We start from the raw sequence: 72,089 nt of genomic DNA on the forward strand, positions 1-72,089 counted from the left end.
TTTCAGTCCCATGTGTCATCAATTCACAGATTATGGTTTGTTTTCTGTTAGCAATACTAAAACATGGGCATGAAGCTATGACAGGCAAAATGTCAGCCTAGCAAATATCATTAGTCTCTCTACTGGGTGATCCCATTATCAATAGGATTAGACTGGGTCAGCTGCTGTCTTTCCCTTAGGAATACCTCCTTCAAAATCAGGATGTAAACATATCACAGATCTGCTTCTTTAACTTTATTCTTCACTGGTTGAACAACTATGTCTAATTTAGGGTAAAATATTCATCTCACACTTATTCACACATCTTTGTGTCATTCTTTAAAAAGCTTTATGAATACAAAAGGTAATGTTTTGATTTCTATCTACCAAGTCTTTAGGAAATCTTTAATAATGTTTTTCCATATTTCTTCCAATTCTGTATGTTTAAAAGAAAACTCATTTTCACTTCAATGAAAATTCTTCCACTGTGATCTCTTTGATCCATCCCTTGCTTTTCATTATGAAAATTGTTTTCCATTCACTCAAAATCAAAATTACAGGATTATGGAATATATGTTATAGATACACAAAATAAAAGTCTAATAAACTTTTTTAGTTTAACTGGTGAGTACATTCAAAGGTTTTCACAGTTTCAAAAAATTTGACAATTAATTTATAGCTTTAATACATATCTATATGTTGCATTGTATTTACCACCCAGTCAATTCTCCTACACTTGAAACCTATATAATTTTACTAACCAATGTCACTCCAATAAATTTAATAAAGACTAAAAAGAAAAAAATATATACCTTCATTCTATGTGCATTATCTGGAGAACATTTGTAATTTACGATACAGTTGAATTGCTACATATTATTATTGGCATGCTCGTATGATGGTTGATTTCTATAATATTAATTTATTTTTATTAATATTTTTTATATGCAGATACATTTATTTGCTTTTATAGAAAGTACAGATACCATTTAGTATACAGTGTGATGAAATTAATATCTTTCAGGCTTCATTTGGTACTCAACTTATTTGACGTTTCATCTTTTCCCCATGATAATCTGCAGTTTTCTAATTCCAGTTAGATGCTGTTGTAATTGCAACACACAACTCATATTTAAATGTTAATGGAGTGAAATTGCTCACATCCATATTTTAAGAGGTTTGAATAGATGTAGTTCACAGACTCCAGGAAAAAAAAGGAGTTTATGAAAGATAAAAAATAAAACCAATCAGAATATTTCAACTGAAAAATTAAGTATATGGAAACACATCAGTAATGGAAATGTTCAATCTTTATTTTTCTAGTGAATGTCAATTTGTAGAACAATATGCTGTCTGTTTGTAATGAATGTCAAGAAATATCAAAAGAATATGTGAGAAGTTTATACATCTCATTTTTTTCCACTTGCTAGTTTTAATAAATGTATAGAATATCTTTGAATATTAAAAAAAAAATAGTGCAATTTTGATTTGGTGTATTTGCCCTAAATATTGTGACCTACTTTTATGTTTACTGGAAAACATGTAATTTCATAGATCTTAATGTGATACAATCATTTATAATAAGAAATATATATTTGGTCTTTGTCCTGTTTCTGGCACAGAGTTCCTAAAACCCTTGAAAATCCCCACACTAACACTAGAATTGGTACTAGAATCATTTTCCCTAACTAATAAATCATTTTCCATGGGTGCATTATAAAAATTGTGCACTATGACATCTCCTGAAATTATGTTTTCAGTGTGTTAAATTATCATGCACCATGTTATTCTTCAATGAGTTGGACTAAAACAAAACTGACAACACTTATTTTCTTTTTGACCAATTCATCAATTGAAAGAAAAACTTTATAAGCAGTAAAAACCAATTATGTATAATCCTGTATGAATAAAGTTAATGTATTCTATGTAAATGACTACAAAGGAGATGTGAGTGTTTTCTCTAGGTTATATACTGGTTACAAATATAAAGTCCACATTAGGTAAACAAGATTTTACGTTCAATTTTTTTCCAAGCAAGATTAAGTTGTTACAGATTTGCTAAGCTGAGAGTGAATCACATTATGTATGATCAAATTATTGTTTGGATGTAAACATTTAGGATTTGTATGAAAGACAAAGAGTTCCATAAGATTTTCAAAACATGACAGACCAGTTTAAAACAGCATATAGGACCAGATGATTCTAATGCAATTTTATAGTTTTATCTAAGTCTTGATTCTTATAATTTCACATAGTATTTAATGTATAAATTAAGAGTCATGTTACTCAACATTATTTCAACTATACTACTGTAAGTAACCAATGAAGTAACAACATAAAATTTGACACAGATGTTAATTAAAATATACAAGGTGTTATTAAACAGTATGGTGAATGTTTAAATTTTAAAAAAATGTATTACAGTAAAAGACACATTGTCATTAATCCCCTCAAAATACTCCCCCTCACTTCAAACACACATCCCATAGTTCTGGCCACTTTCTGAAGCGGTTATGGAAATCCTCTTTCGTGAGTGTCTTTAGTTGAGCTGTCACGGCTGCCTCGATGTCCTGAATTGATTCAAAATGTTTACCTTTCATGATAATTTTTACTTTGGGAAAGAGCCGAATGTCATACTGCCAGATCCAGTAAATAAAGTGGATGAGGACACACCATAATGTTTTTATTTGACAGAAACTACCATATACCAAAAGCTATGTGTGACATGGAGCGTTGTCATGGTGGAGGATGACTTATGGCAGACTTTAAATCACACCTTCTCTCAACACTAGCTCACAGCCGACTTATTGCACTGAAAAAGTTGAAACTTGCCACACATTAAGGTTGAATGTGCTATTTCCTGTATTGAAGATCCCTGCCTTTCTGTTGGATGGCACTCGGCAGCAGCATTCACTGTATTTTGTGATCACACCGGAAAGGCTAGTGTCACACATTGCTTCTGGTACAGCAGTTTCTGTCAAATGAAAACATTACGGTGTGTCCTCATCCATCTTATTCACCTGATCCGGCATCAGGTGACTTCTGGCTCTCTCCCAAAGTCAAAATGACCATGAATTGACTCAGGACATGGAGGCAGCCACAACAGCACAACTAAAGACACTCACAAAAGAGGACTTCCAGAACTGCTTCAGAAAGGGGCAAGAAAAATAAGATAAGTGTGTTCGAAGTGAGGGGGAGTATTTTGAAGGGAATTAATGGCAATGTGTCTTTTACTCTAATATATATATGTATATATACTAATATATATATTAGTATATATGTATATATGTATATGTACATATGTGTATATATGTATATATATAAACATACACACATATGTGTGTATATATATGTATATATATATATATATTTTAATTTTTTTTTTTAATTTAAACATTCACCATATGTTTTGATCACACCTCATATATCAATCTGTTCTCCTGGGAAACAGAACCAATAGGATCATAGTGCATACATATACAGAGGATGCCAAAAATGTATACAGATTTTAAAATGTATACTGATTTTAAGAAAGGAAAAACTGTATTAAACTGTAATACTCAATATATACTGATAAAAAAAGATGAATACAAGTCGTATGTGTACGTTTATTTGTCAATGCCAATATAAATATATATGACTCATTCCATGGAATTGTCTCACATGAATGTAAAATTTGGCAAGTTAGAAATCCACAGAGCAAGGCACCAGCATGGAAACTCAGCTAGGATTTCAATGTTACAGTCTTGAGGCAGAAATCCTTATTCTCTGTGAAACTTCAGTTTTTTCTCTTAAGGCCTTCGATTGGACCAGGCCCATCCATATTATAGAAGGTAATATGAGCTTCGTAACTTCACCTGATTAAATGTTAGTCACATTTACAAAATACACAAAACAGATGTTGCCTAGAGCAACATGTAGATGAGTGTTTAACTAAACAGCTGGCACAGTAGCTGAGCCAAGTCAATGTGTAAAATTACTCATCACAAGATATTTCTACAGATGTTTTGCCTTTGAAATACTGACTGTGCTTCATTCACCCACTCACTTAATTGATCAGAAAACATTGTTTGAGCATTGACTGTATCCCTTCAAGTTCACTAGGAAAGAGGGGTGGGGAAATTTTGAGAGGCACTAAAATAGCATTAGACATTGTCCCAATAATTACATTTTATTCTTAATTTATTTGCAGAGATAGAAAAAGTGATGTAATCTACTATAAAGACTATACAATTAATCACAATAGAAGACCATACAGATTAGTATATGTATTAGTCATTGTTCTCCAGAGTAACAAAACCAGTAGAAGAATATATATATATGATAGATGTGAACTAAACTTACTGTGATAATCATTTCACAATATGTAAGACAAATCTTTATGTTGTACACCCTCAGTTTAAACAATGCTGAATGTCAATTATATCTCAATAAAACTGGAAAAAAAAACCATTCTAGGCATTTTGCTGTCAATATTGGTAACTGTTTTATTTTTTTAGATATCTTTTATTGTCTTTAAGAAAAAAAAATTATATGTGGAGAAGACTTTCTGTTCTCTCACTGCTCACTTTTTTTTTCTCTACCTCATTTAACTATAGAAGTAAATTAAACCTGAAATTATTTAAATAATTGTCTTAAATATGATCAGTGGAGAATATATTGTTCTGTGAAATAAAATGATTTCATTTTGTCATGTCCAAAGCTTATTAGTGTTTAAATATCTAAATAATGAAAGTAGAAATATGGTCTTATTTGGGGAAAAAAGGAATATTAGAAAAATGTCTCAATAAACTTTATTTCCTGATGTGCCTATTAGTTTCTGAGCTCTCTATATTACATAATTGGAATTGACTCTTGGGAAAAAAAAATTTGTGTCCAAAAAATCTTTAATTTGTTGAGACATTCCTTGAAGCTTTGTACATCAATATTGTACCACGTAGTCGCTGTACTTTTAACGTCACTTTCTCTGAACCCTGCTAAGTATGGTTTCTAAATTAAGAGTTTTAAATTGGTAAGAAAACACATTTTCAAGACTACATCAGATCTGTTACTAGAGCTACTTTTGTCACGATATCACTGATGATTATTTGTATGAGACATTAATATCCATGTGAAAGTTATAATTGTAACTTTTAGTAGTGAGGAAAAAATAACAAAAACCTAGACTGAAGGAATTTGTAATCCAGGTATGATAGTGTTAAAAAACAGAATAGCCTTGAATAGATTTAAGTTTAGAATCAACGATAATTGCTTTGTAAAATTTGCAGTTAGAACTAAAACCTAACATTTGTAATAATTGCATATCTCAAAACTATTAGTCAATTTAAAATGTATTCCATTCTTCCAAATTCAAAAAATATCAACTGTCTGGTTGCTTTTATTTCTATGTTATTATATGCATTTGATTTTTTTTTTTTTTTTTTTTTATTAAATGAATATTTGACTTTTAAAAGAGCTTTTACATTGCTTTAAGACAAAGTTTGGCAAAATACTTTTTTTTTTTTTCCTGTAGTCATGTCACTACTCTCACATAATTAGTGACCTTTGATTTTATCATACCTCTTTGAATATTTTCTGTATTTCATATCTTCAAACTCATCAGTACTGCTTAACATGGACATAATAGGCGAGTCTCAGCACGTTGGGAGGCCTCCAGGGGACATTTTCTTCCATTGCATTATGCACCATAGTGCGTTCTTTACTGTGCATTCGCATGAAATGGGCCTGATAATTCTAGTTGGTTATAACATTTTATTCCTGCAGCGAAGTTAGAGCCTTGCTGTGATAAGAAGTAGCATATGCTTTCTACTCTCAACTGTGAAGGATGATTCCATACATGATGATGAAGATGCATCATTAACACACTGCTAAAGTAGCTTAACTGCATTTTTAAGGAAATTCAGAATACTGCAACTTTCTTTGAAAATTAAGGTTCAACTTATACTTGAAACATTTTACATATATTTTAGAAAACACGTTGTTCTTTATGATTTTAAATTATAGCTAGTTACTTTAATCATGACATTTATTTATAATAGTGCCTGTATTTATAATAATGATCTTAAATAAATTATTAGAAGAATAAACATCTGTTTTCATTTTTGTCTTTATATTTTATGTAGTTAAGAATATTGCCTATGCTTTGCATAAAGTTCTCTAGTGAAGATAAATGCTCTATTATTTGAAAATCTGTAACACTGACTCATTAATATGACTAAGTTTTTAAGTATCTTCATTTAGCATTTTTATGTGTTTGAGAAACAAATACTTGAATAAATATAAGACACATACAACCTGCAGTGTTAATGCAATTTAATTATGTTGACTTTTATATTTATTAATAATCTATTTTGTGCAAATGTCTATAGTATTAGTTTCCTCCAGGAGATAAAAAAGTAAATTGAAAAGGAAAAATAAATTCCATTGCTTCCCTCTTTGCCAATATGAAGTAAACTAATAAATGGGGGGGGGGAGGAATATACAAATGACTTGTGTAAGGTCGATATTTTGGTGATATTGTATATTTTCTTCTACTTACAATTGCTTTTAAAGTCTTATAGACGTTTTTAAAATGTTTAACATAGGGCTTTTTTATCATTGTTGCTTTGTCTTCATTTTTAATCACTGTTGCAAGATACAGAGATAGTTAAATGGTCCCAAGAAACACATTACTTAGAAATTAAGAATAGAAAATTATATTTTCTAGGAAAGAAAAGTTGGTATGTGTGAGTTGATACATGAGATACTATTTATCTTACTGGTCTGTCTCTGCTTCTTCTGTGTTTCCAGCTGTTCTACCTTTTAAATCTCCAAAATATTCAGGGCAGTTCTTAATGTTTTTATCTCTCTATGCCAACCACAGCTTTGGTAAATGGATTGTGTGATTCAGTCTATAGTTTACCAGATGCATTTATTGTTTTGGCAAATGGATCTTTTTAAAAACTAGTCGGTTGGTTTAAGTAGAAGTGAGTGAGCACTGTACTAATAAAAAGGTAAATGCACAATGTCCCTCATATAGAGAAACAGTCCTGCACATAAATGCATAAGTTCAAGAAGAATAAAAGGGTGCGGAGGAAAGCAAGAACGTGTCATCACTTATCTGTCAATAATAATAGTTTTCGTCTATTGATGGATGTTATATTTTCTAAAAAAGAATACTATCTGCTGTCTTCTCTCTCATATATATCAGTTTAGGTTTAGATTTCTTTCATTCCATTATCTAAGGAAGGCAATTTCCATAATACAAATTATGGAGCTATAATGTTATCAAAACTAAACCTTGGAAATCTCTCAATAAATACGATTATGAATTACTTGTTTTATTTAACTTAGTCATGATCCACCCCATTCTAAGATTCAGTTAATTCACATGAATTTCAATGTATGAAGATCTGACATTGGCAATGGTTTATAAAAATAATAATAATAGACCTATATGAATTCTCATCGCTTGTGCTGGAAGTCATTTTATAGGTCAATAGAGAGATTTATGGACTATAAACAGAATCTCTTGTCGTTTTGGTGTCCCTCTTCAAGGACACATGTTCTTTAATCTAAGAAACTATTCTGTCTGGCTCTTTGACACATATTTCCATAAATTTTATTTTATTCTCCTTTCCTTCTGCTTTATCCTTGGAATGGAAAAAAAATGCATTTGAGAAGCTGGAAGACATTTAGTAACACTCACTTATCCCTGTTTCTTCCCCCTTACACACACACACATACACATACTCGCACACAAAAACAAACACATAGACCAATCCTGAAATTATAAGACTACTAATACAATTACTTCTTTTCTATAAAATAAATAGCATTTGAATAAAAGCCATGGTCCCAATTAGCAAAAATACATGATTGAAATTATATATATAATTTATGGCTTATATATATGATCTATGTATGGCATTAGAAATATATATATAATAATTGCTTTTCAAACACGAACCATTACTCATTAGGTAACCTGTATTTCATATAATCTTGCTTGGCTAATGTAAAACTAAAAAGATTTCTAATGATGGGCTTGTTACCATCACATACATTTCTCCAACACTTTGGTATGTTGATAGCTGAACAGCTCTGCTGCTGTGCAACTGAACCAGTGCTCTCCAGAGGTGAAAAGGTTTTCTGAAAATTCCACTTCTCTGTCACATACTAGCCTCTTCATATTAGCTAACCAATTATGTTATTTGTTTATCTCTGAAACTGATACTTCATCCCCTCTCAATGCTCCCTAACAATTGTAATAACAACAAACAAATGGATGAACAAACTCAGAATAACATTTCCTGAATCTTAACTAAGGTAGGGAATTAGAATTATATATTCATGTCTGCATGTGCTTATCTCAGATGTTTTACTTATTACCACAAAACATTTAATTTTGTTTTATTCCCAATTATACAAAAATGTCCACTAATACTGAATCATAGATAAAAAATGTTTAATTATCCCAGCTTTCATCAGATTTTACAAGCACCACATCTCCTATTATTTGAAGCTCTACACCTTCTTCTCCACGAAATTATTTTTAATGGCTGATCACATTACATTTTTGCTCTTAGAAAAAGATTTAGAAGAAAACAGTGAGGTAACTCTCAAACTGTATTCATTTCTAAGCCCTGCTGTTAATGCATTTTGTTAAAGGGCAGGTTGAAAATGTGAACCCAATATATTAAATGCAAAAAAAAAAAAAAAAAAAAAAAAAAATCCCTACTCATTTGACAAAATCATTCATGTGAAAAACGTATAAGCAAATGATACCAGGTAAACCACTTACTCAGAAGGAAAAGCTATCACTAATGCTTCACCTATCATCTTGCTTAAAGTTTCTGCCTTCAAATATATACTTATATTTTTCTCTAATAACGGAGTGTCTCTTAACACAAGAAAATGTGCCTAGTTTAATGCTGGAGTAGGAAGAGAGACTGTTGACTCATGAATTTGAGAATACCACAGAACCTTTTAACTCAAACAGCAATTACCTTTATCCAGCCTCACCCCTGACCTCAATCTTGCCCACTCTGGGCCAGTGTACTGGAGTCAGTGTTCTGCATGGCAGGAGAATCAAGAATTGAAAGCTTTGTTGTATTTCTGGAAATCAGAGGTTATAGGGAGTTCTATTTGCTGTAAGCAATCAATCTGTGGGAATAGCTATTAAAAATGAAATACTATTGAGATCACTGAGTTGAAGGAAACCTTAAATTATTTTACAAGGCTCTATTTTCATATTTTCTATTGTTTTGTGATTCCCCCCCGCCCCCCTACTAAATTCATTGTAGCACATTCTGGTAAAATTTGACTCTATTTTACAGGTATTGTTTTTTAATAGATCACATAATTTTTCTCACCTTCATACTTTTCATCACATACCTAAAAGAGCACATATGTACACACTTGATTATAATCCTTTTAGTACATATTTATCGAGTACCAACTATATGTCAGACATTGTAGCTGATTCTAGTGACAATGATGACTTTTAGTTAGGGTCAGAAAGAATACCACAGTTATAGATGAACAGGAGTCCTTGAACTCATTCTGCTGGAACACTTCATTTTATCATCAGGAAAGCCCCTTTCTCACTGAAGGGGCTTCTTACAGGAGAAATTGATTATTTATCCTGTGCTTAGGATGTGATGTTTCACTGGCCTTGCATTTGCACCTAGCCGTTGACTAGAGATTTTAGTAGTGATCATTATACACAATCCTCTCCTCATCCTCATTTTTTTAAAGAAATCATTAGAAAATTTGCAATACCTCAAATAAATTTTATATCTTAGTAGTCAGGTTGAAAATTATGTGCTTACATTTTGGTTTGTTTTTCAGAAAATCAGTCTAAAATAGGAAAGTTCATCTGCTCTCCTGTTCCAACAATCAACTGTGATGAAGGAAGTTTTTCGATAGTGGATAAGAGGGAAAGGTAATTAAAAACAAACAAACAACAACAACAACAAAAAAGCACATTTACCTGGTAGGATAACAGGAAAAAGAAAAATACAGACTTATATCTCTGATGAATACAGAGGCAAAAATCCTAAGCAGAATTCTAGCAAATTCTATACAGCGATGCATTAAAAAGATTATACAGCATGATCAAGTGGGATTCACCCCAGGGGCACAAGGATGATTCAACATATGCAAATCAGTTAATGTGGTATACCACATAAACAAAATTGAGGATAAAAAAATCATATGACTATATCAATAGACATAGAAAAAGCATTTGACAAGACGCAACCTCAATTTATGATTAAAACTTTTAATAAAATGGGTTTAGAAGGAAAATACCTTAACATAGTAAAGGCCATGTATGACAAACCCTCAGCTAATAGCATAATTAACAGTGAAAAACTGAAGCCCTTTGCTCTGCGTTCAGGAACACAACAGGGCTGTCCCTTATCACCTCTGCTTTTCAACATAGTGTTGGAAGTCCTAGCCAGAGCAATCAGGCAAGATAAAAAAAATAAAATACATTCAAGTTGGGAATGAAGAAGTTAAATTGTCACTTTTTGCAGACGACATGATTCTTTACATAGAAAATCCTAAAGACTCCACCGAAAAGCTATTAGAAACAAAAAATAAATACAATAAAGTTGCAGACTACACAATCAATGTACAAAAATGCATGTCATTCCTATATACTAACAATGAAGTTTCAGAGAAAGAAATGAAAAAAAAAAAATTTTACAATTGTGAGAAGAAGGAGGAGGGGGAGGAGAAATAATCTAGGAATAAACTTAATGAAGTATTTGAAAGACCTATACACTGAAAACTATTAGAGATTAAAAAAAAAAAAATTGAAGAAGATACAAACAAATGGAAAAACATCCCATGTTCATGGATTGGAAGAATCAACATAGTTAAAATGGCCATGTTACGCAAAGCAATATACAGATTTAATGCAATCCCCATCAAAATCCCAATGGCATTTTATAAAGAAATAGAACAAAAAATGTTCATATATATATGGAATCACAAAAGACCTTGAAAAGCCAAAGCAATCCTAAGAAAAAAGAATGAGTCTGGAGGTATACATAAAACCTGAAAAAAATAAACTGCATAGAAAACATAGGTACTAAACTTATAGACCTTGAGTTCAAATAATATTTTATGAATTTGACTTCAAAGGCACGGGAAGTAAAAGCTAAAATAAATGAATTGGACTATATCAAACTAAAAACTTCTGCACAGTAAAAGAAACCATTGACAAAACAAAGAGGCAATCAACTGAATGGGAGATGTTTGCAAGCAATGCCTCTGATATGGGGCTAATATCCAAAATATATAAGAAACTCCTACAACTCAACAACAACATCAACAAATACTCCAATTAAAAAATGGGCAGAGAATATGAACAGAAACTTTTCCAAAGAAGACATACAAATGGCCAACAGATATACAAAAAAATGCTCAACTTCACTACCTGTTAGGAAAATACAAGTAAAAACCACAATGAGATATCACCTCACACCAGTTAGAATGGCTATCATCAACAAGACACATAATAGCAAGTGTTGGAGAGGTTGTAGAGAAAAAGGAACGCTCATACACTGTTGGTGGGAATGCAGATTGGTGCAGCCGCTATGGAAGGCAGTGTGGAGGTTTCTCAAAAAATTGCTAATAGAATTACCATATGACCCACAAATCCCTCTCTTGGGTATCTACTAAACAAATCTGAAAACATTTATCCATAAAGATATAGGTACTCTGATGTCCATTGAAACTTATTTATGGTGGCCAAGTCATGGAAACAACCAAAGTGTTCTTCAACAGCTGATTGGATAAAGAAGATGATGGAATACTATTCTGCCATAAGAAAAGATGAAATAGTGCCATTTGTGACAATATGGATGTATATTGAGATTATTATGCTAAGCAAATTAAGTCAGACAGAAAAAGTCGAGAACCACATGGCTTCACTGATATGTAGGACATAAAACTGAAAGCAACAAAGGGACAAACAAGTAAACAAACAATAACTCATAGACACAGACAACAATTTAGTGGTTACCAGAGGGTAAGGGAGAAGAAGGTGATAGAAGAAGGTAAAAAGGGTCAAATACATGGTGATGGAAGAACTGGCTCTGGGTGATGAGCACACAATGTGATATACAGATGATGTATTATAGAACTGTACAGTTGAAAACTATGTAATTTTACTAACCATTGTCACCCCAATAAATTTAATTTTAAATAAAGAAAGAAAAATGCTGATGAAAATATATATGGTCCCAAATATTACATAAATTATTTGTCTCTTCCCACTAATTCTATCTTTGTCTCAATAGCACAACCCCCTCCAGAAATAAAACAAAACATTAAATCTAATATAAATATATGAGAGATTAGAGAACAGACTTAAATAATTCCTCTCTGTCTTGATTGGCCCTATCTATTTCACATAGTATTTCAAATTGATACTATTTTGATTTTTGACACTGCATGCTAAATATACAAAATATATAATGAGTATGTAAAATTAATACTCCCATTATTTCTCATATGTGGACAGGCTTAAATTTAACAAGTGTTTGCTTTGTTTTGTTTTGTGATATGTACACTAGCTGCAGGGCACTTTTCAACACCTCTAAAGGTGGCAACTATTTCCTAAACTTATAAACATATTTTAAAAGAACTATGTTTCCTGGAAATGAATGGCAGTTACTAGAATAAGGAATAAAATTTCTATGTTTAAAAATATTTACTCTATTTCAGATACTTTATTACAAATGTACCTATGCTATCTCAAATAATAGGCATCTATTAGAAAATTTTACTCCTATTTTATTAATGAATTAAATAAATATATGAAAAATTGATTATCCCTGCAATAAAAATGAAGTTACCTTAATATTAGAACTAGATCTGTGCTTCCTCACAGATGTATAAATATTTGACCACATACTACACTGTACTTCAGGTCAGAAAATATTGTTTCTACCACATTAAAAATGTAGGTGTAACAGTCATTCTTAACCTGCAAAAACTCATCCATATAATTTTAAGGATAACAAAATAATTCAGAAAAAAAACTTAAAAATGAATGAAAATACGAGGTCTCACAATTAAGTTTGCAAACTTGTTGTAACAATGTTGCTAAACTTTTTTTATATCAGAGGGATTATTCATTATGAATTTGTACCAACTGAACAGTTAACCAAGTGTACTATTTGGAAGTGCTCAAAAGGTTGTGTGAAAAATTTAGATGACCTAAACTTTTCACCAGCAATTCATGGCTCTTGCATCACGACAATGCAGTTCACACAGCACTGTCTGTGAGGGAGTTTTTAGCCAGAAAACAAATAATTGTGGTGGAGCACCCTCCCCACTCACGTGATCTGGCCCCCAGTGACTTCTTTTTTTACCTGAAGATAAAGGAAATATTGAAGGGAAGACATTTTGATGATATTCAGGACATCAAGGGTAATACGAAAACAGCTCTGATGGCCATTCCAGAAAAAGAGGCCCAAAATTGCTTTGACATTGGCCTTGGTGCATAGCTTCCCAAGTGGAGTACTTCACAGGTGACCACAGTGATTTTCAGCAAAGAGGCACTTTCTCTAGGATGAGTTCGTGAACTTACTTCTCAGACCTTGCATATCAAAGTGTGTCTTGTCCATGAAGAAAATATTAATATTTTGGGTTTTCAAGAACACAAATTGATTCTGATTCCTGATATAATGGACTAAAAACTAATGGGTATGAGATCTACTATAAAACAAATGAATAAATATTCAGATAATGCAAAAGTCCTACGTAGAAAGTGCACAGAGCAAAAAGACTGATGGGGACATGGACACACTCTGAGGAGGGATGGGGAAGCAAAGGAGTCCCTGCTTGTCTCTGTGGTGTCAGTCTGGACCTTGGAGACGTTCCTGTGGTGTGTACATACCTGTGGAGTACACATGAAGAAGCCTAGTCTGTCTCACCTGGGAAACGGGAAAAAGATACTGCGTAAGTATGAATTTTAACAGATAAGAATAATTACAGAAGGGAAACACAAAAGGAGGGTTTCTGATCCACGCCTCCCCACATTTGGACTGCACCTTGAACCATGGGTAAAACAGATTCATATCAGCCCAGCTAAAGGACCTGGACCTCATCTGAGACTGGAGGTGCCGTCCAAGAAACAGTCTGTGATTCAAGCCCAGCCAACTGCTTCTTGCTAAAATTAAGAAAAAATTACTGACGGAGGAAAATAATAGGACCCAGAATCCCTACAACTTCACCTTTTGGATATCAAGGATACAATCAAAATGAACTGAAATATGAAGAAACAAAGCATCTGACACATTCTCAAGAGCAGAGAATGCTAATTGAGTCCAAAATTGAGATAAACAAGATAGGGATACTGCCAGGCAAACATCTGAAAGCAGATGTAACTATCCAGAATTGATCATGGTTTCAGTGAATACAAGTCTCGCTGAAGAACTTTCAAATCTCATCAGAGAAATGGAAACAACAAAAGGGAGCCAAGAGGACATCCCTGGAATTATGTGTATATATATATATAATTATTTTTTTTAATAAAATAGCAAACAAACTAAAAGCTGGGATAGAATAAAAGATCAATGCCACAGCTAGGCTGTTATTCTTGCAGGAAACCCGGTTTAGGTCACATAACAATAGAATGCAAATGAAATGGTGTTTCAGCTCTGGAACAGTGCAAAGTAGTCAGACAGGATCATGCTCAGTGATCTTCTGTCAAAAGAAAGCTAACATCAAAGTTTTATCTTGCTAATTTGAGTTGTGAAGATATTGAATAAAGTAGGAGTGCTCCTAGAAAGGGTAAAACATGTTATTGAACAAGATTAAAGGGATAAGATGATGAACCAGTTCAGTTCTCTCATTAGTTATGTTTTAAAATTCAAGACTGAATATATACATATGAAGAATGTGCTCTTCTGAAAAATCAGGTAGCATTTCAATATCAGAAATCAAGGGTGAGACTGAATCAACTCATGCATGCTGGGCATGCTTTAAAAATAAAACAAAAAAGGATATGAGTATATAGTGTATGAGAGTTCAGAAGATGAGTGATTCTTATTGAGTGAAATGGAATGGGCTTTTAAGGGGCTGGAAGATCTGCTAAACTGTTTTAGAAGATAAAATTAGTGTCTTCCTTGAAGACTAGTACTTAGCAATATAGCTATTAAATATAGATGAATATATTTACCTTTTCCATGTTTTGAAAATGATAATTCTAGTTTTGCTATTACCACCAATTGTATAATACCATATGTGGAGGTATATTTCAAAGTACACTTATAAGTATATCCAAAGTGTAATTCCCCAGCCATCCTTGATTTAAAGATTACTGAATTTTTAATTCCATAGTATGCAGAAATAAAATTTTCTTTGATTTCTCAGTGCTGTCGCAAAAGGCCTAGCTTTCTGAGACTTCATATACCATGAGGATTGTATTTGTAGCCATTTGTCTAGTTAATTACACAGATGATTTGAGGTGTAATAAAGGTGTAATAAAATCCCTTGCCTCCCTGGGAAAGCCAAAGGGTTACAGCTTAGACTTGGTCTCAAAATTAAGCTCTAGCAAGTTTGGGAGACCAGAGAGCCAGCTCCCTAGGTATTTACATGTCAAAGGGATGAAGTACAGGAACTTTGAGATATCCCTGAAAGAGGAGACTTAGACTCTTGGCTCTTGCAGGGATTTCATACAGCAAAACATGACTCAGACCATTTATGTCTCCAAGGGGACCCACTTCCCTCCCCTTCCTAAGCAAAGAAAAATAATTTTTCCTCAACCCTCACCTACGGAATACTTAAAAATTCAGGTAGGATATTTGGCACGGACGTTTTTGCATTACCCAGGAGTAAACCCTGGGACAAGAGGCACCATCATACTTATTTACTGTGATGTAATTAATAAGAAATTAATCTGTGACCCAGGACATCTCCTGTGCACATTCAAATTAACGTAGATAAAATTAATAAAGATGTGTATTAGACCGACACATAAATACTGTCAAAATGCCCACCAGTAAAATGATACCAAATTAACTTCTTACCACAATAACAGGAGAGCAGACTGTACAAACAGAGTATATTAAGTATTAAATATCTCTGGGTCTAGGATTTCTCTATATCTTTTCTCAGTTTGGTCTGACTATGCTTCTTTTCTTTTTCCCTTTCCATTTTTTAGTATTTACTCCTTTCAAAGAAATTGTGTGTGCATGTATGTGTGTGTTTGTACTTATTCAGCATTTTTAATTTTTTTTTTTTCCCCCAGAAGAGAGGATTAGAATAACCTAGTCCCTCATATGAATAAGAAGAAATAGAAGCCAGGAGTGTTTTCAATGTTGACTCTCAAAAGACTGTAAGAAAATTGTGAGTTGCTATGGAGACACAGGCAAAAACAGGGAGGTACTTGACGTTGTTCAAGCCACATCAAGAAGTAGGAATAGGCATACTAAGGAGAAGAGCACGTACAATGGGGGCAAGAAAACTAGAACTTTTAAAGAGGGTATGATCAATAGAATGGAACAAGACAGTGGGTTCATGAAAGGAATAATATATATGCTAAGTGTTCAGCCAAGAGAATGGGGTGGCATAGTATAAACAAAGGGCAGAATTATGAGGAGATGTGAACAATTTCAGATTGTAAAAATATTTCATTATTTTCTCAATTACCTAATTTGTTTGGCAGACATTTATTACATTATTATTCTGTTTCAGGTTGTAAAGAAAAATAAGATAGATTTCCTAGCCTCGAAGGGCTTACATCTGACAGATAAAAGTAGGTAAATGCATGTCTGAATAGGCATTTCTGTGGGAAACGTCTGTACATAATACAGGAGAGAAGGTTCCTACTCAGACTTTCTGGTGCTGGTGTTTGAGCTTAGAAGTTACAAGGTAAGTTTACGGAGCAGCTAGGGAATCTAAAATTGGAACCATGGAAAGTGTGAAAGGCTAAATAAGTCTTATAAATTTAGTTTTAGAACTTCATTGAAGACCTTTAAAAGAGTTGTTTCTGAATGTAAGTTGGGGAATAAGACAGATTCAGATAAGATACTGAAATAGAGAGTGGGGATAAAAGGGGCTAAGCAAGCGTTCTACGTTCTACGGCTGTCAAGTTACATCGTGTTCCCTACCTGATACAAATGTGACTGATTTTTGACTGACTGACTCATCTAACCCCTAATCAGTTAAGCGTATAGACTTAGGCTATGCATGTATACATCTCTGGAATTCTGTTTATGAGTCATCAAATAGTGTAAAATGCCTTTTTTTTTTTTTTTTTTTTTTACATCACAAGATGGCATGTCTTCTTAGTATCCTCCTGCATTCAGTAAGAGAAGACACAGACTGTGTTAAGAATATATTGGAACATAAATATTTATATCTGATGTTATCCTAATGTACACAACGCAATTAAAATATTCATGCCATCTTATATATAATTTATTTAATGAAGATCAGCATAAAATCCACTGGAAAAACCACCTAAGGCACTGTCAAAATACCAGGATGGGAGCACTGGCATGGTAACGTCTTGCAGTTTGGTGTCAAACCATGACTTTGAGTCCTGAGCTTACCATCCATTTGCTTCATGACTTTGGATATATGTCCTCTATCATTGTTTTCTTTGTGTATTTGGAATAGGGCAATACAAGTTTACTTCTTGACGTAGACATAAGGATGCTTTTGCTACCCTCTTTTATATTCGGGGAGTTCCGCTTTGTTTCCTTTAGAAAACCACATCTTGCTTTGCCTGTTTATGCTAAAAAACTAGCATTTTTTAACCATGTGCCTCATCACGTTCCAGGTACACAAAACCAAACCATATTTCCATTTGCAATGTTTTGACTATTTTCATGGAGGTTGGCTTAAAACTTTCCTTGATAAAGGCTTGTAATTTAACTAAATATATCTTTTCCAGTCAGTCACTTCCAAGTAAACTGTAAGTGAAAAACAAAATGCCTAAGGAAAGACCACAGTCTTTCCCTTAGAGTATTTTAATTATTTGACTTATATTTCACAGTTTTCTACTATATAACACCAGGAGATATTATATACCTCTCACTCCCTATTAGCACAGCTAACAATTTTTCCAGCATAATTTAGCAAATCCTTTTACACAGCTCCTCCCTCCCCTCCCCCTGCCTGATGTACTAGGGAAAAAAAAGGGTTTTGGTTTTCAGAAGTTTTTAGAAGTCTAAAGTTTGGATGAGAGGTATTGAACATGTTATCACAACAAAGTATAACTTAGAAAATACTTTACAGATTGTTATATTTCAGAAAAAGGGAAAACATCTTGCATATTGATAACAGAATATGGGAAGAATCAAAAGCAACATAACCTGTTTAGTACAAGAAACTGGGGAAAATATTGATGTTCGAGGTTAGGTTTCAAGTTGGACAATATACTCTGATGATCATATGGAAGGAGATCCCAGTGAAATGTTTTCCCAAGTTGTGTTGATGAATGGATTATTTTTTCTATACTGTTATCTCACACTCTTTCCTAATGTGGATTTGAAAGGATTTGAAAACAATTTAATTCCACTTCTGTGGAAAAATTAGAAACCCACACATGTATTGTGTAATCTCATAATGATTTCTCAGCAATGCCTCTTCTCATTAAGTAGTAGAGATTACTGGAATATTTAATAAATATTAAAGATATAAGTCACCTCAATAAATTTCTAATTATATCAACAAAAATAAGAGTTTAAAATGCCTTAAATACAAGAGTTTAGTTTACCTTCTGCCACCTCCCTTTGGTAGATACTCAGGAAAGGGCTATTGGTACATTTAATTTAGTCATTAAGTCACTTGAAAATCACAGGCAATATTAATTTCTATGCCAAAATTGCAAGAAGTTTTTCCCCCCTCAGATTTAGTACCTTGATTTATAATTATTCTGAATGTATCAAAAAATGCTATTTTAAAGTACATTCAGATACATTTAAATTTGTAAAAATAATTTCATCTGCAATATGTTTTTAGCATAATTTGAAAACAAAAGGAGGTTATTAATAAACTGACCATCAAATTAATGATTACTTCAGCACTGGGAAGTTTACAGAGTCAATATGCATATAAAACACTCATGATTGTTGTAATTAACTTTTAAACTGTGTCTTTTTATCTGTGTTTCTTGGTATGGTGCCTGACATACATTGGACACTCAAAACATGCTGAATGAAAAAATATCGATTGCAACCTGCAGACTAGCAGATTATAGACTATATGTTGGTTTTAAGAATCTGAACTTAAAGAGTAGACATGTATAATTACTGTAAAAAGGCTAATTTGGATGAGTTTTAGGTATTATTAACAACTCATCCCTTTTGGAGAATTTAATCTGATTTTGTGAAGCAGCTTTTTTTTCAATCATAGCTTAAGTCCCTGTAAAAATGTTAAATATGGGAGATGTAATAGCTCAAAAGTTCAAAGACATCTGGAAATAGATCTCTTTTATTTAAATATAAAAGACAGAATTATTTAGTAATCTCTTTCAAAACACACACTAATGCTATAGCTGTGAAAGGTCTATTTACTAAGCTAGTATTGTTTTTTATTGGTTTCCAAATAAGCTTGCAAATAAGGTAAAATCAATTAAAGTTAATAGAAATTTGAAGTGAGAAAAATAGGGAAGATAGAAATACAAATCTTACAATGAAATAGCGGTTAAAAATGCAGTAAGTTTTTCTTCTTAAAGAGGATGTAAATGACACCCAATTTCTTCTTCAAATTATTTAAGATCCGAGAGGGAATATGTTACTGTGCAGAGTGCTGACTAGTCTTTCATTCTCTAAATGTGATTGGCACTTTCATTTGACCTTCTAAACAGCTGAAGTCAACAGACCTGCAGCAGATTTTATTGTTTCTATCAAAAGTTTTCATGCACTGTTTTTGTTATTATGCACTTTTGACTTTGTAGTACTGAGACTTCCTAGCCTCACTGAAGGATGTCTTTATAGTTTTAGATGGGCACACACCTCTGCAAGTATAGCTGAGCCTATAATAATAGAAAAAAAAAATCAAGGTAGCTGACCAGGCCATGGAAAAATTGGGAAAGCAATAAAAGCTTAGCTATAGTTACAGTTATAGCAATACATAATTAGGAAACACATTTTAAATTCTCCTCTATGGCTTGTGAACCATTACAATAAACAATGTTCATCACATATGGAAAATGTGCATTTTTCCATTTGATTTTTAAATACATGAAATATAAATATGAATTTTAATGCTCTCAAGCTATATAAATACTTCAGTTGATGAAGCTATTTACAGTCTAAGAACTACCCCTTATGATGTCTGTGAGAAGCGCATCAAATAAGTACATAATTTTTTAAGAATAAAAATTGAATCAAGTTAATGATCTGGGATTGAATTTTGTACATCAAGTAAGTGTGTAGTCACCTATCTAAAGTAAAACAAGGTTTTGTAACTAAGTGTTTTAAGGAATGTTATCCCCAGGGTTTATATTGACTGTAAATTTCCCCATATGCCTTTGGCATCTTGAAAAATAATGAGAAAAGAGGGAAAGAGGCAGAACTGAAAAAAAGGGAGAGAAAATTTAATAACTGGAGTCATTAATCTCAGACTCATCTTCTTTTGGGGGTTAAGAATGATGAACTCTACATGTTATTTGTTTCTTTATTCATGGATCTTCCTTTCTGAGAACGTATTGTCTCTATACAGCCCATAATCACAATCTGGAATTTTGTGTATCAAGAATGTGCATATTACAATTGTAAGTTATAGATTACAATCATTATAATAGATGGTATTAATGTGATATTACACATGTAATAGAAATATAGATCTATGGTGCTAATTCAATGATCAAACATGAAAACTACTTTCATTATGTCACAATCTCATTTTGTATATTAGCAAATAAATAAGACAGCACAAACACCTCCGTTGGACTGTAAGACACATTTCCCTTGAGTTCCAGAATGCAGACAATCACACAGCCCAATGACTATCTAGAAAGCTCAAGACCGCTTGCAATCATGGGCAAGACTTTTCAGGGTGTCCACACAGTGCCCCAAGTTATTGCACCTCCCTCGATGCTCTACCTCCGCAAAATTCTTCTCTACTAATCATTTTCTCTTTTAAGACTCTCCTCAGAGGCTCATATTCTTTACTATTTACTGTGCCTTTATTTCTATTTCATTAATTCCTGTGGTCGGTTGACTGTCCTTCGTTACCAAAAAGAGATTCGGTGCTGTTGCATCAACCCTGTTCCTCCTATTTGATTTAACTCTGAAAAATTTGCTTGAAACAGGTGGTAGTCAAATATACGACTGTTTATTTCCAAAAATAGGTCAGAACTCCCTTTGACATTTAAAATAAGAACTGCAATTGAAATACCTACAAGTCCCCAGATTTACACATTTTTCATCATAGTTTGCATTTTGGAAACATCAATCCTCAGCCATTGGTTCTGTGACTTGATAAATTATTTCTCATCCTTGATTTCAATCTCAGGGGCCTTGGTTTTCTCCATATGAAAAATGTCAAATTAGCAGATATCTAAGCCTCTTCCTGATCTATCATTCTTTGACTCATGGTGCTTCTACGTTATTACTTCTATACTCAGGGGCTTTTAGAGCTCCTATTTATTTATTTATTTATTTATTTATTTATTTATTTATTTTTATTTATTTAAAAGGCCATTAGCATGATTCTGAACCCTGCAATCTTGTATCATTTCCCATGTCATTATACTTTTCTTGGACTCACTTACATATTGAGTAATGGGGTTTTGAATATATATTTTAGCTTCAATTTTATTAAACAAACCCTTACCACTCTAGCTTTTGCAGTTAAAGATTGTTATTATACTATTTCCCATTTTTAGATTCCAATAAACAATGTTTTTTTGTGTGTCTTTTCTTTCCGGTTTTTGTTGTTGTTTATTTCTTTTGCCAGCATCTATCATACCATCATCCTAAATATAATCCTGTCAGTTAAATGGTTTGTTTAAAGATCACTTCCTTTTGTATGATTACTGAATAGAAATACCCCCATTTTTTTCCTAAAATTACCATAAATATAGCATCTAGAACTGTATAAATTATAAAAACGTCGTATATTTTTACTTGCAAGAGTTAAATTCTATCTCATTTCAACTAAACTAAGTTAGATTGCTGTGGGTGAATATTCATCTTAATTTATTCTGAATGAGCACACATGGTATTCTGGTTCAGAGACAAATTTACTGTTTATTACCTCACAGTAAATAATAAGTGTGTTGGCACCCTTTATCCTCATTCTTATGCCTGGCATGAGATGACCAGAAATGATAGCATTTGTTTTTCTATAAAAGTAGCCAGGCACTCCACAGACATGGGGCCAGAAAAACATGCGGTCCTCTACTTAGGGAGGAAGGAGGTAGCTGTCCCTTGCCGCACCTGAAAGGGTCTCCTTGGAAAAGTAATGAAACTGAGTCCTTACACCAAACCTTTAGTATGTAAATAAAATTTCTTTAGTAGCCAGAAAGTTTGCTGTGTCTCAGCTTTTATGGACTAGTATTGTCTTCACATTCTGTGGTTGCATCGCTCTTGTGACATTAACTACCTGTAGAGATAACTCACCAGGCTGCTCCCACTCAAAAGCTTAACAAAGGGACTTAGTCCAGGCTGTAAGCTTTGGTTCTCGCAGAGAGGTCAGAGAAATTCCATCACCTCTTCAAATCAAAGCAATTCGTTAGACAAATGTCTAAAAATCTAATTCTCCTAGTATGTGGAGAGTCTCAGGAGAATAAGTTTTTTTGTAGTTGTTATTGTTGTTGTTGCTTTTTTAATTATAATATCACTGAGAATTCTAGGGAAATTTGTTTCCCTATATAAATATAAACCATAACTTCAGTGCAATGATCCATCTGCATATCAGCCTTTGCTTTATAAAAATATATGCGCCCACAACATACCAGCATCCCATACCTGGAGGGTTTGACTGACCTAGGCTGTTTTTAGCAAACCAGCATTTTTGCTGGTTTCTCATATATTCTCTAACATCTCCTGGAACCAGCGGGTTAGCAGAGGCAAGTCCTCATGACAACCGTAGAATCATAGAATAGCAATCTAAAACTAGCATCACAGGATCGTAATCCAAAACTCCGCAACTCATTTGCATTTTCACCATAAGCTAGGAATTGTCTCCCCATCGCGTTCACCTTGTTCTCATGGCCACAGCAATTCATATGGGTGATCATGGCATCAAAGATATCAGCACTGAAAAATCGTCTGTCACTTTCCCTGGAAGTGAGTAAAAGTAATATAGAAGATGTAAACAGACAGAGAAAATGAAAGCTTTGCTCACAGAGGAGCGATGTGTCATTTCTGTATTGGATTGCAGAGAAACTGTCCTCAAGAACAAAAAATGAAAAATAAAGAGATGGTGTTTGTGGTATGGGGTAATAGTGGACCTAGGGTATTTGGTTACTTCTGACTTTTGTGTTACACGCACATAGAGTATATGTGGTTATATCATTTATTCTTTTTATACACATTTAACATCAGACTCCAAGTTAGGTGTTTTAAAGTGCACATATATTTTAAAATGCAAAAATTAAAACAAAACCATCACAGTGAAATAATGAATATACAAATGGATAATTGCCAGACTATATATAAAAAAAGAACTCTGACCACCGCCTTTCCAGCAACCAGTCCAAGAAGCCGAAACACAACCTATGTATGCAGCAATCAGCTCCCAAGGATTGGTACTCTGTCAATGATTCCCAGTTCCTCTATTTTGCCATTTTCTTCCTTCCCTCCCAGATACCAACTCAGAACAAACCAGAAAAAGCCAAATATGCTCCATTAACCATTCACATAGCTGGGTCCCCTTCTAGTTAGCCCACCTCCAGTTTCCCTGCGCCTATAACTTCCACTCAGGCCACATCTGAAGCTTCCCTCTTTTCTACTATAGAGCTTTCATAATTCCGCCTGTCTGGGAGATTTTGTCAAATGCAAGTGATGGTGGCTGACTCCCTTGCAAGCTCCAAATAAATAGCCTTTGCTTATTCTTACTTGGGTAGTTTTTGTTTATTTCCACCACCACCACAACAAAATATATCATCGAGACATATAGTTTTAGAGGAACAGCGGCATTTTTCCTGCTTAGGAAATCTAATTTAAAAAAAATAGTTTTGCAACTTTAAAGAACGATGGGTAAAATTATGACAATAGAGGATGGCATGGCATTTTAAATAGGAGGTTACCTTCTAATACATTATTCAGAAGTAGTCTTTCCTCTCATTCAATCAGACTTCACTGCAATTACACATTCTTGTGATTAAGTGGTTCTCTTAAATGGTTATGATACTGACGCGCCTTGGAAAGTGATGTTTTCTTTACTCCTAAGTGTTAAATTATTTATTGAGGATATCAGCCAAAAATAGTACAGTTGATCAGATCTTTGTCTGGCATATCTTAAATGTATATTACATGAAATCAAGGCCTTTTTCCAGATGTGTCCTATTGTTTTACAACTGTCAAGCTAGGGCATCACTCACCACAAGCACTAAATGAGTAGGTCTGCCTGAAAATGAACTATGAAAAGTCATTTAGGCCATGTGGTACCTTCTCAGAGGAGAATCATAAGTAATGCATAAAAAAAGAGGTGTGAACCTCCTGCCTTTTGAAGGACTTCTGACAGGTTCACACCTCAACATGTGTCTAATATATAATCGCACTCACTAACAGGGAATCATTTCTTGGGAGACTCTTCATGCTATAGGGGAAGGTGTTGACTGAGTCTGATGGAGAAGTAGAGACAGCATAGTCATCTTTCTCTGTGCCATTGCATGTGCTACCATTGGTGAAGTTAAGTGTTAACTGTTCTGATTTTCCATTTTCATTCTAAGGAATTTTACTTGCAAAACATTCTCCTTAGGTTATTATTTCTATTTTATTTGTCGCCTTTGAAATTGATTATTTTGTGGGTTTCTTGCATTTATAAGCCTTAAAGAAACACAGTGATTTATACATAACCCATTAGCGACCTAATAGAAATAGTCTAATATTCTGCTGCATATAAAATTGTTCCATCCACCCAATAATAGGGTAAGAGAAATACTTCATAGCTGTAACATTAAGGGAAAACCCATAATCATACTGCTAGTGGTCATTGCACTTAATTTTAACATGGTTCCTTCAGGATTGTTTTTATCAATCTCTTCAAAATCCAATTCTCACCTGAAAGTAAAATGATTCAAGTTGATGTTGTATTATAGGTTCATGGTCATTTGCAGTTATAATCTAGATCATCTCAAAACATCAACAACAACAACAACAAAAACTTTTTAGCAAAGAACAAGTGATATGACTGGACCATGATATGATGATTGGTGAACTTGAAACCCTTCTTCCTTTGTTCATCTGCTTGAGTTCTGAAGTGCTGCTACTAACTGTGGTATAGAGGCTATGGATCCTAGAGGGTGTGGATCCATATATAGAAATACTGTAAACTTTTATGAACGCAATCCTTGTAGTCATTTGCACGCCTATCCCAGGACTCTGGGAGAGTAAGGGAGTTACTGAAGGGAGTAAACCAGATTGAAAACAGTGTGGTATAACAGAGGGCAGTGTATCATACCCCACTATGTTTTGGGAATACTATTTATAGGTTCCACCCCACTTAATTAGAAACAAATTGTACCAGAGCCTCAGGAGGAAAAGTGAGCATAGACTAATGTTGAGTTCCTTCATCCCAGTACAATCTTGGTAAACAGCATTTGAGCCATTTAACTTAGAGCCTTATTGTTTCACCCCGTCTCCCTACTGCAAAAAGGGATACACACTTTCTAAAAGGAATGAGGCTGCATACAGAATTGCCCTTGTCTGCTTCTTTGTCATTAGTGGGCCCAAGTACTGCATTCTATGCTAGAACCAGTTAACTGCTTTGTAAATATACCAAATTTTCACTGTGGAATGTAATGTTTTTGACTTAAGTAAATATGATATATGGAATTATATGGATGCATTAATTGGATAATGCTTTTATTTAATTTTTTAAATTTTTATTAAATTTTTCAGGGTGACATTGGAGAGTAAAATTATATAGGTTTCAAGTGTACAATTCTATAACATATCATCTATATATTACATTGTGTTCTCACCACCCAGAGTCAGTTCTCCTTCTCTCACCATATATTTGACCCCTTTCCCTCTTCTACCACCCCCCTCCCCCCTTACCCTCTGGTAACCACTAAACTGTTCTGTGTCTAGAAGTTTTTATTTTATTTTATTTGTCTTGATCACTTGTTGTTTTCAGTTTTATATCCCACATGTGAGGGAATTCACATAGTTCTTGACTTTTTCTGTCTGACTTACTTCATTGTTTATTTCTTTTTAAAAACGACTTTCCTGGGCAATGTCTGTGAATTCTATTTCCCCCCGCAGTGGGCAGGTGCTGATCATTTGGTATATTTACAAAGGAGTTAACTGGTTCAAATTTTTTTTTTAAAGAACAAAAAAGAAAGAAATTAAGAAAAGAAAGAAAGAAAGAAAGAAAGAAAGAAAGAAAGAAAGAAAGAAAGAAAGAAAGAAAGAAAGAGAAAGAAAGAAAAAGGAGGGACGGAGAGAGAGAGAACACAAGGAAAAATAAACATAAAGGACCAACAAAAACAATCTTTAGGGGAAAATATCACACCAAAGAATTGATCAAATATATTACCAAAATATTCAATAATCAGTTTTCCAGCAAAACTCTTATGAGGTAAAGAAATAGAAAGGAAATTAAAAAAAAATAAGAACACTTTATAGAATCTATTCCTGTTCCCATGAGATTTTAAATTGGCTATTATAAATACATTCAAAGAAAAATAAAATAAAGTGTAAAGAAATAAAGCTAAGTGTGACATCAAAAAAATCAGTAAATAGAGATTTGTTGGGTATTAAAAAGAAGGTAAGTGAATTTATGGAATGCAAGAGTATAAAAACAAACAAAAAAAAAAAAACTAATGAATTTCATATTTGTGATGTTAGAAAACTAATTAACCATAAAGTCCCAAATTACCTTACCTAAATTATTGACCTAGATCCTGTGTCTCAATTATCTCTCAAGCAAAATAAATCCCCTTGCCCCAAATGAACAAGAGTGGAATGACAAAATACCCTAGTCACAGGCTTCTAGAGGACCCCATCTCTCAGACTGCAATCTTTGTAGCCAAACACATGAATCTATTATATTCTCATTTACTTGGTTTTTCTATATGATCATAGATTATTTACAATGGTTTATTTATTTGGGCTAATCATATAATTATAAAGCTATGTGATTTATTACAGATAATAATGATACATTTGATTTATCCAAAAATGAACATTTGTTTACAAAACTTTATATACTGGACATCTGAATTTACTGCATAAGACCTTATACAACTTATATAAAGGGAGTTTACAAGAAAAATATCTTGCCCACACTGTGTCTCAGTTACACAATCTGGTACAAATAAACACCTATAGTGCCAGAAAATTTCTCCTATCTCTCTATATTAGACTCACATTTGTTCTCAATAAAATTTAGATGATGAAATTAATTTTACATAAACACATTCAATGATTTTTATAGAAATATGTCTATAGCTCAGATCAGTGTCCTTTTCTACTTCTGCTGATTATGAAGCAATAGGTCATTTGGAATCCAATTTCTTCCACATTCCACTCGACTTAAAGCCTTTCCTGAGAAGCTTATCTCATTAATGAATTTTCTGTTTAAGGTTAAAAGACCTGCAGAAGCTGTTGCTACGATTATTAGAGACTGGGCCTTTGAAAACCCTGGCTCGAGACAACTGCTTGGGTTCTCTGGGTTCCCTGATTTGCATCACGTTTACATCCTCATGGCCAAGGTCACTTGTATTTATTTGAGAGATTTTGCAGGCACTTTAAATCTGAACTGCAAGATTGTGAATTTTTCTAAATAAATACATACAATGCATGTCTTTTAATTACTAGTGACTAACTAATGAAGTAGGGTGCTGCAATGTTTTATTGTGTACGAAAGGCAAAGCCTATTCCTTAATGTCTCTATATAGACAAATATTTTATTTAAGGACATCAGAATAAAGCATACTCAATTACATAACAAGGCATGTTTACCAAAGTAATCAATTGGCATTTTCTTTGGTTTAATCTATACTCCAATTTTAAAATATCCATACCAGCTTTGACCCAGGATATCTAAATTATAAAGTTTTCTTTACATGTTCTACACACATATTACACATAAGATCAAAAATTTTAATAACTCCATATACAATATTTTATTATATTAAAACTAATATCAATAAGTATGCTGAAAATTATGGCTAAATACAAAGCTACAAAAGAATAAGCTTATCTCTTTAATATAGAACTATAATTAGATATTCAATTATGTATGCATTAAAATATTTTATGATCTTTCTGTAAATGAGAAAATAATTACTTTTTTAATTGTATTCTAAGATGTCTTTGCAAATTATAATACCTACATTAGGGATTAAAATTAATATTTGTTCCAAACAATTTGGCAAATTACAAATTCGCAGACTTGCACTTATCTAGCTATATACCTGATTGGATAATTTAATATTACATACATGTTGCTTTTTAAAAATAAACACAAAAATAAGATTAAGGACCTACATAAATATACTAACTACCTCCTAATAAAATATTGATTAGAAGCATGGGTTTGAGTTTCAAAAGTTCTAAAGAATATAAAAATATGCGTGTACTCCATAGCTGAATAATACCAAGCGGTAAATAATTTGCCACAATTTCAGGCCCAATGTGATTATTTATTTACAATGTGTTCTGAAAATTCTGTGAGTAAAAAATAAACTTAAAAGTCACCACTATGATATTCAGGCTGTTGCCTGATTTGATATCGTTATAAAATATAATACTGACAGGTCATGATGTCACAAGTATTCTAATCAGTTATAGTTTTATGGGTTGATACTCAGATGAAATTTATGGTTAGGCTTCTTGAATATTAAAAAAGTGGTTAATCACCAATAATTTGATGAACAAAGAGGTCAGTAGATCATTAGTTGTTTTGGACTGACCATGTAATTTTAGTCCACACGGGAACACTTTTGAGAGGGTATTGTTATTGATGATTATGATGGACAATAGACATAGCCAGGGTGCCCTGCCTCACACAGAATATAATGTCTTCTTATCTAGGAGGGCAGCTCAGGAAGCCTCTGTGTCTTGCAGAATTACCTTTGATGGTCATCTATAGCTCTCACATTTTCTTTCATTTGTTTCACAGAAGCATTCCCCATCCCCAGCTTTATTGAGGTATAACTGACATAAATTTCAATATATTTAAATTATACAATGTAAGTTCATTAACACATCCATCACCTCACATAGTGACCTTCTTTGGATGGGATTTCAAATATACAATATGGTATTATTAACTATGCTGTACATGTCATCATGTACTACGTCATTATGCTGTACATTAGATCCTCAGAACTAGAAACTATCGGTTTTTTATTTTTGTTTTACTGAGCCACCTTGAGGATGAAATGAGATTAATGCTAGTAGCTGTTAATGTAGCTGTTAGACAAAGTGACCTCATTGCCATTTAGTTGCTATGAGTCATCTGAGAATTTTTTTTCAAAGAGTTTTTATGACTCACTCAGTTAATTATTTTACATTTGCCCTCAATTTCTAGTTTCTAGCTAACTTTCTCTTCTAGTACTAGTTTCTGTAATAATTACCGTGGCCATTTTACAAAATATGTTCATGCTTTTTATCTAATACAAGGCTGATGGGAAAAACAATCTCTCTTGCAGATTGCTCTTTTTCTGTTGTTATGCTCTCTCCCTAATTACTCATAATAAATTCTATCTTTTGGGAGATAACATATTAGCAGCTTTCCTGAGAAAATCACTTCTCATAAAATGAAATATTAGATTTCCCTGTATTTGATGGTAAAATATATTTAGTTGAGTTAAATTCTGACTTTTTAAGACTCCATTTAAACTTTATAAATGAATGGATGTATAAACTATAATATATATTAGATTGTTTATGTGTGTGTGTGTGTGTGTGTGTGTGTGTATATATATATATATATATATATATATATATACATATATATATATATATATATATATATATATATACTTAATTTTTCTGTTGAAATAAAACTAACATACAAAAGAGTGAAAATGTACAGCTAAATAAACTGTGAAAATTTTACCCCTGTACAACACAATGAAGAAAAAGCACATTACTACATCCCAAAATCTCCCAATCATACCCATTTCCAATCAGAACCTTTTCCCCAGTCCTCCAAGGAAATGGCTAAATTGATTTTGAACCCAATACATTAGCATTGTTTTTTTTTTTTTTTCTTTATCTTTATATAAGTGAAATTGTAAAGTATGTTTTCTTTTGGCCTTTTTCATTAAATATTGTTTTTGCAATTAATATATAATTTGTTTCTCTCTCTCTCTCTCTCTCTCTCTCTCTCTCTCTCTCAATCTCTCTCTATCTGGAATTTTTCATTTGAATTCATGCATTCATCACCCACACTCCTTTCAAATGAGAATTTAATAAAAATCAATCATGTGTGCTTTAATCTGCTCAAAATCATTTGATGGCTATTTATTGTACGTTGAATCTTCTTGGTATGACATACAAGGACTTGAACTATCTGTACCTTAATCAGCTGACACTCTTTCTATATCATTTGCATTGTCTAGCTAGCAACTTAACATTAGCAACTTACCATTATTTCACTTTTCTTGCCTTTCACAGGTCTGGAAGCCGCTTTCTTCTGCTTGGCTGAATACATATATATACTACAAATGTGAGTCCTAGAATTCCCTAACTTCTTCAGACTAAAGCTAGGGCCCTGTATCAGGCTTCTGGAGCATTCGATATATATGTATAATTTTATTACTGGTAACTGTGCTATAATTCTTGATTTTCTTCTCTGAATTTCCCAGTAGGTGCTAAATTAAATTTATTCCTCTTTCCCTAGGTTTTAACAAGGAGTCTTGGAAACAGAACAGGCGCTAAATACCTGTTAAGTGAATTAATGAATGAGTGCATTTCTTAAGAATTAGAATACATGGAATATATTGGCATTACATATTATTATAATTATTTTTCTTGAATTCACTAAAATGTCTATTTAAAATTCCATGACACTCTTTTGAATCATGCTTAATATACTTTTTAAACAGGGTGGAAATGTCAAACTTTCTAATTACTTTTTCTTGGTTTAATTTTATGTTAATTAGTTCCTGAAGACATACATGGATATACTTTAATACACAGAGTAAGCAATCCTCAAAATATAATAGTTTACATTTTTTTCAATTTCTATGAAATAATTTTGTTATTGGTGGTGTCTAGCTATACAGAGATTTTAGGCTGCTCTTATTTTTTACCTCTGTTTTAATTGTGTATGTTCAATAGAGGGCCATGAGGTCAGTCGGGATTTTAGGGTCAACAGAGATTGCTAAATATTTACAGATATTGTGGTATAATAATAATAAAAAAAAAAAAGTTGAATATCTTACTTAAAAGGCTCAATTCAGAAACCAATTTTCTTGCTATGCACTGATAAAAATAATTTGCTAGACTTAAAACTAGAATATGGGGTATAGGAAACCACAAACACTCTAAATACCTGAACTAACAAATACCTAAGGATTTCAGTAATCATTTTACTAACTCACAAGTTAGGCTCTGATAATTGACCAAGAACACAAAAAAACTATACAGAGAAAATGTATTTCATTTAGGTTTTTTTTTGTTTTTTTTTCATTTTACAGATTGATTTTCTGGTTATGAATGCATATATATATATATATATATATATATATATATATATATACATATATACTTTAAAGATCTAAATCTTTCTTTTGCTGAATTACTGCCCATAATATTTCAGATAAACACATTCAGGAATCAAGGTTAGTATTTTTTTTTTTTAACTGAAACTATAATTATGTCATCTTCAATTATTAGCAAAAAGCTTCTATTTAAGTGCACTGTCCTATTATCGATGTGCTCCGTTACAGCTCACATGTAGTATCCCATCACAACAGCAACCATAATTCAACTTGTTTTACTTTCTTTCTATTATGATTGGCATATGTATTTGTTTCCTCTCCATTTCATTTTTATTCCAATATCATGATATTAGATAATCAATCATAATCTATCCTTCATCAAAAGCTTTATTTTTAAAAAGTAGGTTATACACTGGCTCTTTCATTTTTGAATGAAGCTCCATTTCTGCTCTCCTTTGTAATAAAATACAAAAAGGCAGAGAGCAGAGTAGAGTTTAATATTAAGGACATCAATAACAGTGTTTAAAAAGTATATAACTGCTAAGATTAAAAAAAAATACTCGGAATACACATTTTTTGCTTGCACATCAGTGGTCTACTGCAATCAACTTCTTTTGTAAATTTTCACGCTCACCTCCAAATGGTGCAATCCTAAATTACCACTTTCCTTTCCCAATCAATTAAGAAAGACGTTTGATGCACCTGCTTGCAGATTATTGATTTTCTTTTTGACCTAAATTAATCATAGAATCTCAAATCCTGAAGGTTTAGTTCATCTCTCTTCCCTATGGATAAATAGAATATTACTGCAGCTTTGTTTTTCCCATTTCCCCAAAATGATTGCTTAAATTAATAAATCATACATCAAACTAAAGTCATAACTGGAACAATTTGGTAACACTGTCACCAGTTATCTACTCTCATGTGGATACAATATGAACGTATTATGTGAACCTCACCAGGGCCAATGCTAGTTTAATAATTCAAAGTCTCAAAATGTCATTGTTAAAAGTAGTTAAATGTTCCGCTTACATTTACTAACATATAATACTCCATATTTGAGTGATTCATACTTTGATGTTGTTAGCACACTGTAGTAGAAAGGTATTGAGAACTTAAAAGTTGATGTTAATACCAGCTCATACTTACTGAGACTTTGACTTAAGGCAACTCACTCAGATGTTTCGATCACAATTTCCTCAGCCATAAAATAAAGCTGGGGTAATGATTTTTAAAATTAATTTCCTGATTTTGTTTAATAGCTTAACTATCTCTCCATAAATGCTGGTAGAGCAGTGCTGACATTAATTCTCAGACGCCAACTGGGAATCCTACAATTCAATTTCATTCTGACAATAACTATACAAAATGCAAATTCTACAAGTAAAGGGTCAAGATCTTCATGAGGCTGTCCCCACTTCTGACACTACCAGAGAGACTTGCTGGTCATCTTCACTTCCAATCAACTGGCCTACAATCAAGAGCTTTCCACAATCTCCTCAGGTTTGAATTGCCTAAATGACTCACAGAATTCAGTGAAAACAGAATGCTTATGTTTACAGTTTTGTTTCAAAGGATACAGACCAGACCAGCCAAATGAGGAGTCATAAAGGGATATGTTTGGGGAAGTGGGGTGACAGATTTCATGCTCTATTCTTTTGGAAATTAGGTGTGTCACCATCCCAGCACACTCCTTAAACTTGTATAGTAATTCCTTAAATTTTATCTACTTTTCTGCTTCTCTCTTCAGGATTCCAGTGCCCACCCCTTCCTTAATCCTCCTTGATAGATCTCATTCTCTAGATTGATAAAATTACATGCATTTCGGGAAAATAGCAAGTTATTTTATACTTTTGAATCCTATTTTTGTATTTTGTTTCTTCTTGAATTACGTCTACAATCTTTCACACCATCCCAAACTCTCTTATTAACACCTATTTATCTTTGAAAACTCTATATCATTTTAATCCTTCGATTAAACATTCATTACCTTCCCTAAAGCAAGTAGATTATTTTCTTTTTTATTTACTAATTAACAGGTACATATGTTCAATTTTAGTTAATAAAAATACTTTTAAATATTGACGCATGCAACTCCCTCTACTAAGGGACAATAGCTTTGAGGCAGGGAAAACGTTCTATCTGGCATTGTATTAATAAGACAGAGATTCTAGCAAACCTAACATAGGTATACGTAAATGTATCTCAAATTTAAAAGATAAACAATGTCTCTGATTAGCTACCTTTTGTGGCTTTTTTCCTTAATTAAATATAAAAACAGTTGTTAGAAAATTAATGTGAATTTATCATTTTATTATATATTTTAACATTAATGCACATGAAACTCATGATAATGAGAAGAGTAACTGAACACAGAAAAAATGCACCACTAAATGTAATTAATTTACTTAACTCTTTGGTTGAATGTTAGAAATGCATCTCCTAGGGGATTTTTATTGAAAGAAATGTAATTACCAATTATAATCAGAAAGATCAGAGGATGAGGGCATATTTAATACTTGCATACAAATTGTCTGGTTGCAAACATGGTCTGAAAATGTTTCTTAAGAAAGCATTACTGTATTTATTGCTCACAGAAAATTTCTTATATTTTATTACTTTACCAAAAATGCAGTATGCTATTTTTATTTAAAAAAATATATACCTGAGATTTCTGATAATCTCCAACTGGAGGCAAAACTATAATTAGAGATATGTAGGCATAGTATCAATGCACTTGGATTTATAGGGTTCAGAACTCTTGGCTCTCAAAGGCATTATAGATTCTAATTATCTTCTCATTGTTCATTTTTCTTAATATGCTCTTTCTGTCTCTCATCTCCAAACTTTCTGTTCTTTATTTTTTTCTTAGTTTTAGCCAGGCTCAAAATCCCTGTGAGATAAATTTTCAGGAGAATATAAAATGATAGCATAAGATGTGAAAATATTAATAAGGAAGACTAAAAAAGACCTGATGTCAATCTTAATTGTTCACTGAAAGTGAATCACAGTCAAAGGTATAATTTTAGAACTGTGTAATATTTAGCAGAAAAGAAATGATAGTAAATGAATCCAGGAAATAAAGAGAATGATAAAAGTAGTTAGTACACATTTGTTTTTGAAAATGAAATTCTCATAAAAATTAGTCATTTTATTTATGTGGTTTGTATAAAGAAACTTTAATATTTAATGTATTTAAATATGTTTTCTGTACTATTTAACCATTTCTACAACATTTTTTGCCATTTGCATGTTCCTTATAGATGCTGCCACCATTTCTCTTCATTTAACATCCCCCTCTTTCTTTTTCATTTTATGTATCATTTTTTAAAGTTATAAATAACATCAACAGTCATGCATAGGTAGTAGCCCATTGTATGAAGCATTTATCTGTGGAAGAGAGGTATATGACTTGTGAATAAAGACAGTATTTTCACAGAGTCATAAATTTGTGACCATTGCCTTGAGGAAGTAAACTTTCTTTATTATTTTAACTCTGTCATTACAATGGACTGCTCTATGGGTAGAACCTACAGTTCACCTCTTTATTTAAAATCCATTCTCTAAAAATATTCACAGATGAAAGTGAACACTCTTTCCAAGACACCAAGTTGATGAGTTTAATAGATATTTAGAAAGTTGTGGATGTATTTGTAAGGCTGAGTGCAGAGAGGTAGAAAGTATCTTAAGAATGGTTGCCTGGAGGAGTTTGGGGAAGTAAAGAAGATTTAGTTTCCAGTTCATGTAACTCTATAGACAATATGTTTTTAACATGTCCCTCATCTCTATCTTTTAGAGGTTCTATTTCACATGGAATTCTCACTCCTTAATTCTTATAGCACATACAGGTAGTGTTTGAAGAAAGTACATGCTCCTCTCTCAAGAATCACTTTCCTAGAATTATTCATTATTTTATTTTTTAAAAAATAGAATGTGTTTTTAAAAAACGTATCATCCATATATGAGTAGCTACATATATGCATGTCGTTATATATGTTTATATAGAGGTTTTACGTATGAAGGAAAAGCAAGGAATACAGAAAGATAAGTAACATTCTAACGTTAATGTTTCATCTAGAAATACAAGCATGCATGAAAAGAGGGCACATCTTTTCTGTGTTTAATGCGGCATTAGGAATGGCTTACACAACAGACAGATATTAAGTGATCAGAAAAGTGACCTGAGAGAAAGCAAAAGGGTTCTTAGGTTGCAATTCAATCTTTTGTATTTACTTTAAGAGTCTTTGAAAGTAAAACTTGAGCCCTTCAGTAAAATAGGTGAAGTAACATTCTGCTCAAAATCATTTTTGCCACTGAATATATTATCTAGGAAATAGGGCAAGAAAAAAGAAAAAAATGGGGGGAGGGTGATTCCTGAATTTTTCTTATCCCTTCGACCTGGTTTGTAGACATTGATTTCTTCACTTCCATCGACATGGTTACATCTGTTCAAAAGAAGTAGTACTTTGTGTCTAAAATTCTAATATGCTTTTAGCATTTGAGAAATACTAAGAAAATAATAATTATAAATTTTAATGCTACTAATGAGAACTACATGATAACAAAGTGCAGTTATTATGTGTTACACTTTGAAATCCACAAATAACTTACTGAAGGGATTTGTTTAGAAATAATGTTCTTTTGAAAGTAATCTTTCTATAGTCGTTTTCAAAATCATTCCCCAGTAGATAGCTAGGTTATAAACTCAAACATATTTCTGTGCTCAGAATACGATAATTATCAATAAAAAGAGGGAACAATAAGTGACTCCCTTGAAGTTTGAGAAATTGATATTGTTATTGGTTTACCTGAGGCCAACAAAAACCTTGATAGGTATTGTTGTATTTAAAGGTTTTAGAAATAATATGCATATATATATATATATATATATATATATATATATATATATATATATTTTTTTTTTTTTACCACAGAACATACATGCAAAAAAATAAAAAGCAACACTTTTCTCACCCTGACAGATGGGAGTGAACAGACACAATACAACAAAGAAGTAATTCCATTACAACTGCTCTGCAATTTATAGTATCTTTACTAGAGAAAATGAATATGGCTTCAGGTACACCATATGTGGCCGCAGGGCAGACTAATGCATTGTTTTCTGTCGCTGTCAGGTGGAGGTTATGAAGCTGTTTAGGTTCATATGTGATGTACAAGAGTATTAATGTATAGCCTTCCCCCAGGGCTATGTTATCTTTCCAGTCTTCTAGCCTTTCCTCAGAACATCACATTTCCCACTATCTTAATTAGCTCATCTTAATAGGACCAGATGAGCAAAAAATCGAAAGCACATTAGAAGCCTTACAAGATACACGCACTTCAGAAGGTAGGAGATAAACCCTAACATATTCTCTGCATCAAATTTACGTCTTAAAATCTGTTTTCCAAATAATTCACTCTAAGACAGAAACATAAGCAGTAGTTCTTACATGAGGACCCTCAAGCTTGTTACAGTTAGGTGAATATTATGTCAGATGACACATTTATTCCTAGGACAATAATAGAAAAATGTCAATATTTTAAAACTGTATTCATTAGAATATTTAATGATACAGAAGGCGTAGATTACTAGGTTGCCTATTGTATAGTGGTGCTTCCATAAGAGTATGGACAATTGTATGCTTAAAATAAAGTAGGCATATTATTAAGCACTAGGTTCCAGTTCTTGATTTGAGATTCAGCAAGTCAAATATAAGCGCTTAATTGAAAAGAGAAAGTCAGAGAGAGAAATTCTCTGTGGATTACTCAAATGGCTTGTTATACAAACTTTTTGGATCATACGGAAACATTATAACTGAGGAAAACATAAGAATTGTCAGAAAATCAAACAAGCTTTTTAATTCAAAGAAGCACAAATTTTAATTTAGGAATACATTAGCTTACTCCCTACCTGGGTGTGTGTTTAGTATTTTAAGTTTGGTTAACAAATGCATCTTTCACCTCCTGAATATCTGCCTCCTGGTGCTTTTTATGAAGACCCTAGGATCCCTTCAGGTTTTTATAATAGGAAGTTCCCTGGGTCATTAGTGAGATATTCCTAAATAAAGGGAAAAGTGTGAAGATGTTATCTGGTTGCCATCTGACCACCTCTGTTTTGCCTGTGTGAGCCTGCTTGTTCAAGCGGCTCTCCTTCTGACTGTGACCACGTATCTGATTCTAGCATTGGGTCCCTTGATCTTTTAGCTACAAGTGGTATTTCATAACAAGGTTTTAAATTTTGAATCCTACCTGGATAATGCAAAGGATTACTTAGATCTACTCTCTCTTGCACACATATGCATACTGACTATTCTGTTACACATACCAGTCTCTTGTATTTACTTGTTTGGGCACATTCTTTGAAGTTGGTCTTCTGAAGCTAAATTCAAGTATCCCAGGCTCTATCTAATTGTATTATTGTGACCTTTGTATCCCGATGCACATTTTTGCAGAATTTATGACATATGTGTGTGTGTGTGTGTGTGTGTGTGTGTGTGTGTGTGAGAGAGAGAGAGAGAGAGAGAGAAAGAGAGAGAGAGATCCTCTGGGTTACTCAAATGGCTTGCTACATAAGCTGTTTGGATCATAGGGAAAAATAATAACTGAGAAAAACTTAAGAATTGTCAGAAAATCAAACAAGTTTTTAATTCAAGTAAGCACAATTTATTATATATAATTATAAATTATCTACATATATAATAAATTATATATACATATAAATATATAATGTATATAATATATACATGATACATATTATATATTCTATATTATATATATATATATATATATATATATATATATATATATATATATGTGTGTGTGTGTGTGTGTGTGTGTGTATTTTTTTTCTTTTTGCCACTGGAGGAATAGTAGAAAATTGAGTAAAGGTATTTAAAGTAGATGTAGCTCCATTCCCATGTAGAAAATCTACTTCCTTTTCAGAAATGAAAACACAAACATCCCCATTTTTTATTACTTTCTATGCAGTAAATGTGTTGTAATTCTACTAGTGAGACTTATTTCAATGACCTAATCAACAAAGGTTTATAATTCTAATTAGCAAGAGCCAAATCAGCATTATTAATGACCAGCCTAAGGAGGAAACCATATTTGATTACAATCTTATGCATAGAAAAAAATCCAGAACGTTAAGTGCTTTATGTCCCAATAAATCATTAATTTTATGTTTCCTGAGTATCTTATTTTATCATTTATAACAGGGGTGTCCAAACTTTTTTCAACATTTTTTACCAAGGGCCATATGCGGTAAAATACATGAACAGCCGGGCCACTCACTCGAGGTGAAGTACGTATTGCCTCACCTGGTTTATTTAAGTAAACTTAATATATTTTTGGAATTTGCTGTGGGCCAATTAACAATGGATTGCAGACCGCAGTTGGCCCGCGGGCCGCAGTTTTGACACCCCTGATTTATAAATTAGCATCTTTTCAGTTATTTTTCGTCTTGTGATACACAAGAAATACATCTCCTAGACAATGCTAATGCTGGTAATATATGAACAAATGTTTCTAAACTTTAAAAATATAGAAAAAATGTGCAATTAGTAGTGTTTTAAAAATCACTGTTCGAAAAACATGCAGATAGAATTTAAAATATTTTCATACTCAAAAAATTCTCATAAATAATAGTCAATGGACAATTTTTGTCAATAAATCTTCATATTTTGACCATGATGTTAGTTCTATCTATTAAAGTTCATAATGGATATTTGACTTAGAGTGTTCATCGTTTTTTTTTTGTTTTTTTTTATGTATCATTTGTTTTTATTTTGGCCATTTAATGCCCCTGAAAATAACATTTTCTGTTCATAATTGGTTAGTATATGTTATAGCATGATCTTCATAAGAATGTATTTCAAAATCTCTCCTTTGGAAGAGAATTGCCCCGACACTGAGGAGAAAAGGCTAAAATATATACAACAGTACAAGGTAAAACAATTTTATTTTATCAGTGCCAACCACTAAATATTTCTACATTTAGAGTTTGTCCATTGAAATATTAAATCTTACACCCTGCTTAAAAATGGAAGAATTTGAACTATGAACAGTTTTATTAAATGGTACGGTATCATTCTTGCAAAAGTTTGACTTCTGAATTTCCTTAATCGATTCAAGTTGTAGTTTTAAAATAAGATCAATTTATTTCCATATTTAAAAAGGAAAATATATGTACTCCCATACTGTTATCTAAAATCTGAATTTGATGTTAATGTTCTCCAAAAGACGTTTTTCCTCACACTAAATATATTGAGGAATTGAATGCAACATTTATATGTTTTGCCATTATATACTTGATGGATACTTCTTTATGTAATTGATTATTTATAGTTATTGGATTAACTAATGCATGTTTATCCAGCTGTCATCATTTTAATGCAGGTCAGATGGTGATACATTCTCTCAATTTCATTTGTCTACCATTTTATTGTTTTCACCTTTGTATATTTTATGGGGAGGGCTATTTGTTCTATAATCAATTTTATTAAGGTATAATTTATATACAATAAAACTAAAATATTTTTAAGTGTTTATTAGTTTTGAAAAGTATTAATATATATACGCATGTGACTACTACCATAATATGCAATTATAGTTATATATCAATTAACATAGCACATTACTATAATATTAGTTGTATATAATTATAGCTATAGGTGCTTATGAGTTAGGATCTACATATACAGAGGGTGCCAAAAAAATGTATATACATTTTAAGAAAGGAAAAAATTGTATTTAAATTGTAATACTCAGTATATCCCGATCACAAAAGATGAACACAAGTCATGGGTATACATTTTTTTGGCATCCTCGGTATATGTTTAACATTTATCACAATCAGCATGCATGGCAGCTCCCAAACGCTCCAAAATTTCATCATGTTTTTCTTTTCTAGTAAAATAATTCACCCAACACTTACCTATCTGTTCTCTAAAATAGATTGTAGAGTATATCATCTTTTGACACTGATTTCCTTTATTTGGCATACTATTAGGTTGGTGCAAATGTAATTGCAGTTAAAAGGTTAAAAATAATTGCAAAAACCGCAATTACTTTTGCACCAACCTAATATCTTTGCTATTCACCTGAATTGTTTGGTGTATCAGTACACATTTCTTTATATTGTTGAGTAGAATTCCATTGTGCGATTGCACTACAATTTGTTTAACTGCTCATCAATAGAAACACATTTTGGTAGTTCCAGTTTGGGGTGACAACACATAAAACTACTGTTAATATAAATATTTGGTTGCAAGTTTTTGGGTCTGAATATAACTTTTCATTTCTTTGTAGTAAATACTCAGAAATCATATTGTTGGGTCACATTGTAAGTGTGGAGTTAACTTTGTAAGAAAATGTCAAACTGTTCTCCAGAATCGCTGTAACATTGTTGCATTCCCATGAGCAATGCATAAGAGTGTCAGATGCTTTTGTTCATTATTACTTGTAATTGACACTTCCGTTACTAATCTTACAATTAATATATAATTGTCATTGGTGTGTAGCTGTATCCCATTGTGATTTTAATTTTCACTTCCCTAATGCTATTGATTTGGGGGATTTTGTTTTTTGTGGTTTTTTTGTTTTGTTTTTTTCACGTGCTTATTTGTCATCTCTGTATCTTCTTGATGAAATGTCTCTTCAAATATTTTGCCCAATTTTGATTAGGTTGTTTGCCTTCTTGCATTTAGTTTTGATAGTTATTTATACTCGAATATTCTGGATACAAGTCCTTTGTCAAACATATGATTTGAAAATATTTCTCCCAGCCTATCCTTTGCATTTTCACTCTATGTTCTCCAAACCATTTCCCACCATTTATGTTTCAGAGATTTCAGACAGATGCTTCATGCATATTGTCCAGTATTTTAAGTTGCATTCAGTAGCAGCTACAGATAGAGTGTGGATAACTATCTACTTTGACTGAAAACAATTGACATATATCACTGTATAAAGTTAAGGTATACAGCCTGATAGTTTTATTTACATATATGTGAAATGATTACCACAATAAGTTCAGCAAACATCCATTATTTCATATGAATGCATTAAAAAAATGAACAAAATAGGAAAGAAGAAATAAAATGTCCTTGTGGTGAGAACTCAGTATTTACTCTTTTCACTAGAGTAACTAGTCATCATGTTGTATAATGCATCCCTGGAACTTATTTATCTCAGAAGTGGAAACTTGTACTTTTTGACCACCTTCTTCCAATCCCACCTCCCATCACTCTCCACCTCTGGTAACTACAAGTCTGATCTCATTTTACATTATTTTTGGTTTTTTGTTTGATCATTTATGTGTTTTTTAGATTCCACATACATGTATGTATAAGTGAGATCATATTTGCTGTCTTTCTCTGACTGATTTCATTTAGTATAATTCTTTCAAGGTCCATCATGCTGTGACAAATGGTAGGATTTCTTCATTTTTTATGGCTGAATAATGTTCCATTGTGTGTGAGCGTGTGTGTGTGTGTGTGTGTGTGTGTAAGTATGTATGTTCATATGTGTGTGTGCATCACATTTTCTTTATACATCATCGGTTGTTTCCATATATTGTCTATTGTAAATAATGTTGCTATGAACATGAGGTAAAGATATCTTTTTGAGTCAGTGTTTTTATTTCAAGTCCTTTGCTCATTTATTAACTGGGTTATTATTTATTATTATTCATTCACGTAGATTTTTAGGAGGTCTTTATCTATTTTGCATATTAAGCATTTATCAGTTAACATACACTGCAAATATTTTTTTTCTCATTCCTTAGGTTGTATTTTCATTTTGTTGATGGTTTCTTTTGCTGTACAGAATCTTTTTAGTCCAATGTAGTTTCCCTTATTTATTTTTGACTTTGGTGTTTGTGCTTTATGTGTCATATCCAAAATTATTCATTGCCTCTGACATTCTTCTCTTTTTTTTTTCTTTTTTTTTCCATTAATAAGTTGTTAGTCTCATGTTTGCTTCTTTGAAGAAAATATGTCTTTCTCTTATGGATGCTTTTAAGATTTTTCTCTCAGTATTTTTTTGTTGTTGTTGTTGTCTTTTTTTTTTTCCCCCCAGCAGCTTTAGTATGATACGCCTGGATGTAATTTTCTACATGATAATTCTAATTTGGGTTCTGTGATTTTATGGATCTGTTTGTTGAGCTCTCTCATCAGTTTTGAAACATTCTTGTCATTAACTCTTCAACTATCTTTTTAACTGTGTCTCCCATGTTTTGAAAGCTCAGGTATTGCTGTTATTTTCCTTGTGCACATTAATTTGGATATTTTCTAATGATTTCTTCATAGTTCTTCAATATTTTCCTCTGTTGTATTCATTCTGCAATCAATCTCATGTATTTGTTGTTAATTGCAGATATTATATTCTGCATTCCAGGGTATCTATTTAATTTTTTTATATAGAATACAATTCTCATTTTACATTGTATATATTTTAACTCCTGTAGTCCATTCTTTCATCACGTTTTTGATATTATATAGACTTTGCTAATTATAATATCTACATCACTTATAGAGTTGTTATTTGTTCTTTTGCTCTTTGTTGTGTCTTCTCATCTTCACTTACCATATGCTTGATAATTCAGATTTTATATAAAAGATTGTAAAGGTTCCACATATATGTTAAGAAAGAGGACTTTATCTTTCTTCAACTACACAGATAACATTGTGGAGGTGCTAATTACCTCAATTTGATGCCAGACTGAGCTGGGTTGAGGCCACGTTGTAGGTTTGTATGACTCTTTCTATCTCAGGTTGGTCCTGTTTTTTAGGATATGGCTCACAAGAGGTTTCTGTGAAACATATGACGGTTTTTTGTTTTGTTTTGTTTTGTGTTTTTTGTTGTTGTTTTGTTTTGTTTTTTCATTAGTTTACAAGTTTTGCCTCCTCTGCACTCAGACACCATGGAAATTTCAACTATGCTTTCCAAGGGCTAAATTTGACATAGCTTTTGAGCCCCCTACCCATGCATTTTTCAGAATTTGGAAATGCCTGGGGGAGATAACAATTAGTATTTGAATCATCATATCTTTTACTTGATCAGACAAGAGTCACACTGCAACCAAAACATTTTCTAATTCCTTTACACACCAGTAGTGACCCTCTGAATTTCAGTTCCCCTCTGTGCCCCAGACAGCCACTGTCCCCAGGAAAAAGAAAACAGAAAAATGAAAAAAGAAAGAAAGAAAACAGTTGAAGATCACTACCGTGAATTCATCATTCCCTCTAGCTATCAACTCTCACTTGTCATTCGGACTTCCCTCTTGAGGATGTTTTTCTCCAAGGCACCTCAACACTGGGAATTTCACTCTGTCTTACTGTTTTATTCTACTGCATCTCTTAACTTTGAAATATAAAGAATGTCTACAGAAAAAAAAATAATCTATGTATTTGAGGGCCCTAAAGTCTCAGATTTTATTATTCTAACCACATACGACTTCTGAAAATCTCTGCTGGTTTCTCTGTTCCTCCCACAACACCTTGCATGAATCTAGCTTACGTTTTCACATCTGGCCCTTGTTCAAAATTGACAAATACCCTTATAATCAGCTACAGATAACACATATTTTTTTTCATTCAATGGAATTTTAATCCATGCAGTCCATAATGAAGTGTCTAGGTTTGTAATTTTGTAATTTATACAGCTTTTGCAGCTACAAACAACCAGGAAGTGAAAGTTTTAACACAAGTTTTACTAAAGCCAGGATCATAATAATGGACACTAAAACACATGAAGATTGAGTAATAACTTAGGGGTTACAGAGAACATTTTAAAGCTGTAATCCAGACAAAAATATCATACATTTCTCAATGTCATAATGTTGAATTCTAATTCAATTTAATTTGGAACACTTTAAAATATCATTAACAACCATTCACACTCAAATATGTTCTGTATAAATGTGTAACCAATCAGCATGTTCAGGTTCTGTTTTTGGATTAACTGTTTGTTTGATTTTCTTTTATTATTATTATTATTATTATTAAATTTATTGGGGTGATAATGGTTAGTAAAATTACATAGGTTTCAAGTATACATTTCTATAATACATTATCTATATATCACATGTGTGCTCACCACCCAGAGTCAATTTTTTAATCACCATGTATTTGACCCTCTTTACCCTCTTCTACCATCCCCTTCTCGCTGCCCCTCTGGTAACCATTGAACTGTTGTCTGTGTCTATAAGTTTTTGTTTGTTTCTTTCTCTGTCCTGCTCCTTTGATGCCATTTTGTTTTTGTTGTAGGCATCAGGATAAAATTTCTCTGGCCATTTATGTCTAAATGAATTGTATTTTAAAACTATAAGACAAGTTGTTAGAAAAGCCTATTTCAAACTATTCATCTGAGCGAATCAAGATTATATCATATTCACACATTGAAAAAGAACAACAGAAGAAAAAGAAGCTCAGTTCATCAGTTTCATTAACATGGGCATCATAACATTCATTTGAAAATATAAAATAATGCATCATCTACTGTAGCCTGAATTTTCTGAAATATTTCAGTTTGAAAAACAGAACAAAAACAAAAACAAACCAACCAACAAACAAAAAATCTATCAGCAGAGCAGTTTAAGCAAACAAACCTAAGTTGCAATTCAGACCCAAAGCAGGAGTAGGTATTCATAGTTTTCTACCTCTCTATAAGAAACGTTTTAACACCCCCATATTCATTTCAGTATCCAGACTAAAGAAAACTTATTTAAATTTAAATAATAAACAAGCAAACAAATAATAAATTTGACAGCAGCTCATCACATTGCTTCCCCGAGGAAGCTATGAGTTAGACAGCAAATTACTAGTGAGTGCAGGATTTTTGAGTTTATTCCTTTCAACATGAAAATAATTTTCCTTTTTAAAATGAGTTTGGCTAATGTGCCTTTGAGATAATTCATAGTTTACTGACAGCTGTTTACCTTCAAACCCACCTCTGATAATTTACCCTTCTCTCTGCCCGCATTTGAATTCTACAGAAACATGCTCAGTAAATTCTCCTGGTAGCAAGTTAAAGGTTAGATTGTCTTTTGGCAATGGATTTCCAACCAGGTGGAAAACAGAAAAATAAGTGGCAGAGACTTATAAGAGCAAAATTAAAGAAATAAAATTTTAATTGGCCTCCAGGTGTGACTATTGTTATTGGACAAACTCTAATGAAGTGGTATAAATTACATGTTATTTGTATGTTTCTAAAATCATGCAGTTTTGCTTTTCTCTGTTTTCTATGTGCTTCTATGATTTTTTCTAGATCATCATTGATCTATTAAAATATGCAATGCAATGTAAAGAATAATTACTGATATAATTCACATACTTAACATTTTTGATGTGGGCACTAATCAAAACATTTTGAAGATAAAAAAAAAGCATGCCTATTTTTCAAGGTCATGATAAACTATAGTGTAGAATATATCATGATATTTTTCCCCTTACAGTAGTGGATTAAATATAATAGGTTACATATTACAGTTCAGAAAATACATTGAGTGTAATAGATATGATATTGTCCCAACAATATAAGATAGCCTGTACACATACTATTATTTCCATTTTAGAGAAAAAGATGCTCAGAAGTTCTGTAACTTGACCTTTGTTACACTATTAATAAATTAGAATAAAAAAACTCTACACATACAAGGTGTGACCCCAAAATATGGTGAATGTTAAAAAAAAAATTATTACAGCAAAAGACACATTGCCATTAATGCCCCCAAATACTCCCCCTTGCTTCAAACACACTTATCCCATCATTCTTGCCACTTTCTTAAGCAGATCTGGAAGTCCTCTTCATGAGTGTTTTTAGTTGCGCTGTTGTGGCTTGCCTCGAGGTCCTGAATGGATTCAAAATGTTTACCTTTCATGGTCATTTTGACTTTGGGGAAGAGCCAGAAGTTGCATGGTGCCAGATCCGGTGAATAAGGTGAATGAGGACACACTGTAATATTTTTATTTGACAGAAATTGCGTGTGTGACATGGAGCACTTTAATGATGGAGGATGAAGTAAAGATATTCACAAAAGAGGACTTCCAGAACTGCTTCAGAAAGTGGCAAGTGTGATGGGATAAATGAGTGCGAAGCAAGTAGGGTGGGGACATTTTGAGGGGGATTAATGGCAATGTGTTTCTTATGGTAATTGTTTTTATTTATTTAAACATTCACTGTATCTTTTGATCACACCTGTATATTTTTAAACTTTAAACCATACTTCTTCTACAATATATTTTATTCTTCTGCCGATATAACAGGGAATCAATATATTAAAAATGAAACAGTCTAAAACATTGTATCATTTTTGAATCTTTCCCTGAGTTTCAAAGTCTCACTTAAGCTATACCAAAAAATATGGTACATGCTTTAAAGCATTCTTTTCAAATTAACAGGTGAAAATGTAATCCAAATATTTTAACATATTCTATTATTCTTCATTTCATTAAATTCCAAAATTGGAAATCCACACAAGCAGAGGAACTGCCTAGATTAATACTGAAAACTAAATTCCCTAATTAAATGATAAACTGCTAAAGCCATGGGTATGTATGCACAATCTTCCTACACATATGCCAAATCAGGTCTGCGGGTCTGCACAGCTGATTTTCTGTTGGTGACGGAAGTAGCACATTTAACATATGAATATCGAGCAGCTTTTTGGTAACGTACAATAGTCTGACCAAGAACCCCACAGAGGACTGTGAAAAAGCATGTACAAGGGACTCTGATGATTTTGTTGAATTAAAAATATATTACATAGCGAGCAATGTAACTCTTCCCTCATAAAAATTGCTTGTTCCAGATCTTCTCAGCAGACATACCACACATACACACACACACACACACGCTCCATTTTTCAGTTTTGTAACATCTACTTCTTCAGTGAGAAATTGCTTAAACTTTGTTTTATTCTTCGTCAGTTATGTATTCACTTCAAGGAAAGGCTGGTGCTCCTCCTTCATTTCACTTGGGCATGTTCCTACACTAGCACCTATTGATATGCCATATCCTTTTCAGTAGCCCTATCTTTAAGTACTGTATGACTCCAGCATTGTTTACTTACTAAGAAAACTGATACCTTGATTATGAGACCAACCCTGATCAATGGTTGGACTCTATTTTCCAAGAGAGTCTGTTCTGCTATAGCAGGAATTCTGATAATGAAAATTAGTTCATAAATGATTTATAAATAGGGCCATGATATCAATGGAATACAATTATAAACTTCAGTAGAAAAAGATAAATTCATTAATTTTGCTGCTGCACTGGCATCAGGGAATATTTTAGTTCAATTTTAAAGAAAAAACAAAAACGATTAAGGAAAAAGTACTTAAATAATGTCTGTTCACTTAGTATGGGCATACCATCCCAACAAAGATTTTGCACCTATTAGTAGAAATAGGTAACATTTTAGTTCACTGTGATTACTTCCAACATTTTCTTATCTCTCTTATGATTTTTCTCTACAGTTTTCTGCCATTGTACTTAAAATTTCAATAATATTAAAAACTCTACTTCTGGGGAAGTGTTTATGCCGACTGGCTCAGCATAAGTTTATGATATTTTGTCCCCTTATTTCCCCAACAGCAAACATGATTTTAGAATGGAAAAACACAATCTCCATATAAATTAGTCCACAGACTTCTCTATGTCAGTATATCCACAACTGCATTCATAGTCTTCATCCCCAAACAAGATTGTTTTCCATTTATTTGTTTGATCAGCAGCAATTAATTTATCCACTAAGTGTCTGTTGCCAACATTGCTCTAGGTGTTCTGGACAGACTGTTTGATATGCACTGCAACCAGTGCCTTCATGAAGTTGCTGCCTGGTAGAAAATATTGGGCATTGATCAACTAAACTCATCAATTATATTTATTACTTCTAATAATTGTAATGCTTTGAGGTCCATAAAAAAAGACAACTTTTCTAGATTTGGAGTTAGTTAGGGAATATTATTTTGAAGAATTTGACATTTGAGCTAAGAGCTGAAGGATGGGTAAATACTAAGGAAGGAGTGGGCGGGAATAGAAAATAATTAATTCCTGGCATCCTACAAAGCAGTCACTGAGACAAACCAATTATGGTATGCCAGAGAAAATGACAGTTGGCCGGTGTCCCTAAAGTTCCAGGTGCAAAAGACAGAGTGCCACTAGGTGATCTTGAAGAGATGAGCGGAAATCAGTAGAGTCATTGGGTCACAGTAATCAAGTTGAATTTGATAGGTAACGGCCGCTGTATATTTGCTCAAGTTCCATTGTTACAGAAACAGTAAGGTTTTTATATTGTGTCTTTAATCCATATACCAATACTCTGAGAGACATATGAGGTCAGACAATTAAGTTCGAGAACTAATCCTAGGAAAAGTGCTACATACTTCGTTGCTGAATATCACTAGGGACAACTTCGAAGTACTCCCCTTGGGAAGCTATGCACCCATACCAGTGCCTAGTCCACCTTTCAAAGCAATTTTGGAACTCTTTTTCTGGAATGGCCATCAGAGCTGACATCCTATTACCCTTGATGTCCTGAATGTCATCAAAATGTCTTCCTTTCAATATTTCCTTTATCTTCAGGTAAAGAAAAAAGTCATTGGTACCAGATCAGGTGAATAGGGAGGGTGTTCCAGCACAGTTATTTGTTTACTGACTAAAAACTCCCTCACAGACAGTGCCGTGCAAGCTACTCCATTGTCGTGATGCAAGAGCCATGAATTGTTGGCGAAAAGCTCAGGTCATTTTCGTCTAACTTTTTCATGCAGCCCTTTCAGCACTTCAACATTGTAAACTTGGTTAACTATTTGTCTAGTTGGTACAAATTCATAACGAATAATCCCTGTGATATCAAAAAAGGTTAGCAACATTGTTGCAACAAGTTCACAAACTTAATTGTCAGACGTCATACAGTAATGATTACAATTTATAGAGGAAGAAACTGAATGGGGTTAATGTTGTTATGCAATGTAGAGCATAGAGAATATAGTCAATAATACCGTAATAGCTTTGTACAGACATAGATGGTAACTAGACTCATCGTGGGGATCATTTTGTAATGCATATAAATATTAGAATCACTTTGATGTGCACCTGAAGATAATAGGGTACTTTATGTCAAATTATATGTCAATTATAAAAAGATTGCATGTCTTCTAAGTAGTGGAGCTGGAATTTGAAAAATGTTGGTAGTCTAAATTAGAGCACCTGTTCTTATAGTCACTCTACCAGCATGCTTCCATTGTGGTGGCAGTGGAAACCCAACGAAACGATATAAGCAGAATAATTAGAGTAATGCCTGTTAGCTTATTTCCCACTGTCACATTCCCAGTACTTTCATAGGTTACATGAGCACTTCTGCCTCCTTCCATCAGAATCCTTTTGATTTTAAGCACACAATAGATGTGTCATCTAGAAACGTTTAGCCGCCATCACTTTGGCCACATGCATCCAAACTATAGTTAGCTTTTTGTGTCAACTGCTAGCACAGCTTTCGAATGCCCTCCACCCCAACCAACAGAGCCAATCGTACTGCTCCTCCCTGATCTCTTCTCCATCAGCAGTCAGAACCACTTTCTTCAGTAGCAAATCTGATCATGTGATGCCATGCTTAAACACTGAAAGCTTCTTTCTATTGTGCTCAGAGTAAAATCTATATTCTTCACTCTCGTACAAGCTGGGTATAATCTATCCATTAACTCTGACTCTAGCCCAATGTCCTGCCAATCTCCTTTCACTCATTAAGCCCCAAGAATATCAGTGTTTTCTCCATTTTCAAACATCAAATGTTTTCTGATTTATTGTCATTGGCCATGGTCTTCCTTTACCTGAAATACTAACCAGCCTCCCCTGCTCACCCGATTTTCCTACTGACACTTACTCATCGATCAGATCTCAACATATAATTTCTTCCCCAATGGAATATGGTGCTATATTCTGGGCTAGGTTGAGGGTCCCTATTATTTTCTCTCACAAATGAATATTTTTTTTATTTAAAAAATAGTTACTAAATTTAAACACAATACAAAGTAAATGAACATTGTATGATTAATTATCTGCTTGCCTTTCCACTCTTTTCTTGACTAATCTCCATGAGAACAGTGATCACATATCAATTCTGGCCCTACTTAATTATAGCACTCCCCTCAATACCAAATACATAGTAAGCTAGAGTTTTTACTTATTAGCCTACAATAGGAAAACAAGCTTCAAAATAGAATTCTATAAATTCTAGGGAACATTTGCCTCACTGTGCAAGAAAATTTATGTGTGTTACATAAAAGTGGACAGTTTAAATGTCAGAATAAAAACTACTAAGTTTTCAAACATGAACTCTCTCTGCCCTACCTGGATTTGCAGTTAATGTTGAAAGCAGGTGTCAAACTATGAAAGCCATTTTAGTAGAAATGAAAGCAGTGATTAGGAGAAAGAGCTTTAGGCTAGCAATTCTGAAATTGCTATTAAGGATTCATTTTTTTTAAAGCTTCCAAATGTAATTAAAATAATATTGTATGGCAGCTAGTCAATGACCAAAAAGAAAATAAAATATTCACATGGACGATTTACAGATAGTGAGATGATGTGTTTATCAAGAAGTATTATATAAATTAAGAACAATAAAATCCAGGTCTAGAAAGGCAAAAGAAAAGGTTGTAAAAAGTACTATTTTCCTAGACTTGAAAAATATGTGTGCATAGGCAGCAGAAAGGTTTGTTCTACAAGTTCTTATCCTCTTTTTATTGCCTGTTGCTCAAATGGTACTAGGTCAAAACAATGAGATACTCTGCAGATAGTAGAGCTATAAATACACAGATTTATTGATAGAATTATGACACTGCTGAAGCTTTTCAATTAGTATTAGAGTCATTAACTAGGCAGGCAATATATGGACAGTGGCACTTTATTCAATTATACTTATAAAGATGTATCACTGCAAATGATAAGAAGTAATAGAAACACTTGTATATAACAGTACTTAAATGAAATCCCAATAAAATGCTGCCCCCCTCCCTTCTCAAATGATATAACTGATAGAATTTTGCTACTCTCACAACTCTAAATCATTAGGGTTAAATCTGCTCTTCCTGCCAGCTTTGTATGACTTGTTATTTCATATGATTCAATGATCTACTCAAGTATCAACCCATCCAGAGGCTTTCTCTGACTATCCTACCAGAACTTTCTCCCCACTTCACTAAAACCGTTTACTCATTGTTCCACTGCTTTGGACCCTTAAGGGTAAAAGTGCCCAGATTTGTGGGATTTGGCAATTCTTACACTGTCACACAGTGAGGTAAGGGGTACATAGAGGTCAATTGATGGTAATAAAAGAAACCTGAGTAAAATCAGCAGAGTATTGTTTCCTACACAGAGCATACGATGGCAGTGTTAAGAATGAAAACATGTAATAGAGACAGTGAAAGCCAGGATCCCAAGAGCTTGGCGTATGAAATCTTAAATATAGGCAAATGGTAGAGATTCAAAAGGACAGTTTAACTAGTCAGGGAACACAGGGCTACAGTGACTAAGTGACTCAAGTATATGACAGATCTCATGATAGGTGAGCATTTATTACTCATACAACAGTTCAGGGTAGATGGTGGGTGAACTAAAGCATATTTAATATTTCCACAAGGCTTTCTAAAGGAGGCTCCTGGGGTAGGAATGCAAATATGCATATGAGCACAGCTGGACCTGTGGGTCCCTGAGTCCTTGACTGCAACCTTTTCCAGAAAAACATAATGTGCTGGCTGTACACAGTGTCCAGTGTGGGGAGGGCAGCTTTCCCTCTGAGCCCCTCCATTAAAGGTTTTGTAATTGCCTATTATGCAGCCTAAAGGATCACAAATAGGTCTGGAGTTCAACTTCTGCACTTCATTCACCAGGTTATCCTCCAGGGCTGAGGCTGAAGCACAGACGACCCTATGCTGTGTGCAGTCCAGGATTGTACTTTTGTATGTGCCTTTATATAGGTACGGCGACGATTGACATGATCATGGTACCCATATAAAAGTACAACCCCAGAGGGCACCCTTGGTCTTGTGGAAACAAAGAGTTCCCAATGGTCAGGCACTCCAGTCAGGACTAAGGGTCATCAGCCAGATGAACACCGTCTCCCGCCCCCCGCCCCCATGTTGCTGCACCATGGTATTTCCAGTACAGTTTGAATAATTTAGGTTAGTCCTTGGTTTCAAAAGGGCTCCCAGAGTCAGTCAGTTGCAAACAGTTTTGTTTGGCCATGGCCATGACATTAGTTTGTCAGTCTCAGTCAGATGTGTGGATGACCTCTTGAGGTGTTCTCTGTGGAAAGTGTAGGAGCTGAGACCACCCCCTGCTGTCTCATAGTGGGACCACAGCCCTCACAGAAGCCGGGAAAGGCCCTGCGAGTGTTTCTTCAGGAGGAAGAGGAAGCTTTCAGGAGCAGTTCTGACACATAACAATCATTATCCCCTCCCCCTCCTCTGCACATCCCCAGGTGCCAGATCCCCCACTTCCACTTTGTTTTGAAACTTTCCCAGGTGCCAGATTCCCCCCTTCCACCTTGTTTTAAAACTTATTTCATAATCAAACTTCATATTTCTTAATCTTTCCCTATTTTCCCCCAGACCCTTCATCCGCAAGACGGGGGAAAATTACAGAAAGGCATCTGTGTACAATTTATACAGTCATACCGTGATTAAAAACTGGTCTGGACAAAAATCTGAAAATTTTAAAATGGGTTTACACAACCTCTCACTTTTCATCACTTGCTGTTTAAAGCCATCCAGAGTCTCCTATCAACTTGAATTTTCATGACGGAGTCTAAGGGGATGGAAGGTTCTTGCAGAGCAGCCATAGAGACTTAGCTTTCAATGATCATACAAAGAAGAAAAAAAGGGGAAGGGGTGTAATTGAAGGACAGGGGCAGAAAGCCTGGTCAAACAAGAATAGCAAATGAGAATTGTCTTTTGGGAGCTCTGTCGCAATGAGGTGGGACTGTCCACCTGAGATGTGTAGTCCAGGCTGGGTTTATCTTGTCCCCTCCCAATAGCCACTTGGCCTATACTTTAATTGCCCATTAAGACGCTGAACCATCCTTGCAGCTTGGTGGTATTACGGGACATGGAGAGTCTATCGTATGTCTGTGACCAAGCCCACTGATGTGGCTTTTATTACAAATCTGGGGGCCTTATCAGATGCAATGTGCTCAGAACACCTAAACAGGAAACAAATGTAGTCTCACAGGGCTTCGCAATGTGGCCAGGCCAGTGGAACACATCTGAATGACTAAGGCAGACAGCAGTCAAGATCTGGTGGAACCCTCTGGATGTAATCAGAGGCCCAACATGGTCTCATTCCCAAGAAGTCTCTCACCTGTTGGGCAGTATACTTAATCTTGACAAGGATCTGGCAGATGGGGAGCAACTCCGTTATGAAACAGTAGCAGCCATGCTTGGACTCAGTTTAGGACAGTGTCTAATTCTGCAGGACGTCCTCTCACGGATCCAGAAGGCGACTGATTACACATGTGCTTGTTAAGGGCTAGAACAATTCAGTGTCATGTTTAGCTCACAAGAGGTTGGTTTTGCTCCATTCATCAGCAGAGGGCCTTTTGGATGAGGACCACCATGGGTAACCAAGAGCATATAAGCCGCGGATTTGATTTTTACCCAAATGTGTTGTCTCCACAGGGAACTTGTTTTACAGGTGAGCCTAAGGCTTACCAGTAGCCTAACCAAAAGCCCAGGCCATTTACCAAAGCCTAGGCATTAAAGAAAATATAGCATGGCTCATTTGCTGGGGTGGCCTGGAGAGCCATCCTTAGCCTATGATGCTTTGATTACTGTTTTAGGGAGACAATAACTAGATGCTGGTAATTAGGTCTGTGTTTTACTTGGTTAGTTTATCTTGCTATGTCTTCTAGTTCACTGTTCATTACTTTTTAAATCAATCCTATATAGAATATTTTTCATCTCTAAAGTTATGGTTTTTAATCTCTAAGCTTTCATTGGGTTTTCATATTTTCAAGTCTCAATTTAACATGTTCAATCTTACCTCTAGTTTTTGGAATATGTGAAACTTATAATGACTTTAATTTGCCTTCAATCATTCTAACATCTGTACCAGTTCTATGTTAGTTTTGATTGATTGATTTTTCTCCGTATTACGGGTTATATTTTCCTACTTTTTTTTTACATGCCTGATGATTTCAATTGGGTGGCATACATTGTAATTTTTATGTTATAGGATACCAAATATCTCTGTATTCCTATTAATACCCTTTAGCTTTTTTCCAGCATGCAGAGATTACTGGGAAATATATTTTTTATTTATTTTTCAAGAACTTGCTTTTAAGATGTGTAAGATAGGACCAGAGTGGGATTCAATCTAAGACTAATTATCAGCACTGTTGCAGTAAGTCCCCCCCGAGGACTATCGCCATTCCTGCAAATCATGTGGTTGTCCATTCTGTCTAGTGAGAACTGTCACTCTCTTGACCTGTGTGATCTCCAGGTACTGTCTCCACTAATTCTTTTTGGAGACTCCTTCCCTGACTTCTATTAATAGTAGTTTTTTACAATAACTGCTGATTAGGAAGCTCTGTACATTATTTTAGCCAAACAGACCATAGACTTAAATGTCAAACCAAGTATATAAAACTTCTAGAGGAAAACACGGGAAATAATCTTGAAGACATTTATTTAAGCAAATATGTCTTATTCTTTAGGTATGTCACCTAAAAGATGATCCATAAGGGAAAAAGTTTGAAAACTCAAACTTCAGAAAAATGAAAAATTTTGCTATTTAAATACATTATTAGTAGAATGAAAAAGGCAAACTGCAAATTTGAAGAAAGTTAAATCACATAACCACAAAGGTTTTTTGTGAAGAATTTTAAAGAACTCTCTAAATTCATTAATAGAAACTCAAAGAAACAATTTCAAAATAAACTGGCAAAGGCAAACAATTTGGACAGATACTTTACTAAGCAATATATATATGTATATAAAGTCATCTGATATCTGTGTGTGTGTGTGTGTGTAAAAGACCACAAAAAGTAGTTTAACTGTATTTCAATTAATGCAAATTAAAATCAAAATAAGATAGCACCATACAACTATTAGAACATAATTAAAAATAAAAAAATCTGATCATACCAAGTCAAGGATGCTGAGAAACTTAAATTCATACTCTGCTGTGGGAGCATAAAATGGTGCAACACTTTGCAAATAACTTTAGCATATTATTAAAAAATAATGTATATGCATCTAGTTTATAGCCCAGCCATTCCTTTCCTAGGTATTTATACAAGAGAAACAAAAGCATATGTCCATGCATGCACAGACTAATACATGAACGTTCGTAGTTGATACTTTGCAATAGCCAAAATATGAACACAAACCCAATGTCCAACAAAAGGTGAAAGGATGAACAAATTGTGAGATACACATACAACAGACTACTGCTCAGAAATTTAGATAAAGTACACTGGTACCTGTTACAATATGGATAAGTCTCAGAATCATTATGCTGAGTAAAAGAAGCTATACAAAAAAAGAGTACACATTGTGAGTTTCCATGTACATAAAATTCTAAAAACACAAACCAATCTATAATGACAGACATCTCAGCACGGTTCTGATAATTAGGCCATGGGCATCGGGAGGAGGGATATTACTGTCTACCACAAATTTTCATCAACCATGTGAAAGCAGGAGTCGTTTAAAATTCAGGAATGTACCTTGATAATTTACCTCTTATCAAAATGGATTTATTTGAGGAGGGAATAATCTCAGAAATAGTAGCATTGGCATAAAATATTAACAAATAAAAGAAAAATAACTTCTGTTTACTTTTCCACAGTCATACATTTTCTAAGCTTTTATGATTTATGTCAGCATCAGGATTTTGTATGCCTTTCAAGTTTTCACTTTACTTGGAGTGGGGTGAATAGGAAGCTGAAATATTAAAAACAATTCAAAATAGTAGTAAATAATGACAGTTGCACATTTCAAAGAACATGGAATTATGACAATTCTTAAATGATACTTCCTTGTAATATGTTTTTCAGTTTTCAGAGGCAAGTTAATGTGAGCAATTTATTATTATGGTATTGTGTGCTTTTAATGCTTTACTGCTGAAATGTGTAAATGATATTTCTGTTTACTCCAATAACCTGCTATAAATCAAATTTATCTCCTTCAGAGCTTCCTTAGAAGAACAAGGAGGGGGTAAACATCAAAATATAAAACCATTATAAATAAATTAGTTATATTTTGTAGGTTTAAACATTTTATGTTCTGTACCTAATCAAATATAAGAATATATTATACTAAATGTATTTATACTAAAAGATATAAATATTGTAGAGAAACAGGTCACAACAAAATTCAACTTAATTAGTTGCAGTTTTTAAAGCCCATTGACTTTATATTTTAACTTTCTATTAGTTTACTTTTGAAAAAACTAAGTTAACAATTTGAATGATTTTTGAATTCTTAAGAATGGGCTGATAAGATTTGTACTTTCTTTTCCTATTCCCCATAAATCTCTCCCCATCCCTGTAACACAAGCCCCAAATATTATTTCACTAAACGATTATGGTCACATATCTGCAACCTTGTAGTCATGCTTTCCTTAAAACATATTACTAGTTTTGCTTGTGTAATTAGACAAGTGTAATTTAAAAAGTAAATGGTGATTGGGAGTTATTCAAAAGCATCTCCAGTCACATAAAACTGAGTGCAGTTTTCATTAAATGTGGTGGCAATCAGAATTGGGAGGATAAAGAAGTGACCCTCTCTGTCAGAGTAAGTGAGGGGGGTGGGACTCCAAATTACAAAATGTTTGTCAAACCTGGGAACAGGTATTTTCTCAATACAGTGTCCCCGAAGACTTAAATACCAGGAAAATTAGGCTGAAATTAGAACTCAATAATCCAAGCCTTCAAGGCTCATCCAACCCCAGTGATAAGATGTTACAGTAGTAGGCGGGACAATACAACTTATTTACATAGGAATTCATCAGCTGGTTCTTAAGTACATTGTTGTTTAAAAAAACAAAACTATTCTGGGGATGACTTTAGAAAGCCTGTGTGCTTTTAACTTAAACCCAAGGAGAGAGTATATACAGTATCTGAAGTGAATCATCCTTGGCATGTTATAACTCCATTCGAGTCAGTAGAAGAGTAGAGAGGTAGCCCCTAACCTGGCTTCAGGCTGGGGCTTAACACTAAATCTTTTAGGGACTGATTTCCAAACCTTCACTAGCTTGTTCTATTGCTTGAACCCCATCAACCCTTCAGCTTTACCTCTGCCCAGTATTTTGTTTTTCTCTTGTATTTCTAGTCCACAAATATGATTATCTTGTATTTGAACTTACTCATTTTTTTTTCTGTCATTCAGCGTATTTGTTTAAGGCAGAATAATTTAGAGTAGACACTCTACATTATCTTGATCCAGAAGTTACAAATCATTTTGACCTTGCTGTAAAGAAAATCTTAAGTGCTCAAGGACATATGTGTGGGACGTGTTTGGAGAATGGGTCAGGATTAGAAAAAGAAGACAGCAGCACTGCCTAAGTTTGAACTTTTGAGGGTAGGTCTTAACGCCTACAGAACACAAGGTATACGGGTATATCATAAAGGAAAGTACAAATACATTTTATTAAGTATATTTTATATTACTTATAAATTTCTATTGAAATAGTTTTTTTCTTTGTCACATGCTTGTAAAATAGAATAGACAAGATGAAATCTGAAAGGAGGCATTTTAAATGTATAAATATTTAAAAGAATTAATATCTAGTATGCGTAAAAAGCATTTGAATTAATGGATTAATGTTGAAGTACCAATAAAAAGTAATGATCAGAAGGTGTGACTGTCAACTTTGGGAAGAATAAGCCCAACAGTAAATAAAGTATATGAAAAGATGTTCAATCTTATTATAAGGAAACTCAAATTAAAAGAAGATAAAATTTCAGACTTGTCAGATGTCATATATTTCAATCATATAACTTTGCATGTTGGCCAAAATATGGGGAAAAAAAAAAAAAAAAGAACTCTGTCACCTCAGTTCTATAACCAGTGAAAAATAATGTAAACAGAGCCACTTTAAAATGGAATCAGAGATGCCATCCTCGAGAATTTCCCTGCATGCATCACTCCTCAGATTTTTGTAATGTTATAACTGGGCAAAATAACCTTGGATTGTGCCAAACTAATATTGTATTCTAAACAATTGTTTGCAAAGCTAATAGAATAACAGACATCCTGACTACAGACTCAAATTAAAGACATTCTTTCGAATTAGCATCGCTATATTTAGCTAAAGAATAATTTAGCTTATTAACACCAATAGAAATCCCTTCCTTGCATTATGTAATCATCCCCCTTCCCTTTCTAATAAAAACCCCTTGCCTTTACCCCCTAATTGAAACACTATTTCGGTTTCTGCCTGAATCAGTACTTCCTGAATAGCTATTCTTTCGGATCTCAAATAAATGCATCTTTTCCCTCACTTTGGCCTTCTATTTTTAGATTAACAGACCTCAAGATACTAAAATCTGCCAAGTGTTTAAATGAGCTTAGAAGAGGAACTCAGGCCTCTGGTGAAATTGCAGACGTGGTCAACACCAGCATTTTAGGCTGATGAGTCACCCAACTAACTCAAATCGGGATCCCTAACTCATAGAAATTGTAACATAATGAATTGTCGTTGTTTTCCAATGCTAACTTTGTGGTAATTTCTTATGAATCAATAGAAAACCAATAAAGTAAACAAGTCACCAATTTATTTTGTAAAGTCAGTAAAAATTCATTGCTAAAAATATGTAAAGATTTTAAGAAAAAGAAATGCCAATTAAACTTATAACTTAAAGATTCATAATAAAATCTTAGTGAAATGGCAATATGTTTGGACTTTTCTTATGAAATAAATGTATGAGGAAAATCTTTAGTCTTGGAGAGACCAGTCACCAAAGATAAAGTTAAGATATTTTGCAGTGTAGAAATTTATTAAACAAATCTGTATGGCAGCAGTCTATAAACAGAATTAACAAAATCAAAATATATGCAACAAGCTTGGAAAAATAATATCAAAATGTGATACACAAATATGTGCAGAGATGTGAATAATTCATAATGGCAAGACAAGTAAGACAACTGGAATGAGCACAAAAACAAGCACAATAAATCATTATGCAAAAACATAAATGAGCATTTCACATAAAATGAATTTTATTGGTGTAGTTAGGGTATAAAATTATTCTTAACCATGTTGGAAGTCGCGGAAGTAACAATCAATACAAAAATATAAAATCTTATCACTATTTTATTATCAAAAAAACAAAATTTTATAAGATTTAGTATTGCTGGGGGCACAGAGAAATTATTGTATTTATATTTTGTTGACGTGACAAGGAATTAAATCACTGTTTTTTAGGGGTTTTTTGTTTGTTTTTTGTTTTTTCAAACAGAATTTGGCATGCTTTAACAAAATTTAGTAATTTGGGCATAATTTGACTTTCTTAAAAAATTATGCCCATATAAATAAATGTGTTATTTTAAGGCTAGCATATCATTTTCCTAAGATTTTAAAGTTGGAAACAACTTTAAATAGAAAATGGAAAATATTTAATAGAATAAAATAGAAAATGATACACAGTTAATTGAGCATTAAATTAAAATTGTAATATAAGATGTATGTTAGTTCCTTGAGTTCTAAAAATACATAAAACTAATGTCAACTGCATATATTTCTATTTGCACTTATTTAGAATTAGGAACACAAGCAAATACTAATTTGTAATCACACATCAAATTTGAAAGTTATTTCACACCTTTGGACAAATATGAAAAACAAAACAAAACCAAAAAAAACCCTCTAAACTACCATAAATTCTCTTTCAAAAATGTCAGGATACTGATACTAATAGGTACAGAACACAGATTGGTGGTTGTCAGAGGTTTGGTGTTAGTGCAAAATAGGTGAAAAAGAACAAACTCCCAGTAACACGATAAATACATTCTAGGCATCTAATGTACAGCATGGTGACTATAGTTAATACTACTTCATTGTATATCTTAAAGTTGCTAAAATAAATCATCTTAAAAGTTCTCATAATAAGAACAAGAATTGTAACTAAATGTGGCGATGTGTACTAACTACACTATCGGTGTGCTATTTCTCAATATATACATATATTGAATCAGCATGTGGTACACCTCAAATTCGTATAATGTTATATGTCATTTATATCTCAATCAAAAAAAATTTTAAAAGACAGGAAAGGAGAGAATAAATGAAGACTAGAATGGAAAGAGAGAATGGGGGAGGGGGAGTAGAGAAAGAAGGAGAGAAGCATCAAATGTTGAAACAATGAAAGCATTAAGAAAGCAATTAAGTAAAGTACCACTATAGGCTGATATCCCTAATGAACACAGATGCAAAAATCCTCAACAAAATATTAGCAAACTGAATTCAGCAACACATTAAAAAAATCATACACCATGATAAAGTGGGATTCATTCTTGGTATGGAAGGTTGGTTCAACATCCTCAAATCAATTAATGTGATACATCGTATTAACAAAATGAAAAATAAAAACCATCTGGTCATATCAGTAGTTACAGAAAAAAACATTTGGCAAAATCCAAAATCCATTATGATAAAAACTCTTAGCAAAGTGGGAACAGAGGCATCATACCTCAACATAATAAAGGCTAAATATATATGATAAGCCCACAGCTAATATCACAATCAGTGGGGAAAAACTAAAAACATTCCCCTTATGATCAGAAACAAGACAAGGATGCCCATTGTCACCACTTTTATTCAACATAGTACTGGAAGTTCTAGCCACAGCAGTCAGACAAGGAAAAGAAATAAAAGGCATCCAAATTGGAAAGAAGGAAATAAAATTGTCATTATATGCAGATGACATGTTACTATATAGAGAGAATTCTAAAGATTACACCAAAAAAATTATTAGAAATGATAAATGACTTTAGTAAAGTAGCAGGATACAAAATTAGTATTCAGAAATCTGCTGCATTCGTACACACAAATAACAAACTATCAGGAAAAATAAAGAAAACAATCCCATTTACAATTGCTTCAAAAACAATGAAATATTTAGGAATAAATTTAACCAAAGAAGTAAAAGTTCTGTACTCAGGAAAGTATAAGACATTGAAGACAGAAATTAAAGAAGACACAAATAAATGGAAATATATACCATGTTCATGGATAGGCTGAATTAACATAGTTAAAATGCCCATACTGCCTAAGACAATATGTAGATTCAATTCATCCCTATCAAACTACCAATGACATTTTTCACAGAACTAGAACAAAAAATCCTAAAATTTATATGAAACCATAAATGACCCCAAATAGCCAGAGCAATCTTGAGAAATAAGAATAAAGTGGGAGGTATCATGCTACCTGACATCAAATCATACTACAAGCGTATAGTAATCAAAACAGCATGGTATTGGCATAAAAACAGACACCTAGATCATTAGAACAGAATAGAGGGCCCAGAAATTAATTCATGCCTATGTAGTTATTTAATCTATGACAATGGAAGCAAGAATTTGCACTGGTGTAAAGACAGTCTGTTTAACGAAAGGTGCTGAGAAAATTGGACAGGCACATTAAAAAAGTTAAATAAATAAAACTGGACCACCTTCTTATGCTATATACAAGAATAAATTCAAAATGGATTAAAGACTTAAATGTAAAACCCAAAACCATAAAACTCCTAGAAGAAAATATAGTAAGTACATTTGAATGCATTACCCTTAGTAATGTTTTTAGTGATATATATCCTCGGACAAGGGAAATAAAAGAAAAAATAAACATGTGAGATCACATCAAACTAAAAAGTTTTTGTTTTATTTTATTTGTTTTTTTACTGCAAAGGAAACCATTGATAAAACAAAAAGGCATTCTACTGAATGAGAGAAGATATTTGCCAATGATACATGTGATAAGGAGTTAATATCCAGAATTTATTTAAAAAAAAATCATACAACTCGACACCAAAAGAAAAAACAACCCAATTTAAAAATGGGCAGAGGACATGAAGAGACATTTCTCTTAAAAGGACATACAGATGGCCAACAGACATATGAAAAAATGCTCAACATCAATAATTAACTAGAGAAATGCAAATAAAAACCACAAAGAAACACCACCTTACTCCTGTCAGAATAGCTGTCATCAATAAATCAACAAACAATAAGTGTTTGAGAGGATGTGGAGAAAAGGGAACCCTTTTGCACTGTGGATGGTATTACAGATTGATGCAGCCACTATGGAAAAAGAGTATGGAGGTAGTTCAAAAATTGAAAATATAACTACCTTATGGCCCAGCAATTCCACTCCTGGGTATCTATCCAAAGGAATCCAAAACACTAATTTGAAAAACTATATGCACCTCTATGTTTATTGCAGCACCATTCATGATAGTCAAGATATAGAGACAACTGAAACGTCTATTGATACACAATTGGATAAAGAAACTGTGGTATATTTATGTGATGGATTATTACTTGGCCATAAAAAAAGAATGAAATCTTACCATTTGCAACAACATGAATGGACCTAGAGAATATTATGCTAAGTGAAGTAAGCCAGGCTGAAAAAGATAAATACCATATGATTTCACTTGTATGTGGAATCTAAGGAATAGAATAAACGAGCAAACTAAACAGAAATCAACTCAGAGATAGGGAGAAAAGAACTGATAGTTGCTATATTGGAGGGGGAAGGGGATGGGTGTTGCCAAGCAGCAGCCTAACTGTTTGTTTCCTTGTATCTGCCCCCAAAGAATGGAGAGTCTGTAAGACGGATCCTTTCAGGGACTTTGCTAAACCTTTGTGTTTGCACCTTATGCCTCCCTGTTTGGTCCCAGAAAGATGACTGGACAGTCAATGACGAGTAAGATTCCTCACGGAAGGAACAACTCAAGCCAGGCGCAGTGGAGTGGAGACCAACAGGAGAACCCAGGGGGTTCACAGAGGTGGGCACAACCCCCCACCTTCCTCAGACTAATGAAAGCCTCAGCCTCTGTGGCTGCATTCATTTCCAAAACCTGCAAGAAAAGTGATTCAATGATGTGTGCTCTCCATCTATTCATATGCATATAGGTTTTGTCCTTGGGGAAGTTCAGACTTATGGTCCAGCTGCCTGCAGGTAAAGGTGATTGACATAAATCAGTTTCCTATTATGATGTACGGAATTCACAGATCTTGAGATTGACAAGCTTTATCTCCTTTACTTCCCCACCTAACTAATAAAAGCTGATGCTAGGCCCAATTAGGGGCATCCAGTCCTTGAGACTGGGGGTCCCTTGATCTGCTTAAACTGTATTCATGGCTACTGTCTTTTCTTAACCCTGCGCCACCCTCCTCGCTCCCCACAACTCTCCTCGCACTGGAGGTGACAGATGGGGGAGCAGGTAAAGGGATTAGAAAGTACAAATTAGTAGTCAGAATATAGCCATGGGGATATGAAATACAGGGTGAGAAACACAATCAACAATGTTGTAGTGATTGTGTAGGGTGCCAGAGGGGCACTGGACTCAGGGGATCATTTCATAGACCATGTAGATGCCTGACCAATATGCTATGCATCTGAAGCTGAAGTAGAATAATATTGAATGTCAACTATGATTTTATACACTCACACACACATATAATATCATATATATATATGTATATAATCATCTATACATATATATATGATGTGGAGTACAGCATAGTGAAGATAGTCACTGCTATCGTAACAGCAATATACATTGTTAGAGGGGTAGTATATTTGGGGGGGGGGTTATCACTTTTTGATAAATGTCTAACAATTGCATTGCATTGCACACCTGAAATTAATTTTAAAAAATACAGAGAAAAAAAAAATGAAAGCAATTAACTCAGTGTTTAAGGGAAGATTTAAGGAAGAAACAAAGAAAAATGATTCAATAAACATTGCAAGACCTTTACTTAATTGTCAGATTATTAGCAAGAAAACCAGAAAATTGAGTTTTTACTAAAGTCTCATTATAATTAACAATAAATTAATGATATAGGGAAATGAAAATGATATACACTAATGATAGATGAGGAATAGCTTAGTTCACAGCATGTTGTTATTCTTTCCTTTCATTGCAATGTATCTCTTAGGGTGTCAGTCAACCCAAAATAAAATATAAAAAGGTTACACAGATACCGTCTTTCTCTCAAAGAAAATTTCAGAATATACATAATTATCCAGGTAGGCATGAAGATGAATTTAAGAAGTTTGGCTTCAATGAAACAGATCCTTTTAAATCCAAAGTTATCGGTATATGGAAACATAGCAAAGATCACGGTCTCCCTCTTTTGCACATATTCACAAATTTGCTTTATGATTTTAAGGTACATTACACAGAATGGGAAGAGCTACCTGGCATTCAGTGGGCATAAAATTAATTACTCAGATTATTATGTCTGACAGAAAATCAGCTTATATAATAAAGATGGATAAAATCACTTAAGATTAAGTTAGTCCATGGTGTCTAGAGGACCTTTTTGTCCTCCACTTAAACAAGGGGGAAAAAAATGGAAATGGAAGAGGGTTGGGCAGATGCTGAAATTTGCACTCAATCAAAATTCCAGAGCTCTAGTTATGCTCAGTGAATCTTCCTCATTCCTTATCCACACCATCCACCCACCAAATCATTGTCTCCCTCACTATTAAAAATTGCCTAAGCAACCAATTCCCTGAGCCAGTCAGCCATCCAGGCATCACCTGTAGGTAAACCCATCAGGTGATAAATCATCACCAGGACTCTTCTCTATCAGTTTGGTCTGATTCAATAACCGCCACCCCCAAACCAAATGTTTCAGTTGTATCTTTTGGAATTTTCATTGCGATCTAAGAAAGATCCTACAGTTTTCTATTTTTTTCAAGAATTTTTTGTTTCAGTTATATATAATAGCTTTTAACTGTACGTAGTACATTACTGACTAAGCAGCTAAATAAATATAGACATGTTTCTCTATTTTTTAAAAATTATCCATCAAATCAATGTCTTGTACTCATTTTGATATCTCTCAATGTGTACTATGTCCACGCTGTAAGAAAACTTTATGGACTTTGAGATTGTGATGTTCCTTTGCAGTTAAGACTTACCATCAACCTAGGGGAATGTTATTTTGTTGTTGTTAAAGGCAAACAACATTTATTTAGTGGTCTACTATGACTGGGAACCAATCTATTTCTACTCCTGTCCGTGGGGATGCTGATAATTCCATCTGTACCATTAAAAAGACTTTAAATCTTTATACTAAAAGTTCTAGAATCATGTTACAGATGTCTTTACCTCATTACATGGTTACTGGGGATTGTTTCATCTGGTGTACTTTGATACCGTGTGTACCTTAACAAGCAATCTGGCATAAGCCTTCTGTTTACAGCACTAGAAAACATAGCATTGTTGTATATCATGGGTACTGTTAATTACACTGCCGCGCTAGGCATCATTAAGCCTCAAAATGCTCAAAGGCATGTCAGGAGGATTTGTTTTTACTTAAATTAAACTGCTTTTAAGACTCAGATTTAAATAAACCATGTAGGTGACAATTGAGTATAGTACAATATATCATTGCTTTCCCAGCTTTGGTTGAAAATAATCTTTTGGCAAGTTCAAGTTTGTTGGTCAGATATAACCCTTTTTAATCAGGAAAGGTTTTCATTCTTTCAACTAACTCCCAACAATTTAGGTTCACTTAATTGAACACACATGCTTTTGATATTTTCTATAAGTAAAATTTGAATTAAGTATACTGTACAATACACATGTAAGAGTCAATAATTGATAAAGATATCTTTATAATCTGGGTTGCCAAAACACTAAAAATTGACTATAATGCAAACAGAGAAAAATTATTTCTTAAATAATTGCTGAATATTTACATTGTGTGCCCCCATTTAAGTACTGATGAAATGTAAGGAATGAAGGCTCTGTTGTGGAATGCTTATTAGATAATTATATAAAAATTGGCATTAAAAAAACATAAGTGAATGGAATCATTAAAATTAAAACTTTTATTTTTTTCAGTGGTCAAAAGTAAAAAGAAAATCTTCAATGTGATATACCTGGCTATAAATGATGGAGCTATGAAATATTATTACGTATAATTATTAAAAGAATGATGTATACCATAAACTAAAATACACACAGACGTGTGTGTGTGTGTGTGTGTGTGTGTGTGTGTGTGTGTGTGTGTTATAATACCTTAGCCAAGACTAAACAGCTAACCCATAACAGATCTGATATAAAAATCTTAGTTCTTCATTTTAACACCCAGATCCCTGGGCAATTATATGAGTAAGTAATTATATAGATAAACTGCTCTACCCAAGATATTGAAAAAGAAAATTGTTCATAAATAAAAGCTCTTATTTTCATTAGACAATAAAAGAGAACTGAGGTAAAAAAAAATTATACTACAATATGGAACTGTGGGTAATTCTATAGGATCAGGAGTTAGATTAACAGGTGTTTTAACCTTGGAGAATTTATATAACTTCTTTCAACTATAGTTTCCTCATAAATTAAAGGGAATAGTCATTTTGTCTGCTTTCCTGATGGTTCTAAAGGCTGAATGAAGCTTTATATCTTGTAAAGTGTTTAGTAAAGTCTTGGCATGTAAGTACACACTGAATGGCTGGTCATTGTTGCTATATTTTTATTTGCAATAATAGGATAACTATAGCAGAATGTGTAATCTGCTCAAAGCCTCAAATATTTTAGTATTAATATAGGAATTCCTTGGCTAGCAAAAGAGGTGATTACATTTCATCAAATTCTGATAAGTGTATTTGGATGTATTTTTCTATTGCTAAATACTCAAAAGTATATTTTAACTTTTTAGAAATTATCTATCTGTAATTGTAATGAATTTATATTTAAGAATGCAAACAAGTTTAAATTTGATGAATTTGAAGGGATAGTAACAGATATTTGAATATTCATTAACCATGCAATCTGGTTTTTGTCTGTGACACTGATTGTAATCAATATGATTCCCAAATGAGAGTTTGAAAACAAAAATGAAATGATTTTCATATTCATAGACATAAAATGACAGAGGTTTAAAGAGAACTCTAGAGAAAGACTTACTGTGTTTGAGTCCAGATTCTGCCACTTCCCTTTCATTAGACAATGTGAGGATCTTAGGCAAGTCATAACCTTGTTGTGCCTTTTCTTCTCAAGTCTAAAATGGGGATAAAAACAATACTTCCATTTAGGGTTATTGTGAAAAATAAGTAAGTTAGTATTTGTAAACCATGTAGAACATTCCTAAGCAGTCAGTAAGAACCATGGTTTTGGTGATCTATCATAACAAAGCATCACAAAACTTAATATCTTTAAACAACAAAAGCTTATTATTTTTCATGGTCTATAATTTAGTTCTTTGTTTTATCTTCTGATTTCTCCACATGCAGCTGATTGGGTGGGTAAGAGGTACAAGATGACCTCATCCTTAAGTCTGGCAATTGGTGCTAGCTAAAAGCTGAGTCCTGTCAGATCTCTTTCCTGTATCCTCTCATCCTTCCACAATACAGAGCATTATATAGATGGAAAGAGGTTATCTTGAAAACCTTATCAGTATGGAGGATAATTTTTCCAAGTATACCTTGATTAACTATATGCCAACCTATATCAGTTTATCATTCATTTATTCAGTAACGCAACATTTATTTAACGAACAAGTACTGTGTGCAGTCACAGTGCTAAATACAAAGGTGACTATTCTTGGAATAAAATAATTAATAATCCATAAAAAATTCCAAGGGGATTTTTCACATGAGGATATTGAGTCAAATTATCAAATATTTTAATTAAGTTGTAAAGGAACTGAAAGATGCACTTTGAAAATAAGTTCAGTATTATTATATTTAAGACATAATTAGATAATAACTTCCTCACACAGTATAAAAGTGGTCACTTCTTTAATTTGAATGGTTGATTAAAAGATTAGAATGTTCATGGAGTGATAGATATTTTTCCGATTTTCAATTTGAAATAAAAATTATATTGATAGTGTCAAATTGGTAAATTCCCCTAATTTGAATATATCATTGAGGAAAATTTGAAATTATTTACTATATATGTGCTAGAATTTATTTTACACGATTTGAGATGTCTATGAATTCTACACATGACCACTCTTGTATTTTACATTGCTTTGTGAATTTAACATTGAAAAGTAATATCTTCCCTGTGAAAACACAATAATTGATGTTCAAAAGACTAAACATCCACATAAGTATATAAAACACTTTAACACCTACAGTACTCCATCTTTTTCAAGGAGACAATATTATTAGAAAATGCATTATTTACTACACAAAAATGGATTTTAGTATATACAAGAAGTTTAGATAGGAATGGAAAAGCAGCTATTAAGATGTAGTGTCAGGTGGGTACTAGACTTGTTGGGGTTATCACTTTGTGAGTTATATAAATGTCTGGTAACTATATTGTTCTATATGCCAGAAACTAACTGAAAAAAAAAAAAAAAAAAAAAAAAAAGGAAGAAAACAGATTTAACTGAAAACCCCTGATTTTTAAATTTAAAAATAGCAAAATTATTGTGAAATCTATATTTTCTTTCTCATAATGTAGTTTGACTTAACTGTATAGAGATGGTGTATTATAGACTTATACACTTGCAACCTATGTAATTTTACTAACCAATGTCACCCCAATAAAAGTTAAAAAACATCTTAAGCCTCTTATTCAGTGTATTTCAGTCATCATTACCTTATGCTACTGAGATTAGAAAAAAAAATAAGTATGCTTATTATGTTAAGAAATTGCAAAGATTGTATACAGTATGAATTTTGCTTTACATATTGTGTGAGGATATATATATATATATATATATATATATATATATATATATATATAATTTTTCCCCCCCAAAACCGGTACAGTTTTGTGTGTGAGGAAATAAATACAAAATCTTTGGAGATGGCAGTTTTTCAGATGTTTTTGTTTTTATTTTTGATGACCTTGACAGTTTTGAGAAGTATTGGATCAAGTGTTTTATAGGATACCCTTCTATTGGAATTTGTCTGATGTTTTTCTCATGACAACACTGGGATTGTGTGTTTTTGAAAGGCAGATCACAGAGGTAATGTGTCATTTTCAATATATCATATCCAGAGTACACACTATATACGTGATTTTTATTATTATTATTATTGTTGCTGTTGACCTTGACACCTGTCTAAGGTAGTGTTTGTCAGGTTTCTCTTTTTTAATGCCTTTTCATATTTTACTCATTAGAAGGAAGTCACTATGTGTAGCCTACACTTAGAGAGTGGGAAGTTATGCTCCCACTCCTTGAAGGCAGAATGTCTAGATAAAATCGAATTATACTGCATGGGTGACTGATCTCTTTCCTCCCATGTATTAATTTATTCAATTATTTATTTATGTAAATATGGAATCATAAACATGTATTTTATTTTACACTGCAGGTCATAATCAAATACTATTTTATGAATTTTCTTGCTCAAATTTTTCTAGATTTGGACATTGGGAGCTGTTTGAATTGGTTCATGTGCCCCTTTGACATACTCATATATCAATCTGTGTGTGTGTGTGTGTGTGTGTGTGTGTGTGTGTGTTTTGAGCACCTCCTTAATTTTGGTACTGTAAGACAGATGCTCTGGGATCATCTTGATATCTCCTACATCGGTCATAAATCCAGAAATTTCTCCAAGGAGCTCTTTTTTTTTTTCCCTTTGGCAAATAGGACTAAAAACCAAGATGTGAGTGCTAGGTGTGCTCATTGCCAACTGTGTGACTCTGTATTTTTTAACCTTGAAAAGTACCAAATTTATTGTTTATGAGTATGTTCTAAAAAGGAGCCAAAAGTGAAAAAGAATACCAATATATGGGGGCCTCCTATAGTTTCTCAGTACGTTTTTGTGCATTAACACAATATATGAAACACATGTTTTATGCATTGCAGACTTGTGTTGTAGAAAAAAACAAGTGGATAAAAAATCGTATTGTTTTGCTCTTAGGATTTAAGAAAAGACGTCAACAGCAAGAAAGGTTTTCACTAATCCTATAGGGATAATGACTTGATGACTAGCAGATGAAAAGAAGTTCTGGAGGAACCTAAGTCAACTGTGAAGATGGAAGTGGTGATGAAAGGAAGGTGGTTAGCAATGGCTAAAGAATTACTGTTATTGAAGTTTACAGTAAGCTTTAATCTCAAGGACCTATCATTTGCCTCTGTAGTGTGGAAGCATTCTGCATATATTATTAATTTATACTTCTGTCGCACACTTTATTGAGTACTCTTATTATTATTCTCGATTGGCCCATGTTGCTGGTTTATACCAAAATATTCAATTTTATGTGGCAGAACCAAGGACACTTTCATTTTAGTTATTGCTGTCTCAGCCACATAATGGTTCTTATTTCAATGTTTGCATCTCGTGTGTAACATAATTCCCCAACTCCACAGTTCATCGCTCTCTGATATGCTGCTTTAGCTGCACCTTACAAAAAAAGCAGTTACAATGTTTTGTTACACTGCTAGCTTCTGGGTAAGTAGTTTATAGCTGGGCAAGTCCACATTGTCCCACGTCCTTTGAAACAGTATGGATGCCTTGGTCCAAGGAGATGTTATATAGACTTCCATTATGTTAAATTGGACATCTTGTGATCCAAAAGTCAAAGATACTGGCATAGGCACTGAAGCCAGGGGAAGAAGACCTGTATTCAAGATGCATATTGTTCACAACATGACGATAACAATATAAATTCTTCTATCACCCAAACTCTTCCTTTCTGCCACTTGGCACTCAATCTCCTCACCACGTGTCCTGGGCACTGAAAACCACTAATGTACTTTCCATCACTGTAGTTTTTTTTCTTTTTTCTCTAGAACTCCATTCAACAGAAACTATACATATAAAAAATAATATGGGGAGTCATATTTTTTTTTCATTCTTTCACTTAGCATAATGCTGTGGCAATGTCTCCATGTTGTTCCATCATTAGTGATTCATCTCTTTGCATGGCTATGTAATGTCCCATTACCTAGATTACAACAATTAATTGTTAATTAGTTTTCATTAGGGTGTTATCTAGATTTTGATGGCTACTATGAATAAAGTTGTCTCTTATGAATACAGCTGTTATAAACATTTTCATAAAAGTCTTTGTGTGGACATGTTTATTTTTCATTTATCTTAGGTGAATATCTGGATGTAGACTGCCTGGATTGAATAGTAAATATAT

The sequence above is a fragment of the Rhinolophus sinicus genome, chromosome 15 (assembly GCF_057876585.1).
Source record: "Rhinolophus sinicus isolate RSI-liver-muscle chromosome 15, RSI-T2T, whole genome shotgun sequence".
In the NCBI taxonomy this organism is placed as follows: Eukaryota; Metazoa; Chordata; class Mammalia; order Chiroptera; family Rhinolophidae; genus Rhinolophus; species Rhinolophus sinicus.